This window comes from Ascaphus truei (assembly GCF_040206685.1).
Source record: "Ascaphus truei isolate aAscTru1 chromosome 12 unlocalized genomic scaffold, aAscTru1.hap1 SUPER_12_unloc_6, whole genome shotgun sequence".
NCBI classification, from domain to species: Eukaryota; Metazoa; Chordata; class Amphibia; order Anura; family Ascaphidae; genus Ascaphus; species Ascaphus truei.
This window is the reverse complement of record NW_027453842.1, coordinates 154,414-226,502: the sequence shown is the minus strand read 5'-3', so window position 1 is coordinate 226,502 and position 72,089 is coordinate 154,414. Positions and strand designations below refer to the sequence as shown.

The window sequence follows — 72,089 nt, the reverse complement described above, 5'->3', positions numbered from 1 at the left end:
GTGCGGCCTACATATTGGAGGCCGCATCCACATTGTACTAAATAAACGACAAATGTGCTGAGACAATTAATATTGCTCCTCACATTATGTCGTTCATCTTTGTGAAGGGAGGCAAACTCCAAAGTAGTATTAAGATGTTTGCCGTGATGAAATGGCCCCTGCCACATCTGTGATTACCAATAAGGTTCACAGAGGCGGCACCGGCAGCTGCAACCGTAGATTTGAGTTTGCTTGGAGCTGGAATGTTCTTGATATATTTAGCTTTTCTATATACAATGGGGATCTTCTCAGGAATAATGTTCCCCAAATGGAGGTCACATTTCAAAATGCTCCAGTGGGTATTTAGTATACCCTGTATGGATCTATGGGATTGGTTGAAGGTCGTAATGAACCTAGAAATCCCATCCACTTGAGGTGATCCATCTCTTAGAGTATTGTATTTAGTATTTATGTTTTTGATAGTGCACTTTTTTAGTAATACTGACCTGTCAGATACCATCACCTTGTTGAGTACTCTGATACCAAAACTGTTTGGAGGATTTCGAGTGAACCAGAGGGACAGCGCGGTCTGAGTGACTATATCCAGCGAACTTTGGACTCCCTGCTGCAGTTTGGACATGCCAGGTGGTGATTATATATCACAAATTGCTTTATATTGATTTTAACCTTGTGAGTGTGTTTAATGCCTCCATCCACCCTTCCCCAACAGTAAATGTTACAGTGTTACACTATGGGGCGTGCGCTCTGTTTTGTTTTTTCTATATATATATATCTATATCTATCTATATCTATATCTATATCTATAGTGTTCGACAATCCTATACATTTACAAGCCCAGGGCGGGTGGATTTAACCCCCTGGCGAGTAACTATTGGCCCAAGCAGCACACGTGTTTTGTTTTTTTAAATTGTCCCTGCTCGCGCTAAATTTCCCTGCTCGTGCTGTCAGAAAAAAAAAACTCCCCCTACCTGACTGCTGATTGGCGCGCGCTCCCAGGCTTTGTGTGCGCGCGGCCAGGCTCTATATGAGCCAGCCCCCAACGAGCAGCCATTCTTTTCCCATGGAGGATGTAGGACACAGTAAGTATTATCTGTGTCTTCACCCAGTTGATACTGCACTCAAGGATATGCACTGTTGACATGTTGTGCTTCAGATCGTTGTCATGTAGAATCAGTGACCATCCAGGAACTCACGGGTGATGTATTCCACAATCTCAGGCATAATTTTCTCTTGGAAGAAAGCTTTATTCATGATTCCTATAACAACAAAAGAAAAGTGCTCAAAAAACTGCACACAAGTACAGTACATTGTATAAGGCAAAAGCGTGTGACATACATTTTACTGTACCTTCAAAGATGACGATGCATCCTGGTCCACGCCTAGAGATGGCACCCCACACATGCATCTTCACTGGGTGTTTTGGACGCGGCTTATTAGATATGCGACCTTTTTTGTGGAATGCAAAGGTGGCAAATCTCTCCAGCGAAACAGTAGACTCATCAATGAAGATGCAATCCTGGAAAGTTTCTCCACTGTCGATCCATGCCTGGGCCTGGACCATTCTCTTGATCTTGTTAATGTCCCTTATCATAGGGTACACTGTGTAATGACAAGGAATCATTTTATAGGTACAGTACAGTTTCTTAAACAACACTTTAACCTCCTGTACTGTCCAGCACTAACCTCACACGTTCATATTTCCATCCAATTCTGCGTCTAATCTTCTTTAGCAAATGGGTTGGTGCAACGCACAGCAAAAAAAGGGGGTGATGGCAGGTCTGGCAAAAATATTTCTTTATTGGGTGGACATAAAAACAGAAGGCTGCAACCTTCTACGCGTTTCGTGCAGACAAATTGCACTTTATCAAGAAGTGTATCAACATGGTATACATCCGGTATATATAGGGGCACAGTCTGCCGATTTTGGCGCCAAAAACTTTTTTTGCTGTGCGTTGCACCAACCCATTTGCTCTGGATTTCTCCCTACTGGCAACTGCACGCAGATTGAGAAGGACTACTGGTGACACTATCGTGAGTACTTACCTGGGGCCAGCCCAATGAGGTTAGGGGGGGTGTCTTTGTGCATTTACCCCTGCCTTCAGGGCAACTGGAGCTCTCTAAAAGGTTTTATATCTCATGTCCCAGAAGTGTCCCCCTCATATACTTAGAACAATGGGATTCCATGCTTGAGCACCAATCACCTTTACTGTATATCTAATCTTCTTTATGCTGGTCTCGAATACAGTGAGATTGTGATTTTGCTGCAGAGTGTATTTGACCCTTAAGGCACTCATCTCATCATTCTCTTCACTTATTTTGTCGACCAGAAGAATTGTCTCCCTACAATGCCTCCCTACAATGTACAGAAAAACAACAATCCGGTAAGTTACAGTGCAGTAGGCCACAAGTACAGCACATCATTTACAGTAAAAATAGTATAAAATGAGATAGATCTACACAATATATAGTTCTATTAATATGCAGCAATATAAACAATAGATATACTGTATTATATACTGTAGTTATATAATGTTAGGACCAATATGTCAGGCCAGAATCTGCACTCATGTTAAGCTTCCATTTTGTATGGTCATAACTAGTTAAAATTCTGTAGTCAGCCTTTTTGCTGAAATATAATTCCTAAATGCACACAGTTTCTGCTAAATTGCATTTCCTTTCTTCCTGGTCAGGATATTAATACGATACTTTTGTGTTGTCAATTTCCTGATGTTTTAGTTAGAATATAATAGAATGGTTCTCTGCAAGAAGCAAAATAGTGTAATATAGTTCCTAAAGACTCAAGGTCTCTTTTGATAACAGACAATGAATAAGCTATGTATTCAGACAATTGCTTGTATTGGAAAAGACACGTCTCAAAAGTCACGCCACTAATATGTCCTGCCCCTAAATCACGCCTCTAATCAAAGCTACGCCCAAGACACGCCTATGATACGCCTATGATACACCTATGTTACGCCTCTAACCAATATCTTTTTTTTTTTCTGTATAAAAGTCATTACCCTATGAGTAATAAATTGAGACAAAGGATTTGAAACCTGGCATGCGTTACGTTTCATTTCGTTCATCTTCCAGGCCTGATAAAGTTCATCAAAGATCGAAGATAACAGTTGCAGGGCATGAAAACTTCTCCGGGGGAGTCTGCTGCAAACGGTGCAGATAGTGTATCCAGTCACAAGGCTTCAGTTTACCTGGCAGAGGAAAGGTTCCTCTCGGTTCTGAAGCCAGGGGAGGAAATAACGGATTTTCCTTCAGTTTTTGGGGTCTAGAAGTGGGAAATTCACAAAGGTGGTGAGTATATATGTAAATGTTTATATATAATGCTTCACCCCCTCTGGGAATTTAATAGACCTAAATTGTGACTGAATAATTGGGATAGGCCCTTTTAAACAGAATTTTTGTTAAGAGTCCAGTAAATTCTGTGCACGACTGGACTGTTATCTCTGATCTAGCTGAACGACCATTGTATATTGTGTAAGTATAAATATTGCAATTATTTGTCATAATTTAGCTGTTTTTCTATAAGCTACTAATGGTTTATGCTGATCTCAGAAATCAATCAGGAATAATAGCTCAGGATAATGCTGATCTGTTTTAATTGTGGTGGTTTTGGTCATTGGCAGAGAGTGTGCCACTATCAGTCAGAAGCAGGGAAGTGCTGCTTTGCCCGTGGGGGCTCAGAGTGAAAGTCTCTGTAAAAAAAAAAAAAAATAAAAAAATAAAAAAAAAAAACCACCACTACCCTATGTACTGTAAAAGGGTTTGTTTGTAACCCTGATTAATTTTTTCCTGAATGATTTCTTGTGTGAAAGATACTGTGTGAAAGTCATGCTGATTATCGTGTGTACACAAAAAAAATTTGAATATTAGTTGCTCATGATGAAATATTGAAGAGAGTACAGGGAAAATGGCGGTGCATCTGCTGCTGCTGCTGCTGCTGCTGCTGCTGCTGCTGAAGATTGGAAACCACAAACTGCAAACCACACACGGTTACCTAGACCACCACATAAGACTTACCTATATGGCTAGTGGCATAATCTATGGGAGTGTGTTTAACATTGGACTATCTGGAATCCTGAGTCTTATGAACTGTCCTATGCTATGAAGATGTTTATATTTTTATATCATGATCAAACATTGCCTACTCCTGGTTAGCATCACAAGTGGGAATTAACCCTCCCCTTCCCTTCCATGTTCATGATGAAATATAAATTTTAAAAGGTTTTAAAAAGGTGTACACCGAATATAGAGAGAAATACCTCACAACAAAAGGGGAGTATATTCAGCTCTGTCCCTGGTTATAGTTTGAAAGGTTTATTCGTCCTGGCCAGGCGGATACTTTTTAAACCGGACACATTTCTTTTCGTTTGTGGTATTTCTATCTTAATAAAAGGAGGGGCACAGCCTCTCTCTTACAGTTTAAAGAATGCGAAGCATTCACATTAAAATTAACTACCGTATATTCCGGCGTATAAGACAACTGGGCGTATAAGACGACCCCCCAACTTTTCCAGTTAAAATATAGTGTTTGGGATATACTCGCCGTATAAGACTACCCCTCTTCCAACGCACACACCAACCAAATAAAAATTAAAAAAACATCAGATTTCATTTATATATACTGTGCCGGTCTTGCTCCGTCTTGCTCCGCGCATCATTATGGGCTGGCGCACGGCCACGTTCGGCACCAGCCCATAATGATGCGCGGAGCAAGACAGGCAAAAGTTAGAATAGGATGTGCCGGCACAGTATATTGAAATCAAATCTGATGTTCCCTGCAAGCACAGGGAAACAGCAGCACGGATCTTCTCCCTGTCACTGCTCTGCTCTGCACTTTGCCGGCGTATAAGACGACCCCCGACTTTCGAGAAGATTTTCCAGGGTTAAAAAGTCGTCTTATACGCCGGAATATACGGTGTGTGCTCTGTGCTTAAGCAGTTTATTCATGAGAACAAGGTAATGTAGAACTGTCTTCTTTTCCGTAAAGCAGTAAGATAACACATTTCAATTTTATTTCTACAGGATTAAGATATATTTGGGGCTGTTTTTGTTTAAAATGCTGGTAAGAGCTCACAAGCACTGTTTGAATTAATATATTAAATTATATATGTATATAACGCCATTAATGTACATAGCGCTTCAAAAGGAGGGTGTCCGTGGTGTGAGCGGAGTGTGATGATATCTGCCTTTAGCAGCATGGAGGTCAGTTATTTTAGCGAGAATTGTCTCCGTTAAATAAGCAGTGTAGAAGCCATACAAGACAGGTAGGGTCAAGCTTGCTGTTTTTTTAGTCATGGTATAACTGTTGCATGTTTGAAGATATTTTGTTTAGCTTAAGAGAGGGCATAGTTAAAACGGGATAGCATAAGATGTATTGATGGAAGTTTGCAGGAATATGAGATTTCTTTCAGAAGGCGTTCTGGGGAATGAGTGAAAGAATGTTGCATGCTCTTGTAGGCATAGACTTGGTGTTTATAAGTAATTTGAAATATTCCCGTTATTTAATTTTTGAAAGACCATACAAAATGCAGTTTTAGGACATAAATCAAAAAGAATACGAATATCTGAATGTGAAATTCCCCGTGATGCCAATCTTCTACTTCCTTCCCAAAATACACAAAAGCCTGACAGCGCCACCGGGTAGACCAATCATCTCGGGTATAGGCTCTCTCACTTCAAGACTTTCTGAATACATAGACATTTCCCTACAACCCTATGTTGTGGAGATGAAGTCGTATCTTAGAGACACAACACAAACTATCAATCTGATAGAACAAACAACATGGAGCCCAGATTTTACACTATGCACATGTGATGTGACATCCTTATACACATCCATCAATCACGAGGATGGCATCTCAGCTATAGATCGGACACTCAGCAATGACCCAAACATGCACATAGAACAAAAATCATTTATCTTAGAAAGTATTAACTTTATTTAAAACATAACCTTTTTAACTTCGATGGGAAACATTTCCTACAAAAATGCGGCACGGCAATGGGTACAAAATTTGCACCCAGTTACGCCAATCTTTTTATGGACATCTGGGAACAAGACATTATTTGGTCCCCACACGAATTCAGCGCAGATCTGGTGCTATGGTGAAGATATATTGATGACATCTTCTTCATCTGGAAAGGAAGCGAGATAGATCTGAAACGTTTTCTGGAATATATCAATAATAACGAGATACATTTAAAATTCACAGCCTGCACAAACCAAGTCTCAGTACATTTCTTAGATCTCACCATCTATGTAGAGAATAACACACTCAAAACCAAGACATTCTTTAAAAAAGTAGATTGCAATAACTACCTACTACAAACAAGCTGCCACCACAGAAAGTGGCTATCCAATATACCCCCAGGCCAATTCCGCCGAATCAGGCGAAATTGCAGTGACAGTAACGTCTTTAGAGAACAAGCAGGTATCCTGAAAGATAGGTTTATCAATAAAGGATACAATAAAAACACATTAGAAGAATCCATTAATAAGACAGGCCTCTTACAAAGAACTGACATTCTTAAACCATCCCAAAAGCAACAAAGAGAAGATTTCAATGCTCCATTCTTAACTCAATATAGCCAGGATTCGGGTAAAATACAACAAATCCTAAACAAACACTGGCACCTCCTACTAGGGGATGACACTCTTAAGAATTACCTCCCAGAAAGACCAAGGGTCATTTTCAAACGAGCTGACAATATAAAAACCAAGCTAGCACCCAGTCTGTTCAGAACAGACAACACGAAAAAGGAGAGTAATTGGCTATCAACAGCAAAAGGTTTTTTCAAGTGCAGCACCTGCAAAGCTTGCAAACAGGGCTCCAGCGACAAAATGAACTTTTCATCACAAGTAACAGGTGAGCAATTTAAAACTGCACAGTTCATCAACTGCAAGAGCGATCACATAGTCTATCTATTAAACTGCCCCTGTGGATTACAGTATGTCGGCCGTACCAGCCGACCATTAAAAGTTCGCATATTAGAGCATATTGGGAACATTCGACGGCAGTTAATGACCCACAGCGTGTCCAAACATTTTTCAATACATCACCAAGGAGATCCCTCCGGCCTCACCTATAGAGCCATAGAACAGATCCCACCCCTCTGGCGAGGGGGTGATAGACTAACCAAACTAGCCAAAAAGGAGACTTTATGGATCTACAAATTAAAGACGCTAGCACCCCTAGGACTTAACATTGATATAGACATTGGGGCTTTTCTAGAATAAAGATCACATTCCATTCAAGATCCACTGTACTAATCATGTTTTCTCTTTTCTCCTTTTTCTCCCCCTTTCCCTCCTCCTCTTTCTCCTTCCTCTTCTCCTCCCTTTTCCCTCTTTTCTCATCTTTTTCCCCTTCTCCCTCTCTATCTTGATTCCATCAATCCCCTTCTCCTTTTCCCCTCCTCCAATGTACTAGTACCGGCGCAACTCTGAGGATCCAGCAATATTTGTGTTAAATCACCTCTCATTGTACCAGCAAGCATGCATCTAATATCTGCATCTGTGTGTAGAACTATGACCCTGGAATCGAATCCCCGATGCAGCACACACAAGAACACTCAGGTATTCAAAGTCTGTAAATGACTGAAATACAAAACCTTATACACCAAAGGCACCATTACAATTCATAATATTTCATATTATTTCTAAATGAACCACAAGGGGAAACATGAGGTCTATGAATTTTTTGAATTTTTTAATTCTCTATATATCTTCTAATATATTTTTTAATATATTTTTTATATTTTCTATATTCTACTTTTTTACATATTCTACTATTTCATATTTTATATTTTCCATCAAGCTATGAAGCAATTTTTAAATGAAGAGACATGTGATGCGACTAAATTACCACGCATGAACTCTGCTAGTTCTAATTCTCTCCATTCACAAACCTTTATTCCAAATTTCATATGAAATTCCCATTATGTTATACTTTTATCACATAGCCTATTTTTAGCCATCAAACCATCTTCTAACAATCTAATCACCAGCCACAGAGCGGTCATACCCAATTATAGAGCCATATGTACATCCATGGGGATTCAATCGCAAGGCTATAGTACAATATAATTCTGCTACAGCACTCATTTTAAGAAACCTGTATAAAGATATATGTGTATTATCCTGATTACTGAATTGCATACCCGCTTGTGAGATAATCAGGCTCCAAGTAATCTACTATGCAGAAGTGATACCATGTGGGCATAATTAACTGTTTGACTTATTTCCACGATTGTATAAATCTTGCATCCACAATTCATTCATCCTTTTCCTCCAAAATCGCCCATTACAGTCAATGTACAAAACATTTAGTACCCACAATTGAAGAAAAAGCTGTTTTAATATTTTAATTGTATGAAATACTAATTGATTGCAATTAACCAATCAACTAGTTCTTAAGCCTATAAAAATGGAAGATCCAGGGCATCCGGCAGGAACCTGACGAAGCATCACTGCGAAACGCATAGTTCCCTGCCGTAGCCCATTGCCTGAAGGACCCAGCCAGCCTGCTGACATCCGGTAAGCCCCCTCCTTCCGGTCTCGCCATCGGACGCGATCACGGGAGACACACTGGTCGGAGGAGCATGAACGGACGATCGGGCTGAAGCTGGGCTGTTGCCCAAACGGTATCGTAAGTGTTTTTCCTGTTTGCTGTTTTTTCTGCACTTAATAAATTCATTTTTACCCACTCACCATGTTCGGCCCTTTTTTCTCTAAATCGGGCACCCGGGAGAGAAGTCACTTACATACTACCTCCATTAGGAGGAGGAGGAAGTCATTGCTTTTGACAGCACTCTGTCAAAGTAAGACTGCCCCCCATATACTGCTAAATTAGCTTCACCTACACACTACCTTCATTAGGAGGAGGAGGAAGTTATTGCTTCTGGTAGCACTCTGTTAAAGTAAGACTGCCCCCCGTATACTGCCAAATCAGCATCCCTATCCCTGTCAGACAGCAGGCTGCATAAGAGCCTGCTAATCACCAGCCCCCACCACCCTGCAATTTTTCATTTTCCATTCTCCATCCCACCACCCCCAACCTTAGATCAGTCCAATCAATCACAGAACTCCATTTTAAAATATATGAAGTAGTTTTTATTAAAGGCTTTTCATCCAAGCTTTTTATTCAGGTTTTTATCCAAGTTTTTAATTCAAGCATTTTACTATATACTTTAGAAGACAACCTTATATCATTGCATAATGTACTGTCTGGCTAAATAAACACTAATCACGTGTTCCTTATCCTCTCTTTTCATTTTATGAGAAAAAAACCCGTGCGCTGACCAATCCACCGATTCCTCAGAATTTATTATAGCAATGTTATCTCCAAGGGCTGACAGGCCCCTGGTAAATAATAATAATACCTTTGCAGATGTCACAGCAAAGCAGGTAGCAAGCCGTCCCTATGTTGAGGGATATATCATATCTGCCAAATTTATAATTTTGTAACCATTTATTTGTTTTTGGGTATGTCCTGGAAATAGAGTTAAAGGACAGGGGATATATAATTGCATAAGTGAACAGGGTATACATATTATATACAAGGCATTTCATATTTTTAGCAGAATAGTTACAGTGGAGTGTTTGAGGTGAAAGCCAGGAGTGACTGTGGGTGTGGGACAATAGCCATGAGTGCAGGCTGTTGGGATGCTTGACTTGTGGGGCGAGTTTTAAGGTTAGTTAGTATTAAATGACTAAAAGGTTGACACCATTTGCATCAGAGAAAATGGCAGATGGCAGTTAGGTATGAATGAGAGTAAGTGTGTATTGGGAGAAGAGAGATTGATTTGTAGTTTGAGACAGTGTTTTTGTCCCCATTTTTGAAGATTGGGACAACTCTAGCAGTTTTCCAGGTCTTAGGGATATGGCCTGCAGACAGGATAGAGTTGATTATGGAAGCAATTGGTTTGGCAAAGGCTGAGGTACCAAGTTTTAGGAACTTGTATTGTAGCAAAGTCAAGTCCATATTGGTTGCTTAGTTTAAAATTTGAGGAGCGTTAATAGGGAATATCTCTGTTTAATATTGCGGATGCTAATAATAGTAGTAACCATATTAATACAATAATTTATTTCTATGTATAAATTCTCTCCCTATGAGACACTTATGGGATGAGTTATGACCATCAGTAGTTCAAAGTAACGAATTAAGGACCATGTTATTGGTAATAAAACAATTAATGAGTATTGCATGCAACTAATATATATTTTTGAGTCTTTCTAGGCACAGGTTAAAGCTGAAAGTGCACCTACGCAAGACGGGTTAATGGTCAAGCATTTTCTACGCAAGCACGCTCTTCATCCCAGATGAAAAGGCCATTTAAATGCTACTCATCACCAGCATTGCAGTAAAAATGTCTTATCATCATGGATATACATCACGCACGTCAAAATAGTGCCAGTCTAAGCACAAACAGCTAATAAAGACAAAGACATAGCACCTGCAAATAAGTGTTTTGATGGACACAATACTCTCTGACCACTAATCATCAAGGGAGAAAGGTTATAGGCAAAAATGTCCAGGCCTCAACACACAAACTTTGAACTTTTTATTTTTACAGGTTTTTATTATTTTTCAGTTACAATGTATGCTCCATTATGTTTGTGTAAGTGGCGTCCCATAAGGATGACAAAATAGTATAAGGTATTATTTGTTTAACTTTGTTTATTTTGTTTGGATTTATAGGTTAATAGAATCTTCCTGGAGAATGATATCCCGGTGGGAGAATGTTTTATCAGTCAAACACACGGTTATGTTAATTGCTCACAGGTAGAGTTAGAAACAGAAGAGATGCACCCAATACACAAGTGCTAAAAAGTAGTCTATGGGAAGAATAAGTTTCAGGGAATTTATTCCCAAATGTAGGAGTTGGGTTACTGTATGACAGGTTTACAGGGATATCCTAAATCATACAATCGCAGACATTTACTCACTTAACCAAGAATAGGTTTAGTTTAAATTAATGGCTCCGCAGAATAAAATAGCTCTAGACTATATTTTAGCCTCAAAAGGAGGGGCATGTATGCGCCCTAGTTAACGCCCAATGTTGTGTATTTATCCAGGATTTAGGGACCATGGGGACTTGGTGGTTGGATTGATTTGCTTTGAGCGAAGCTAGCGAATGTTTTTTGTATGTGTGTGTTTGTCCTACTCATTGCTCTCTATGTATTAAGTACAGCAAAACTCTGATCCAGAAGTGCGTTGCAACCCCCACCGACGCTATGCCTCTCTGCGGTGATGATGTCACCAGTCCCCCAGAAGAAGAGACCAAAGAAGAAATCAACTGGGCTGATATAATGGCCGGAAAAGAAAGGAATGAAGTTATGCACAACTTGGACATCTTGGTCCATCAGGACTATGAAACGGTTAACTGTTCTGTTCTTTAAATAGACTGTCTCTTAAGGATATGGGGGGACTGAGAAGACTGGATATGAGGAAGGTGGGAGGTCACAAAGGGACGTGAGTCAACCACAAGGAAAGGATCACAAGTCAGCCATTTTGACCATAGCAACCTTCTTGGTCCGTTTTGCCATTCTGAGTAAATGCAGTATGAAAGATGTGTGCAAGAAGAATGTTTGTGCAGTCGCTCTTAGCAGAAATTAGCCCCCACCAATTCTCACAAATAGCTGACCCTTAGATTATGTGACATATTGAGATGTAAGCCATTTTCTAATCTATAGAAATATTTAATGATATATAAATATATATATATATATATATATATATATATATATATATACTGCACCGACACACTTTATTCGAGCAAATACCCGGTATGTACCTGGCAAATACCTGGAATGCGCCGCTCCTCACCTCTGACAAGCCCCGTTGCATTTGCCTTCCCAGCCTGGGTTCATGCCTGGCTGATGGGCGGCTGATCTGTTAAATGATAATGATTAGGATTTAATAGGCTGCAATGCTTCGCGTGTCTACCAGATGGCATAAATTCATGAATTGTAATGCAGTATATATATATGTACTGTGCAGTATTGCAGCCAGCGGCAATAAAATGCTTCAATCCCTGCCGGAAAATAACTCAATGCACTCGGGCAGAAAACAGTCACAAACCTCAATACACCCGGGTATACCCGAATTCGTGGGACTAGCCGAGCTCGAATAAAGTGTGTCGCCAGTGTATATATATATATTGGTTGTGTGGCATGTGGGCCACTAAGATTGTACCCTGCAATCACACTGCCCCTTGTTATCTGGGTTTCATTCTTCCCACTTTCTATGTACAGTATCTGACACGTTACCCCAAGGGAAGCTGAGAAATCGAAAAGATCTGACCAGGACCATTAGTCCAACCTGCATTGCAGCTGGGGTTTTTATACCTAGTTTAGGTGTTCTGGATCTCTGTTCTAAATTAAGTGATGTTATGGTAAATATTGATGATGCTCTTAATCAGACAAGTGATGCTATTATCCGTCTGACTAATGAACAAGAGCAGATCCGAACAGTATTATTACAGAATAGAATGGCTCTTGATTTTCTGCTAGCCTCACAAGGAGGTGTTTGTAAACTTGTAGGACAGAAGTGCTGTGCCTATATTGAAGATGAGTCTGGCACTATTCATAAAGATATGGATAAGTTACAGGAAATTCAGGCAAGGATGCGTAAAGAATCCTCAGGCCTTAGCTTTAATTGGATGTCAGGACTCACTAGTTGGATCGGAGAATTGGGTATGAAAATTCTCTATGGTTTTATTGTAGTGATTAGTATAATCGCAGCAATTTTTGTTATTTTTCACTGTGCTAAGTGTGCAATGCTTTCATTTGTCTCAAGGAAACCTTCAGTTTCATCTCACGCCATGTATGTAACTAATAATTCATATGTGGCCATGAACAGAGTCTATGATACTATTGGTCCCCATAAGGCCATAGTCATAGAGAAGCGTACCTAGTAAGGGTATTTGTTCTTTTAGAGAAAAAAAAGGAGGGGATTGTTAGGACCAATATGTCAGGCCAGAATCTGCACTCATGTTAAGCTTCCATTTTGTATGGTCATAACTAGTTAAAATTCTGTAGTCAGCCTTTTTGCTGAAATATAATTCCTAAATGCACACAGTTTCTGCTAAATTGCATTTCCTTTCTTCCTGGTCAGGATATTAATACGATACTTTTGTGTTGTCAATTTCCTGATGTTTTAGTTAGAATATAATAGAATGGTTCTCTGCAAGAAGCAAAATAGTGTAATATAGTTCCTAAAGACTCAAGGTCTCTTTTGATAACAGACAATGAATAAGCTTTTTTTTTATCATTTCTTCTTGCCATGGTTCAATTTTAAACTCTCCCTTTATTACTATAGTTCATGCTTCTCCTTTAGAAATTTCTGATTAGTCAAAGAGTATACTGCAAAATATTATGTTCCAATTTCATTAGCTTCAGAATGCTAAGTGTATACTATATGTTTTTAAGCTGAATTGACTAAAATTATGATGCATTAATACTTTTTTCTTTTATTTTAGAATTGTTCTTTACACTAATACATGTCGTATATAAATAAAGTTGTTGTTGATAGTTTTTTTTTTTTTTATGTAAGGATTCACTCCCCCCCTTTGTCGCTATCCCATTGGGTAAAACGTCCATGTGACGGACCAATGGGCTGCTAGCGCAGGGTATTTCAATGTCAGTTATGATGCCATTCTTTATTCCCTGATGAAGAAACCTTACGGTTTCGAAACGCGTAGGATAGTGCTCTATTAGACTCTCTGCCCCCACATATACTGATCTGGCCACCGGAGCAGAACTCTGACGTGACGCGACGCGAGTTGGAGTGACGTCACACCCGGAAGTGCCAGTGAGGTGGGGAGAAGGAGAGAGACCAGCCGTCGCGAGGACCGCGGGACACGGCCATTCCCCAGTGATCCACTTGTGGCTGGACACTGTTCACCTTCACCGGGGACATTTAAAGGACTCCTTATCTACCCATTCTGAATCTGGGACTTATCCACGAACTCCAGTAACAGCAGATGAATGCTGATCCGGTCCACAGTGTGATGCAAGATCTCTGCTGAAGACATCTGATCCGGGTCGCAGTGCTGGTGGATGGGTAACATATCCCATAAATGTCTAATTGAATTTTTATTGATGTACGCACAATAATTACCCTATTTATTTGTTGTTTTAATATATCTTTAATGCACTATGAGCGTTGTGCGCTGTGTCTTTTGTGTTTTTGTCTAACGTTTTAGGGGGTGCCCTGAGCCATCCCCGGTACCACAGCTGCAGACGCTCCAATCTGAATATTAGGTCACGTAATATACCTTTAATATCACTGTAATATCACTTCACGTGTGTGGTATTGTTTAATAGTTGCGCACTTTCTGTTCACTTTTGTCACTTATCTGCTCTTTCTGTGTTGCACATTAATTTTCCACACTAGTTACCCACCCTCCTTTATCATGGTTTGGAGTTTGGTGAACTGTAGACAAAAACGTGATGAAAATTTTGATTCACTTTTCTCAGAGGAACCTGTTTTGGTCACTGAGAATGGGGACACAAAGGGGTCAATTGAAAAACATTTTAAAGTTCTAGAGCAATTACTCCTTACCGAAAGTAAGATTCATTTAGAAAAAAGGACTATACAGAAATATATAGATTGCAACAGAGTCCCTAGGGGCCTGCGTTTTCGCAAATCACCTACTTTCGGAAAGGAAGATCAACATTTCATGAAAGAATGGAACAGAATCCTTGACGATTGTTCAATGGCTCTCATGAAATTAATTGTTTATGAGAGGACGAAAACTCTGAAATTAATTGATAAAGAGGTGGCAAGTGAAGTAAAATTACTTGAACCTCTAGTCATTGAATATGATTGCTCAGAAATAGAGCATGACCTCCGCATGAAACTTGAACATGCGGAGGATGAAATTTTAAAGAAGAAGCATGAAAAGTTTTTTAGGGATAAGGCTGACTACGATAACAATAGACAGCGAAATTGGGCAAAAGACCCTGAGAGGGGGCGAAGCACAAAAGGCAACGCTCCGGGAGGCGGAAAGAGGGCATCCTCCCAATCAATAAATAGAACTAATGATCAGCCAAGATATTCCAAACAATATGGATATCAAAATGAAAGGGGTTGGGAAAACCAAATGTATGATGATAGAAGAGGCTCTCAACAATACATGAGTTATCCACCCCCACATAGGCAAGAAGGGCATTTTAGGAACCCAAATTATAAAGGAAGGAATTATATCCCAAATTTTAGATATGGTCAAAGGGAATATGAGCGACATGACCAGAATATGAATCATGGGATGAGTAAACCTAGTCCAAGGTATAAGTCACCTGCCCAATCATCTCCGTCTTGTTTTTTAGACTCGGTCAAACATCGACACTCAGATTTGAAAAGGAAGGAAGAATGTCTGGGACCCCCCCAAAAATCCTCACTGGAAAAAAAGAAAAGATCTTTACCAGAAGAGGAACAAGAGGGGGGACCAGATCTAAAGAAAAGAGATTGCGAGAGGGACTAAAATTAACACCCACGAGAGGGATTTTTAACCTATCTAGGGTCATCTTGACAAATGACCAAAGAAAGGTTTTAAATAGAGGTCTTACCTTTTCCCGCACTTGTGGTCCAAGTTCATTTCAATTATATACTGATTTACATAAGTTTACACGCAACCTTACTTTAAAGAGACACTTCATTAAAACTGACCTAGAAGGTAAGGAGGACGAGGGGGAGACAATGGAGGTCTCTCCCATAACTACACCTACTCCAAATGAAGATATGGATAATGAATTAAACTGTAGACATACTCAGTTTAGAGGCAAGTCTAGGTTTTATCCTGCGCATTCAAAAGGTCACCATTTGGAGACCTTTTTTAATATGGTTAATAAGGAATTTAATTCTTTGACTAGTGGTAGCAAGACTGGTGATATAAAACATAACCTCAGCAAAAATGAAACATTAGCATTAAAATTTCTGAAAGATAATAACAACCTAATCACTAGACAAGCAGATAAAGGGGGAGGTGTCGTGTTACAAGATCAAAAAGATTATGAAGGAGAGGCACTAAGACTCTTGAACGACACCTCGTCATATATGAGACTAAAGAAAGATCCCACGAAAGAGTTCTTAATTGGACTCAAAAGCCTGTTTGATGAAGCCCTCATGACTGTTGTTATTTCTAAGAATGAGTATGATTTTCTTTATTCAGACTGCCCAAAAATCCCCATTTTTTACCATCTCCCCAAAATACATAAAGCCTTACAAAACCCACCCGGTAGACCAATTATTTCAGGAATCCAAAGCCTGACCGCAAACCTTTCCCAGTATGTAGATTTTTTTCTTCAACCCTATGTGTTTAAACTCCCCTCCCACCTTAGGGACTCAACATCAGTGTTGAATTTACTAGAAGGACTGGAATGGAAGGATTCGTATAGGTGGGTTACCTGTGATGTACAGGCCCTCTATACGAATATACCTCATGTGGAAGGTGTGGCGGCTATAGATTTTTTCTTATCAGGAGATTTGGAATTACACCCCTTAAACAAAAAATTTATATTGGAATCCATTAAATACATACTAAAGCATAACTATTTTATGTTTTTGGATGAGTTTTTTCTACAGGTTTGCGGAACTGCGATGGGCACAAGATTTGCCCCCAGTTTCGCAAACCTGTATATGGGAGGATGGGAAAATGAATACATTTTTAACACCAATAATCCCTTTAAGAATAACATTATTATTTGGCGTCGTTTTATAGACGATATCCTTTGTATATGGGATGGGGATCATTGTTCTGTGGGTCATTTCCTACACTATATGAATAACAACAATAAGAACTTAACATTTACTTATGAGGATAGTGTAAGGGAAGTAAGTTTCCTGGACCTGAGCCTGATGGCTTCAGAGGAAGGGATACTTACAACAAAAACACATTTTAAGGATGTGGACTCAAACAATCTGCTACTGGCCACGAGCAACCACAAGAAAACGTGGATTAAAAACATCCCTAGTGGCCAGTTTTACAGATTAAGAAAAAACTGCAGTCTGGACAAGGACTTTGAAGAACAGGCCAAAAAATTGACATCCAGATTTCTGGAAAGGGGTTACCCTCTAGATAAATTAACCAATGATCTGGACAAAATAAGAAAACTTGATAGAAAAACAATGCTAATACCAAAACAAAAAGTAATAAAAACTACAAAGACAGATGAGGATAAATGTAATGTGGCATTTATAACCAGTTTTAATTCAATGGCAATGCAAATTGAACAGATTGTGAGAAAACACTGGGGCATTTTATCTAATGATCCGATACTAGGTGCCCATATTTCAAAGCACCCCAAATTTATATATAGGAAAGCCAAAAATTTAAAAAATATACTATCACCCAGCGATATTAAAATTAAAACAAAAGAAAATCAGACTGGTGAGACAAGGTGGCTAAACACACAACCCGTAGGGAATTTTAAGTGTGGGAAGTGCTCGGTGTGTAAACACATGCATTCTATCAGGAAATCATTTACTTGTAATTCCACTGGAGAAGAACACGAAATTACTGATTTTATTCTATGTAATACAGACCATATAGTATACGTAATAGAATGCCCGTGCTCCTTGCAATATGTGGGACGCACAAAGCGTCCATTAAAAGTAAGGATTCAAGAACATTTGCGAAATATAAAAATAGGGTATATGCAACATAGCTTATCCAAACATTATGCACTACACCACAATAGGGACCCCTCCTCTGTTCTATTCAAAGGGATTAAACATATAAAGAGGAATAGAAGGGGAGGAGATAGAGTTAAAGAACTTTCAAAACAAGAAACCTTCTGGATACACAAATTGAACACACTATATCCAGGGGGTCTAAATGAGGATATTGATATCTGGTCCCTGTATTGAGTACTTCATATAAATTGGTCTATTATTGTAAATATTTCCTTTGAACCTTTTTAGAGGTAAAAAATTTTAAGACTAGCTTTTTAGGTTTTTAATGTTTTAAAAGTATATAGGATGAATTTTGGAATTTTTATATATATATATATATATATATATATATATATATATATATATATATATATATATATATATATATATATATATATATATTTTTTGATATAGAAAATTAATATTTTGGGATGTATATAGGTTCATTTTTTATCATTTCTTCTTGCCATGGTTCAATTTTAAACTCTCCCTTTATTACTATAGTTCATGCTTCTCCTTTAGAAATTTCTGATTAGTCAAAGAGTATACTGCAAAATATTATGTTCCAATTTCATTAGCTTCAGAATGCTAAGTGTATACTATATGTTTTTAAGCTGAATTGACTAAAATTATGATGCATTAATACTTTTTTCTTTTATTTTAGAATTGTTCTTTACACTAATACATGTCGTATATAAATAAAGTTGTTGTTGATAGTTTTTTTTATTTTTTTATGTAAGGATTCCCTCCCCCCCTTTGTCGCTATCCCATTGGGTAAAACGTCCGTGTGACGGACCAATGGGCTGCTAGCGCAGGGTATTTCAATGTCAGTTATGATGCCATTCTTTATTCCCTGATGAAGAAACCTTACGGTTTCGAAACGCGTAGGATAGTGCTCTATTAGACTCTCTGCCCCCACATATACTGATCTGGCCACCGGAGCAGAACTCTGACGTGACGCGACGCGAGTTGGAGTGACGTCACACCCGGAAGTGCCAGTGAGGTGGGGAGAAGGAGAGAGACCAGCCGTCGCGAGGACCGCGGGACACGGCCGTTCCCCAGTGATCCACTTGTGGCTGGACACTGTTCACCTTCACCGGGGACATTTAAAGGACTCCTTATCTACCCATTCTGAATCTGGGACTTATCCACGAACTCCAGTAACAGCAGATGAATGCTGATCCGGTCCACAGTGTGATGCAAGATCTCTGCTGAAGACATCTGATCCGGGTCGCAGTGCTGGTGGATGGGTAACATATCCCATAAATGTCTAATTGAATTTTTATTGATGTACGCACAATAATTACCCTATTTATTTGTTGTTTTAATATATCTTTAATGCACTATGAGCGTTGTGCGCTGTGTCTTTTGTGTTTTTGTCTAACGTTTTAGGGGGTGCCCTGAGCCATCCCCGGTACCACAGCTGCAGACGCTCCAATCTGAATATTAGGTCACGTAATATACCTTTAATATCACTGTAATATCACTTCACGTGTGTGGTATTGTTTAATAGTTGCGCACTTTCTGTTCACTTTTGTCAATGAATAAGCTATGTATTCAGACAATTGCTTGTATTGGAAAAGACACGTCTCAAAAGTCACGCCACTAATATGTCCTGCCCCTAAATCACGCCTCTAATCAAAGCTACGCCCAAGACACGCCTATGATACGCCTATGTTACGCCTCTAACCAATATCTTTTTTTTTTTCTGTATAAAAGTCATTACCCTATGAGTACTACATTGAGACAAAGGATTTGAAACCTGGCATGCGTTACGTTTCATTTCGTTTGTCTTCCAGGCCTGATAAAGTTAATCAAAGATCGAAGATAACAGTTGCAGTGCGTGAAAGCTTCTCCGGGGGAGTCTTCTGCAAACGGTGCAGATAGTGTATTCAGTCACAAGGCTTCAGTTTACCTGTCAGAGGAAAGGTTCCTCTCGGTTCTGAAGCCAGGGGAGGAAATAACGGATTTTCCTTCATATAAATATACCGAAATAACTATAATATGAGAGATCTATACAATATATAGTTCAAATAATATGCAGCAATATAAACAATAGATATACAGTATTATATACTGTAGTTATATAAATATACCGAAATAACTAAAAAATTAGAGATCTACACAATATATAGTTCTATTAATATGTGGAGATGGAGGGTTGGTCAGCGCACAGGATTTTGCTCAAACATAGAGATAAGAAGATATGGAACACGGAATTAGTGTTTTGGTAGCCAAACAGTACAATAGAGAGTAAAAAAGTTTTCCTTTAAAATAAGAGATATTATTAAAAATATTTTAAAAAAAAAATTTTCTTAAATAAAATTCTTAAATAAAATTGTGTGGTTTATTGAGCTATTTGTGGGCAGATGCAAAATATGTGCTATATGTGGATGACTAGCAGGGCTTCTGTGTTTGTATAGCCTGCTGTTGGTCTAGGGTTAAAAGGGATAATGGGGCTGGTTAGCAGAGTCTAGTGTGCAGTCTTTCCTTCACGGAATGCTGCCAGAAGCAATGAATGGCTTTCTCACCCTCCTAGTGGAGGCAGTATGTGAGTTGCTTCTCTCCCGGGTGCCCAAATTGAAAGAAAAGGGCCGAACTCGGTGAGTGAGCAAATAAGATTTATTAGGTACAAAAAACAAAATAACACTCACGATACAGCTTTGAAAACAGCCCAGCATCAGCCCGATCGTCCGGTATTGTTCCTCTCACCAGTGTGGCTCCCGTGGTCGCGTCCGACGGCGGGACCGGAAGAGGAGGTCTTACCGGATGTCAGCAGGCTGGCTGGGTCCTTCAGTCAATGGGCTCTGGCAGGGAACTACGCGTTTCGCAGTGATGCTTCGTCAGGTTCCTGCCGGATGCCCTGTGTCTTCCCTCTTTATAGGCTGATATCTAATTGATGATTGGATTGGCATAAATTGGTGCTGGTACAATTACATAGCGTACAACAACCTTTATTCCTTGTTGGGTGTTGGACTATTGTCCAATGATGTGAAAAAGTGATTAAAAGTGTTAAAAAGCTAAATACATACATAAATACATACAATAGTGGTGCAGATAGTAATAATATTATATAAAGCAGTTAATCATGCACACATGATATCTATTCTCCATATTAGATCTCTGGGATTCTAGTTATCTCTCTTGTGGTGTAAACAATTAGTGATTAGGGCAATATGCACACGTCTTTAAACAAATCTCTTAAAATTGGAGGCAGGTGCAGCAGAATACATTGTGACCTTAACCTTTAAACAATTTGTTAAACGAATTGACTTGCATTCCCAAAATGGCTTTTGCATTTAGAATTTGCATTTCTGTGGTGTGTAACATTTAAGCTAAATGTGTTCATGGCTCTGCCAGTATGTGAAACAGCTCAAGTTCTGTTTTTGAAAGGATGAAAAATTAAAAGTTGTAAAAGTGAAAAAATTAGAAAATATAAAAAATATAAAAAATGGAAATTTTGTGGGGCAACCATATGGTATCACTTATGTGTTCAATAATAATCAGTGCTAGTAAACATTTGGTGTATTACCCAGGCTGAAATTATATTTTAAAAGGTATTTTAAGATTTATTTTAAAATATTTGAAGTTCTTGTATATGTCTTGACTCCCCCTTGTGGTTAGTTTAGAGAATAGCAATGGTATCTGAATGAAATAAAATATATTCTTTAAAATGATAGGTCAGTAGTTCAAAATAATGATCAGTAATTTAGAAATGTGTGGAACTCAAATTTTAGTGTGTATTTCCAGTGTTTATAGTGTGTGGTTCATTGGGGATTTGACCCCACGGTCATTATGGCCCTCACTCAATAGCAGTGTGATAAGTTAGCTATGCTACACAGAGGCAGATAGACTCCATATACTCGTTGGTATAATAGCAAACATGTGAACATAAAGAATATAGAAATATGTACGGTGAAGATGATAAATAACAAATATGAGTGAATCATCAAATTGCGGCGGTACTGGTACAAAAGTGGGAGAGGGATGGAGAGAAAGGAGAGAAGAAGAGAAACCTAATTAGTGTGTTCAAAAATATATATGCTTTATTCAAGAAAAGCCCCAATGTCGATGTCAATGTTAAGTCCTTGGGGTGCTAGCGTCTTTAATTTATAAATCCATAGTGTCTCCTTTCTTGCTAGTTTTGTAAGTCTATCTCCCCCTCTCCAAAGGGGGGGAATCTGTTCTATGGCTCTATAGGTCAAGCCAGAGGGATCTCCCTGATGTTGTAGTGAAAAATGTTTTGACACGCTATGGGTCATAACCTGTCGTCGGATGTTACCAATATGTTCTAATATACGAACCCTTAGTGGTCGGCTGGTGCGGCCGACATACTGGAGTCCACAGGGGCAGCTTAGTAGATAGACCACGTAGTCGCTCTTGCAATTGATAAAGTGCTTGGTTTTGAATTGTTCACCTGTTACATGTGATGAAAAGTCTATTTTGTCGTTTGACCCTTGTTTGCAAGCTTTACAGGCGCTGCACTTAAAAAAACCCTTGGCTTTTTATAGCCAATTCTCTTCCCTTTTGGTGATATCAGTTCTGAAAAGACTGGGTGCTAGTTTGTTCTTTATATTATCTGCTTTTTTAAAAATGACCTTAGGTCTTTCTGGGAGGTAGTTTTTAAGAATGTCATCTCCTTGTAAAAGGTGCCAGTGTTTGTTTAAAATTTGCTGTATTTTGCCTGAATCCTGGCTATACTGAGTTAGAAATGCGACGTTAAAATGATCTCTCGGTTGTTTTTGAGTTGTTTTAAGAATATCTTTTCGTTGTAGGAGACCTGTCTTTTTAATGGATTCATCTAATGAATTTTCGTTGAATCCTTTGTTAATAAACCGATTTTTTAAGATATCTACTTGTTCTTTAAAAGTGTTACCGTCGCTGCAATTCCGCCTGATACGGCGGAATTGGCCTGGGGGTATGTTAGATGGCCACTTCTTGTGGTGGCAGCTTGTTCTCAGTAGGTAGTTGTTGCAGTCTACCTTCTTGAAAAATGTTTTGGTTTTAAGAGAACTGTTCTCGACATAGATAGTGAGATCTAAAAAATCTACTGAGATGGAGTTTGTGCAGGCCGTAAATTTCAGATTGATTTTGTTGTCATTGATATATTCCAAGAACCGTTTTAGATCATCCTCACTTCCTCTCCAGATGAAGAAGATATCATCAATATATCTCCGCCATAGCGCCAGATCTGCGCTGAATTCATGTGTGGACCAAATTTTGTCCTGTTCCCAGGCGTCCATGAAAACATTGGCGTAGCTTGGTGCAAATTTCGTACCCATCGCGGTGCCACATTTTTGTAGGAAGTACTTTCCATCAAAGTTAAAAAGGTTATGTTTTAAAATAAAGTTAATACTCTCTAGAATAAAAGATTTTTGTTCTATATGAACATTTGGGTCATTGCTTAATATCCTATCAATGGCTGAAATACCATCCTCGTGGTTGATGGATGTGTACAGTGATGTTACATCACATGTGCATAGTATAAAATCTGGGCTCCATACTGTTTGTTCTATCAGATTGATAGTTTGTGTGGTGTCTCTAAGGTATGATTTCATACCCACGACATAGGGTTGTAGGGAAATGTCTATGTACTCTGACAGTCGTGAGGTGAGAGAGCCTATTCCCGAAATGATCGGTCTTACTGGTGGGTCTATAAGACTTTTGTGTATTTTGGGAAGGAAATAGAAAATCGGCATCACAGGGAATTTAACATTCAGGTATTCGTATTCCTTGGTGTTTATGACCCCTATCTCTTTACCCTTGTCTAGGTGTTTTGAATATTCTGTACAGAAATTCTTGTGGGGATTTACTTTTAGACTCTCATATGTTATAGCATCTGAGAGGATCCTGTCTGCTTCTTTTTTGTAGTTGATAGTATCCATGATGACTACGCCCCCCCCTTTATCTGCTTGTTTGATGGTTATTGACTTATCATCCTCCAGTTTTTTGAGCGCAGTCTTCTATTTTAGTGTTAGGTTATGTTTTATTTTACTTCTATTGCTCTGAGTTAGTTTTTCGAAGTCTCCTTGTATTTTCTGGTGGAATGTCTCTATATTATGGCTCTTAGCCCAGCTGGGATAAAATTTAGATTTTTCTTTGAGAGATGTGTGTTTGAAAGTGTCTTCTTCTATTGTTGTAGGTGTACTGTTGTTTGTGATTTCCCTACTTTGTGCATCTTTAGATAGGAAGATTCTTTTCAGGGTCAGTTGTCTTATAAATTTATGTGCGTCTATGTATAGATTGAAACCACTAGCTACAGCGGCTGGTGCAAAGTTAAGGCCCTTTTTGATGAGACTACACTCATCGGCATTCAGACTCTTATTGCTAAGATTGAAGATGTTGCTAGTTTCTATTGTGTTGCTGGCCTTTTTCTGCTGATTTCTTCCTCCCCGTTTTCCTCGTGTGGTCTTTTTCTGGCAGTTGTGTTCGGGGAGTCTTGTTCTCTCTGTCCTTCTAAGAGTAAATATCTGTTCTGTGTCGTTAGAGGGGGGGCTTTCCTCACTGGGGCCTTCTCTAAAAAAGGCCCAGAATGTCCTGAGTGTCTGGGTGATGACCTTTGATCTCTCCTTGGGCTACGTTCCCTTTCATATCTATTTTCTCTCTGTTCTAGCGGAGATCTTGCTCTGTGGTTTTCTATGGGAGATCTGGCCCTGTGATGGTGCTCGTGGTAATCGCTGTGTTTGGTGGTGTGAGATTTATATTTCCATTGGTCATCATATTGGTGTCCCTGTCTGTATTGTCTTTTCTCTTCATCCCTTCTGTGTGTGTCTGTTCTCTTATTATCTCTTTCGTGGTATGTATATCTACTCTCATTTGCTTCTCTGTGGTTCTCGTGTTCCCTTGGTGCCCATTCCCTTGAGGGTGCTTGTTTTTCGTCATGCCTGAATTTTACATTCTTATTATTCCCGTGTTTTGCGTTAGTTTTAGAGTAGTCTGTGTTGGTTTGGTGGCTTGAAGTGCTTGGACCACTTCTATATTGGTGTCCCTACTCTTATATTTGAATGTTCTCTTGCGTTCCCTTGGAGTGCTTGGTGGGATTGGTGTGACTTTCTGCCATCTTGGATTTGAGCCGACTAGATAGTCTTCCTCATCTCTTCTGTATTTTTTGTTTTTTGATTCTATTAGAAGTCTTTCTATCGTGTCAATTTCATCTGCTAATTTTTTGTCCCTACTTTGGAAAGTTGGATTTTCCATTATAGGTTCAAGTCTTTTCTGGATCAGAACCACCTCCCTGTCTATATCTGACAGGGTTTTGTTATGATGCTCAATGATGAGTTTCATGAGGGTGTAGGAGCAAGTATCCATAGTCTCTTCCCACATGACATTAAATTCTATATCTGATAAATCAAAAGAGGCTTTTTTGGAAAAACGCAATCCTCTTGGGATGCGTTTTGCATCTAGGTATTTCTGTAGATATACCTTGTCCCAAACTTTTTTTGTTTCTTTTTTTAGGAGTGTCTCTAGTTTATCAAACTCGTTGTTGATGGTTTCTATGTCCCCCATCTCGGCCGTCTCAACTTCCTTCATTTTATTCTCTATATTATTGCTTCTAAACAATCTTTTAGTGAATATACTTTCCATAATTTCATTGGTGTTTTCTGTTTCTAGTGTTTCTTCTTCCATCATGCAAAGGTCAGGGTGCTGCCACCAAAGCGGGTTTGGAACAATGTGACAAAAAGAAAAGAGGTTGGGGCGCTCCCTATTTGTATAGGCTTGTGATGTTGCCTATGTTGTAATGTGTAACCAAAGAAAGGGTAGTGTATACTTGCCCTTGTTGTTTTCTGCGGCTGGAGATAAAGCCCGGAATCTTCTTGTAGTTGCAGTGGAGATGGAGGGTTGGTCAGCGCACGGGATTTTGCTCAAACATAGAGATAAGAAGATATGGAACACGGAATTAGTGTTTTGGTAGCCAAACAGTACAATAGAGAGTAAAAAAGTTTTCCTTTAAAATAATTGATATTATTAAAAATATTTTAAAAAGAGATAATTTCTTAAATAAAATTCTTAAATAAAATCGTGTGGTTTATTGAGCTATTTGTGGGCAGATGCAAAATATGTGTGTTTGTATAGCCTGCTGTTGGTCTGGGGTTAAAAGGGATAATGGGGCTGGTTAGCAGAGTCTAGTGTGCAGTCTTTCCTTCACGGAATGCTGCCAGAAGCAATGAATGGCTTTCTCACCCTCCTAGTGGAGGCAGTATGTGAGTTGCTTCTCTCCCGGGTGCCCAAATTGAAAGAAAAGGGCCGAACTCGGTGAGTGAGCAAATAAGATTTATTAGGTACAAAAAACAAAATAACACTCACGATACAGCTTTGAAAACAGCCCAGCATCCGCCCGATCGTCCGGTATTGTTCCTCTCACCAGTGTGGCTCCCGTGGTCGCGTCCGACGGCTAATTGCTAATATGTAGCAATATAAACAATAGATATACTGTATTAAATACTGTAGTTATATAAATATACCGAAATAACTATAACATGAGATAGATCTACACAAAAAATAGTTCTATTAATATGCAGCAATATAAACAATAATAGATATATTGTATTATATAGTTATATAAATATACTTACGCGTTAGTTACCGTTTGTGTCCTCGTGCGTTGTTTGTTTTTTCCGTGTGCATGATAGCACATGGTGGTTGATTGCACAACGAGGCCAGAAGCAGCTAACCAGCGTTGGATATCTGCAATTCGTTGTCCGCTCATGTACAGTACATCTCCTTAATTCTCATGCTGAGATCCTTTGAAATCTTTTTAACAGGCATTGCTGCGAGTAGAAAGAAATACAAACACAAGAATGTATATTCGATGTTTGGTTGATGTGTATTCAATGTGCAGTGAATCCACAAAATGGATGGTGTATTTATACGTTAATGACTCACATTAGAGTACGCCCACTTTCAACACCTGTACCTCGTCGCTATGCATAAAAGGTTACACACTTTGCATAGCCCACCACTCGATGAACTTTATCTGAACTTGCCCTTGTCCAGATACTGCATTGTGCCATGTGCTTCCATGGATCAACCCCGATTCCATGGACGCAAGAAGCCACTTGCCTCTGCCGTGCCTATCACACAGAAAAAGCGAAAGGCGGCAGCCATTTCCAAGCCAAGGCCAAAGCGACAGGCTAAGGCCAATAAAGAAAAACTTCTGCTGACCCCAAAGGCTAAAGGTTTTAATACACCTTATTATGTCAAGAATAAAATCGGTGATGTACACTCAACGCAAAACAAATGGCAGCCAACCCATCGAACCCGCAGGCCACTTCCTCGTTTATGCTTCGACGACTCTGCCGACGCTCTCCCGGAAACTCACAGCCCATCTTCGCCACTGCTCTTCGACGACGCTGCCACTGGTGCACATGAAATCCACGGGTCACTTTCTCCATTACGCTTAGACGACTCTGCCGCTTCTCGCCCGGAAATCCACAGGTCACTTCCTCCATCCTTCTTCGACGACACTGCCGCTTCTCTCCATGGAACCCCCATCTCATCCTCTGCAGCACCCATCCACCCAGTTGTCCACAACACGCCATGCACAAGAACCAGCTCGTTAGACCGCATGCTGAATGGGATAAGTGTGGATATCCCCGGGAACTCTAATGTGCTGGTAAAGATAGATCTGCTTTTAGAGACCATGCTAAATATGGATCAACGGATGCAGAAGATGGATCAATGGATGGAGAAGATGGATCGACGGAAGAGAATATAGAGACTGGCATAGCAGGGATCCATAATTTGCTCGGTGTTCATGCCCCTGTATCCCCGATGCCGGAGCAGGAGGGTGGCATGGATGTGATAAATGGGACCTTCGACCACCTTCCAATACCAAGCGCACCCCCTCCACCAGAAGAATGTGTGTACATGTATGCCATTGAGGAGGAGGATAACATGACAACCCCGTCAAGACCACGCCAGGAGACAACACGGCAACCAAGACAGGAGGAAAGCTCCCTCCCAGACAACCTACCCTCGCCCGGAACCACAAGCACACCCACTCACAGAAGAACACCCGCTTCCAGAACCCAACCTACATACGCTTGCATCGACACGGTGCCTGACATCATCCTGCGCGAGCTGCAACCGGCACTCAGGGAGAAGTACAGGGTGATGAGTGCTGGTTTACCCCAGAAGAATGCCATGTTAATTTTTAAGCACCACATGTCCTACTTGGTGTACTGCGGGTGGGTCTACAAAGTGAACTACGAAGGAAATCGCAAAAAAAGGGCGCTTCCTGAAAATTTAAGAAGGACTATTGTGGAGGAATTGTGGCGCTATTTTTCAATTACAGATCCTTTCATGAAAATCATTCGAGACTCCATTAATGGCATTTTGCGCCATACAAGGCATCGGCCCTGGAAGGACAATCTGGTGGGGATCGAATTTGCATGACTGTTCAACTGTTGTTTATTTTTTGTATATGTTTTTGTAAATGTTTTGACTTTCTGTACTTTAATAAAGATGTTGCGTTTTTTAAATTTTATGAATAAATAATTTTTTTTAATAACACTATAATGTTCTGCTTTACATGTTTTGACTTTCTGTAATTTAATAAAGGAGATGTTGCGTGTTTTAACTTGTATTAATAAAGAAATGCTTTTACATACTGTACACAGGACCTGCACAATTCCAGTCCCGAGGGCCGCAAAAAGGCCAGGTTTTCAAGGTTATCCTTAAAACCAGGGCTGTTTGTGGCAGTTGTGCAGGCCTGACTGACTGTTCTGTACACCATCCTAATGTAAATTTTTTGACTTTCTGTACTTTAATAAAGGAGATGTTGTGTTTTTAAAATGTTATGATTAAATAATTTTTTTTAATAACACCATACTGTTATGCTGTACATGTTTTGACTTTCTGTACTTTAATAAAGGAGATGTTGCGTGTTTTAACTTATATTAATAAAGAAATGTTTTTCCTTACTGTACACAGGACCTGCACAATTCCAGTCCCCGAGGGCCGCAAATAGGCCTTAAAACCGGGGCTGTTTGCGGCCCTCGAGGACTGGAATTGTGTGCAGGCCTGACTGACTGTAAATATTTTGACTTTCTGTACATAAATCTTTTCACTAGCAGTAAACCATACACCTGTTGATGTTTTTTTTATTTTTTTATAACTTGTATTTTTATTGAGGTAAGGTATAGGAACAAAGTATAACATGACACCAATATAAGCAATTAGAATAAAATTCAACTAACATGTAGAAGTGATATATTGCACTAGGGGTGACGACAAGAAAACAAAAGACAAGACTGACTCAGACATCACCAAATTCTCGGTGGGTAAGTCGTTTGAGTATTTGAATATCATTCATAACAATTTACCGGGTGATGGGGGGGGGTGACACAGGAGAGAGAAGGATGGTAGGGGTGGGACTACTGAAAGGGGGAGGGGAGGGTGGGATGATAGGATTGCGGATGTAGTTTCTGAAGACTGTTTATTGGAGCCCATCTTCACATTATTGTTATTGAGGAACCCTTTTGTCTAGTTGAACGTGGCACCTGAGGCCTTTGTGTGGAAGTGGAATAAGGTCTTTACCCACCGAAGGTGAATGCACCTCGAACTATCAATGCCATATTGTGTCGCGCTCCACCCCAGGGATGTCTGTTTGGGCTAGCCACGGTATCCAGATTTTTAGATAGTTGATGCCAGTGTCATTAACCAGACTCGTTAACTTTTCCATCTGGCAGACAAATCAAATCCTGTTTCGAATCTTGGGAATGGATGGGGTTTCATTAAGTTTCCATACTGCTGCGATCTCGCACCGGGTCGCTAGGGTAATATGCCCAATTAGTTTATTGCTTGCTCTTGAGAGCCCTTCTAGTGGTCTGTTCAACAAGAACAGCCATGGGTCTAGAGGAATCGGGAGGCCCAAGATTCTCTGAGTCCAATCTCGAATTTCTCCCAGAGAGGGGCGATCCGTGGGCAAGACCACCACATATGTAACAGGTCAGCCGACTCTCCACACTGTCGAGGGCACAGCGGGGAGAGTCCCGGCACATAACTTGCTAATTTTAGCGGGGTGTGGTACCATCTCATTAGGACCTTATATGCATTCTCCTTAAGTGTGATGCAAATTGAGCTTTTGGCAGCTGCTAGATAGATTTTGTTCCAATCCTTGTCTTCTAGGGATTCTCCTAGGTCGGACTCCCACTGGGATCTGTATCTCGAGTGTCTCTGCTCGGGGACCTCAGAACCGACCACCTCCCCGTATAACTGCGATGTGAGTCCCGAAGTGTCTGGTTCTACCAGAGACAGCTTTTCAAAATTAGTCAGTGCTGGGTAAGGGGCTAATTTATTATAAAATGCTCGGACCTGGAGGTATTTGAAAAATTCAGAGTGGGGAATATTCTTTTCAGATCTAATATGTTCGAATGATTTAATTTTTTTACCAATTCCCTCCAGATCCCTGAGGTGCATATAACCGGCCTTTATCCAACTAGAGGTACTACCGTATTGCAGGCCCGGAGCAAAGTCGGAGTTCCCCCAAAGGGGGGACATCAGGGAATTTTTAGTGGTAAGGGAGGGACTGTGCTTTGACGTGTTCCATATTGTCAGCGAGTTGGTCACAGAGGAAAACGGAACTTCAGCACCTGTGCGTGCTGTTTTGGGGAGCCAAATCAAGGATTTCAGCTCTATTGGGGCGCAAATTGATCTTTCTAGATCCACCTATCTTTTCAATGCAGGGTTGGAATGCCATTGAACAATTTGGCTCAATTGCGCCGCTTTGTAGTAGGACCACAGGCAAGGTACCGCTAAGCCCCCTGCAGCAGGGGGTCTTTTCATAATTAGTTTTTTACTCTTGGTTTTATGCCTCTCCAGATAAACTTGGAGATATCAGACTGTAGCGAGAGTAGGTCTTTCAGTCTCAGTGGCACCGGTAACGTTTGGAATAGGTTTAGGATACAGGGGAGGAGATTCATTTTGATACTTTGTATCCTGCCTATCCAAGAGATTCTTTGGGAGGACCACTTTAAGATGTCAGCTTTTAGAGATCGAATTAGGGGGGGATAATTTGCCTTATAAATGTCTCTGACGTCTCTGGTAATATGGACTCCCAAGTATTTAATCTGGTTCTGTTTCCAATTAAAATCAAAATTAAGCTTTAGTAGCTTTTCAACCTCCCCGGGGAGGCTGATGTTAAGAGCTTCTGATTTAGATTGGTTGATTTTAAATCCAGATATTTTAGTAAATTTGTCTAGCAACTTGAAGAGGTTTGGCAGGGAGGTGAGGGGCCGTGATAATAATAATAGAATGTTATCAGCATATAGAGCTGCTTTGTGGGATTGTGAGCAAACATCCACCCCTACTATGTCTGGACAGCCACGTATCAGCGCTGCTAGGGGGTATAACGGGCACCCCTGTCTCGTGCCGCTTTTAATTTGGAATTGGGCAGATGGAAAGCCCTGGTGCATGACCCTAGCAGTAGGACCTGAATAAAGTGCCATAATTGCTTCACTCACCCTATCTCCGAATCCAAATGCCCCGAGCGTCTCCTTTAAATACGGCCAATCGATCCTGTCAAATGCTTTTTCTGCATCCAGACTTAATATCATATTTTGTGATTTTCCTTTGTTAGCCAATTCTATCAGATCAATGATTCGTCGGGTGTTATCCGCTGCTTGTCTACCTTTAATAAATCCGACTTGATCTGGATGTATCAGTCTGGCCAGGATCTGACTTAGTCTATTGGCCAAAAGTTTGGCGTATATTTTGATATCAGTATTGATCAGGGAAATTGGTCTATAGCTTTTGCATTCCAGCGAATCTTTGCCTGATTTATGAATTAGTGAAATAGACGCCCGAAGCATCTCTCCGGGGATTGGGGCTCCTGCTAAGATCGCGTTGAACATGTGGAGCAGTCTTGGGGCAAGAACTTTGCAAAACTTTTTATAGTAAAGCCCTGAAAAGCCATCTGGGCCAGGGGCCTTTGACGGTTTTAATTATTTTATCACCGTGGTTATTTCCTCAATAGTGAAATCGGCACCCAGACTATCTCTGTCCGCCTCAGTGAGCTTTGCTAGATTTGAGCTGTGTGGAAGAGTAGTGGCGCAACTGCGCATGACAGATTTCACAGCATCCCGGATGGATAGAAAAAACTTTATTTGCACGACAGCATCACACTGGGGCTACACCACGATCTCCCCCACTTGTACACACCTTACCTTCTCACATTTTAGACACCAAGCATATTTTAGCACTTTTAGCACCCTTTAAATGGCACCCCCACTACATCTGGGTTACACTCGATGTAGCTTTCCTCTATAACATCATCCATCACGAGCACGGTCTCACAGCAGTAGAATTCTTTTTGGCCAATCACTCTCCTCTTTCACCTGCACATATTGCCTTTTTACTGGATAGCATTAGGTTTTCACTCACGCACAATTTCTTTCTCTTTGATCAGCAGTTCTATCTCCAAACACGTGTGACAGCTATGGGGACTTCGTTTGCCCCCTCCTATGCCAACCTATTTATGGGTTGGTGGGAGATGTCCCATGTGTTTGGAGATACCAATCCTTACAGGCATCATATAGCGTTCTACAAACGCTATATCGATGACCTGCTTTTGATCTGGAGTGGCGGGGAAGACGACCTATTGGGGTTTTTCGACTACCTGGTAAAAAACACACTTAATATCAGATTTACTCATGTGTATAATGCACATCAAATTCAATTTTTGGATCTTAGTCTATACATTGATATTGATAATCAAATTCAATCTGATATTTATAGGAAAGAAAATGCCAGGAATTCTTTACTCCATGCCAGAAGCTGTCACTCCCGCCCTCTGGTTAGGGGCATCCCGAGGGGGCAGTTCCTTCGGTTACGTCGGAACTGCTACTCTCCTGAGGCCTTTTTCCACAGAGCGGGTGAAATGAGGGGGAGATTCGTGGCGAGAGGGTACACCGAGAAGGACCTTGATTTAGCCTTTGATTCACTCCTTGGTACAGACAGAGATACCCTAATCAAAGTTGATTTGGAACAGTCTGACCAGGGTACACCAATTGAGGACACAGAGGTGGCCTACTTTATCACCAACTACAGCGAGCAAGCCAATGCCATAAAATCAGTTATCAAAAAACACTGGGTCACATTATCTTTGGACCCTTTGTTGAAAAAATTGGTATGTAATGGCCCTCGCGTGGTTTTTCGTAAAGCGGCTACACTGGGTAATCTCTTGGCACCAAGTATGCTACCATCCAAAGTCTATAAAACAAATAGATTATCTCTGTTTCCAAAGCTGCAGGGTTCATTTAAATGTGGTCATTGTAAAATTTGCCCAAATATGAACAAAGTAACACACTTCTCCAACCAAGACGAATCACGCAGATTCAAGATCAGATCCTTTATTACTTGTCAGACGACATTTGTGGTTTATGTATTGAAATGTCAATGTAAGAAACAATATGTGGGTCTAACTACCAGAATGCTCAAGATTCGTATCCTGGAGCACCTTAGGTTGATTCGCAACAAAGATATGTTGCACCCCGTTTCTGCTCACTTCAACACCTGTCCATTGGGTTCAATTAGTTCCTTGCAATGCACAGCCATTGAGCATATTCCTTTACCTCCTCGTGGGGGAGACAGGAAGAAGATCTTGCACCAGCGAGAAGCTCATTGTATTTTTGCACTGAATACTTTGCAACCCAATGGGCTCAACGTAGAGTGGGATCTGCGTTGCTTTTTGTAAAATATCTTGCAAAACAATTTTGTAAATATTCTGCACATAAGATGTAAAAATATTTCATATTAATATATAATCTGCCCTGTCTTCACAGTACGCAAGCTTTACATGTAATTGATTATTTTTATTGTTCGTAGATATCCTCTGCAATTATTTTTCCCTTCTCTGCGTCCATCCTGCCCTTTCCCTCCCCCCCCCTCCCCTCCTCCCTCCTTCCCCCCCCCTCTGTCCTCCCCCCCATCCCCTTCCCCTCCATTCTCCTTCCCCTCTTCCCCTCCCATCCTATCCCTCCTCCCCCTCCACACCCCCCCCCCCTCTCTTGCCCACTTTCTTCATTAATGTTTTTTGTCACTAAGTTATCTCTGGTTACCAAGTCCTACATTAAGACATGGAGAAATGAATTAACAGTGAACTTGTATGATCTAGACAGTATGTCTTAATACAGTTTTGCACAGAGAACAGAGACAAAACATGTAATCTTCATGGTGTTGTATACAGTCTTTTTAATGTTTTTATTCACCCTTCATGTTATAAGTTCATCATATGGCTGTCATGTGGTATATAGATAAGGTAGCAACTTGGCTTTTTTTTGCACTATCCATGTGTATCAGACAATATACAATTACAGGTGATATAATACATGAAGGGGTTAACATTTTTAGCGATTTTCGCGGGCTTTCTGCCTTAAATCTGCAGGCTCACACCACATCTCCCCACTCCGAGACAAAGCCCTAGCAAGAGGGTGAAACGCGTAGAGGGGGAGATCGTGGTGTAGCCCCAGTGTGATGCTGTCGTGCAAATAAAGTTTTTTCTATCCATCCGGGATGCTGTGAAATCTGTCATGCGCAGTTGCGCCACTACTCTTCCACACAGCTGTATCTTAATTGCTGGCTGCACGCAGGAGCTGAAGCAGAGGAGAGCGGGACCAGACCAGGAGCTGAGATTGAGGTAAGGGTCATTACCTCGCTCAGACACTCCGGTTATTCTTGTGGCCCACACTGCTCCCTTTCCACAGCCCCACATGCCATTTATGACACCACAGGTGCAATTGCTTTACACCGAAGCGCTTGACAGTATCTTGTTTGAGATGTCCCCGGCCTACCCGGTAGCTGTGGTACAATACCCCCGCCATGCCGACTTGGCACTTGGATAGCTTTAGTGTCCGGCCAGCCTCCCTGATCCTATCTAGGACTGCTGCTACATTAACCAGATGAGTGTCCCAGTCATTAATACAAATGGCTAAGTCGTCCAGATAAGCCCTAACATAGCCCTTAATCCCTTCCAGCAACCGGTTGACAAGGCGCTAGAACGTGGCCGGCGTTTTCTTCATCACAAATGACATGACCAAAAATTCTTACAAGCCAAGGATGTTGCAAGCCGACCTTTCCTACGCCTGCTGGGTCAATGGAATCTGTACAGATTCGTGGTGGCCAGATACCTGGCCCCGATGAGCTCATCTAAGAGCTCATCCATGTGGGACAAAGGATAGGCATTTGCCACGGTCTGAGTATTAAGCTGACGTTATTTTACACAGAACCAAGTGGTCCCACCCTCCTTGGCACCACGAATACCGGTGAAGCCCAAGGACACTGAGCACGAGAAATTACCCCTAATGCCATCATCTCCTCAACCTCCCCCTTAATGCTCCACTTTACCTCTGCAGAGATCCATTACGCTTCTTGAGGAGTGGCCAATCATCCCCGGTGGTGACTGGGTGATCGGTTAGATGGGTAATGCCCTGATTATCTGTAAACATGACCTGGTACTGCTCTAGCATCTCTCGCACCAGCTTGGGAACCGCGAGTTGGGGACCCATCACCACCTGCTCCACTAAGCCTCCCTGCCGGGTTTCTCCCAGGAGATCGGGCAGAGCCTGGCTTGCCGGATCCCCCAGCAGCGGGCTACAAATAGCAAACACCTCCGGCCCGCTCTTGTGATACTCCTTTAGCATATTGATATGGTATGTTATGTGCCTACCTGCCTCTGGATCCTGGTTTACCACATAATTACACTCATGCACCCGCCGGTGAACCATGTACGGGCTTGCCCAGGCGGCAAGTAGCTTGTTTTGCCAAGTGGGCTTCAGAACAAGCACCTGCTGCCCTGGGATTAATTCTCTACTACGGAAACTCCTTTCATACCAGCGCTATTGCCTGATCTGAGCTGCCTCAAGTTTAGCCTGTGCCAACCCCATGTGTTCCTCTATCTGGTCCCTGAGCCCCACCACATAATGTAGCACCAAAGCATCAGTATCTCCCCCTCCCAGCCCTTATGAAACAGATTGAGTGGTCCACGGACATGGCACCCATAGAGGAGTTTGAAGGGGGAACGGATGGTAAACTCCTTTGGCACCTCTAGATATGCGAATAGCAGGTGATGTAAGTGAGCTTGTCAGTCTCACCCTTTCAGCTTCCACAAATGCTTGCAACATTGACATTAAGGTCCCATTGAACCGCTCACATAATCCATTCGTTTGGGGATGATAGGGGGTTGTACAGAGAGATTTGACCTCGCACATTGCCAAGAGACATTGGAGCAGTTCGGACATGCACTGTGCCCCCGGATCAGCCAGGATCTCACTTGGGAAACCTACCCTAGTGAATATCTCAATCAAAGACTCTGCCAATTGACGTGCTTCAATCAAGGACAGAGCAACTGGGATCATGTGCGGATCCACTATATTTACAGCTACACGCTGGAAGGACTCACTGATCACCGGTAGCGGTCTCAGGGGAGCTTTTGTGTGGTCACTCGACTTGCCCACTAGGTGGCAGGGATTACAGTTATGGCAGAACACCAATACCTCCTGTCATGACGCCGGTGAGTAGAAAGTCTGTAGTTGCCGGGCTCTAGTATGAGTGACTATCTGATGCCCCTACCAGCAGGATCACATGGGATATCTGCATCAACTGTGCCCTATACTCATGAGTAACAACTATCTGTCGCCTTAATGTCCCTGATCTGACCAGAGCACTCTTGGATTCCTGTTATGAGACACTGTGGTGCCAAAGGAACCGATGGGACACACCCTTGGAGTCAGACTCGGTCACCCGAAGTTTCATGCCCTCCAGTTTGGGGTCCGATCACACAATGTCCATGAACTCCTAGCTCAGTTCTGGTAGGTTGGCCCTGTCAAACTGTCAGAGGAAATGTTGGGACATGGTTCGGGACAAATGTCTGGCTTGTTCTGGCTTACCTGCTTGGTGTCCACCGGGACTTCAGCTCTCGTTGGCTCCAAAAGCTGGGGAGAGATAATTGGGGTGGTGTGTGGCAATGCCAAAGGCACTTCCACCTGGGCAACTGCCTGACTTTTGCTCGGGGTGACCGCAGCCACTGGTGCATTCTCCTCAGAGTAGGAGCAAATCAAGTGCCCCAAGTCATTGCCCAGCAGGATGTTGGTGTCCAAGCTGGGTTACACTGTGACATCCCAGACTCCTCTACTAGTGCCCTGATCAAGTAACACCCGGGCAACTTGCAATAACTTGGGGGCTCTGTCCAGCATTCTCACCGGCATCCCCGTGCCACGGAGAAGTTTCTCTGGGCTGACCATATCAGGTTGCACCAAATTACCGTAACACCGGTGTCCATCAGGCCGGCCACCCGAAGATGGCCTATGGTAACCGGGCACAAATATTGTTGGCGGACATCATTGGATTCCAGCCCGATGGCTGCGATTCCATGTCCCTCCAGATCCACTTCTGCATCGTTGACTGCTGCTGCTAGGTCTGCTGCTGCACATTCTGCATGGCCTCCACTTGCTATGCTTTTGGGGCCAATCTCACGTAGGGGATTGGTCTCGCTGCTTGTGAGCATTGCCCCATATTGGGGTTACTGGAGCAGGGTGGGTTGGGGCAGTCCACCCGCTGATGGCCTAGCCAATTGCACTGGTAGCACCGGCGCTCATTGGCAAACTCTACAGGCTTTAGCTGCAGCACCTCCGGCACTCCACTTGTTCCATCCCAGCTTAGTGGCCTTGGGAGGGTCAGCTACGTTAGGTGGTGTTGTCGCTGGCACTGGATCGGGGGTCAGGACCCACTTCTCCAACTGTGGCCGCATGGTCACAAATTCATCTGCCATCATGGCGGTCGTCTGGTGCATTCTCGGCTTATGCTCTATGACCCACTCCCGCACCTCCGGTACACATTTGGGCAAAAACTGTTCACGGATGATGATGTCCATCCTGTCTAGGAGCGAGGTGACTCTGCATCTGGCTACCCACCGAGGGCTGTGAAGGTCTAGCCAGGAGTTGAACTCCATGTAGGTGCCCCGCCTCCTTTGTCCAGAGCCCTGAACTGGGCACAATAGAACTCCGGTGAGAGGTGCACTGGACTATGCTCATTATGTGTGGAACTATCGGTCCTGCGGTCTTGAAATCACGAACTACTCAGAAATGAAAGTCCCGCAAGAGATTCAGAACTGGGCCAAGTGATGTCCATTACTATCCACCAGATAAAAAGCCTGTCACAGCAGACCAGAACCTTTACACACATCCCCCGGGATCACACAGTGATTAGCTCTTTTCTGGAAGAAGTTACCACTCAATACATTATAAACAGGCCAAATGAGTCTCACAGAGGCAGCCATTACACACAGTTTGGGGCAGCGAGCCGAGCTTCCCCTTTATTATGTGAGGCTGTGATAGGATGAGGCGGAGGAGAGGATAGTTGGTGATGGACTGATTATGGTTTGTGAGGTTGGGTTGAACAGTGGTAGTTCATCAAGGGTTAGTGGTAATTTTAGTGGGGATAATTAATGGAAGTGTCAGTTAATAATGGAGCAATCTATGTAGGGTTTTACAGGTACAGTTAATGGGAGAATCATTTTTTTTTTTTTTTCAAACAATTTTATTAGGCATTTAGATATGTATGCAGGTACAACAAGCGATAAAGCCTAACATTTTTAAATCGACATTTTTTGGGGGGGGAAACAGATTGACAACCTCAGTTGTCAGTAAAGAGGGGGGAGTGCCTTCAGAGAGGGAAGGCAGGGGGGGGAGGACTGGAAGGGTGAGGGGGGGGAGAGGGGGGGAGTGGTTGGAGTGGGTTGGGAGAACCATCTGGCTGTTGGGGATGTGGTCTCGCAGGTAGTTTTAGTTCACTTCTGGGGAGGGGGTAGACCTCTGTCACGTTTGAACTGGTTGTCTGACCTTATTGCAGGAAATCCACGGTTCCCAGATGTCCTCGTAGGCGGGAAGTTTTTGTCTCACGATAGCGGTAAGCCTTTCCATGATCATCACCTAGCCGACTCTTTTTTTGATCGTTCCCAGTGCCGGCGTGGTTGTTTTCCTCCAGGAGGCCGCAATACAGCATCTTGCCGCGGTAAGAATGAAGGATATTAATTTCCTGGTTGGCCGGACTATGTCAGTCATTGGTGCGGCCAACAGGTAGGTCAGTGGTTCGATAGGTAATTCCAGGTCAGTGAACACTTTTATCAAAATTTGGACCTTAGCCCAGTACTTCACAATTTATGGACAGGTCCACCAGATGTGGGCCATGTCCCCTCTATGACCACAGCCTCTCCAACATAGGTCTGATGCCAGAGGGTAGATCTGGTTTAATCGTGCTGGGGTAAGATACCAGCCAAACATAATTTTATAAATGTTTTCCTTTATTGTAGTGCATAGGGAGGTTTCTGAGGCTGCCTGCCAGATTTCTTCCCAAGTCTCTCTGTCTATATTTATATTCAGGTCTGCTGCCCATTTGAGCATATAATCATGCTCTTTGGGGGTCGAGGAGCGCTCTAGAGCACCATATATGTCAGAGATTAGACCTTTCTGGTGGGTCTTTGTCTCGCAAAGTTGTTCAAACGTCGTGAGAGTGGGGTATTCTGGGAGAGGGCATGTTGTTCTAATAAAGTTTCTGATTTGGAGGCATTTAAATGTGTCCAATTCTCTAATTTTATATTTGGTCCTCAATTCTTGGTAGCTCAGAAGCCTCCCTAGGCTCAGTAGGTCCGCAATCGCCTCTATACCCCATGTGTTGAATTGATCGAACAGTTTAGATCCACATCCCGGGGGGGAACTTCGGATTGTTAAAGATGGGGGTCAATTGGGAACTTTTGGTGGTAAGGCCATATTTGTATTTACATCTTATCCAGACGTCCCACGTGAAACGTGAGGCCTGTAGTTTAAGATTGTGTGTATGCCCCTCTCCTCTGTCCAGGCTCCAGAGGCAGGCTTGCAGAGAAGGCATTTTGACACATTGAGTCTCTATCTCTACCCAACTACAACGGGTCGGGTCTGAGTTCCACATTACTACCTGCTTGAGCTGTGCAGCTAAGTAATATCTGTGTAGGTCTGGTACTCCCAGTCCTCCCCTAGATCTTGCTGCCAGCAGGACCGATCTGGCGACTCTGGGTCTCTTGCCCTGCCAAATGAAGTGGAACAATCTGTTCTGAATATGTTTTAGATCAGCGCCCGGAACGTGGGTCGGGAGTGTTTGGAAAAGGTATAACATTCTTGGGAGTATATTCATCTTAGTAGATATCATTCTACCGAACCACGATATCTGGTAACCTTCCCACTGATCTAGATCCTTTTTGATCTTGTCCCATAACTTCGGGTAGTTATCCCGGTATAAATCCTGGTAGTGCCTTGACACATTAATTCCCAGATATTTAATGTATGAAGGGCACCATCTGTAGTTAAAGTTAGTTTTGAGGAGTTTGACTTCGGGATCTGGGAGACTAAGATTTAGAGCCTCTGATTTGTCGCTGTTTATTTTGTATCCTGATACTTTACCAAACTCCGTCAGTTCCTTCTGAAGGTTAGGGAGGGAAGTTAGGGGTTTAGTCAAAGTAAGAATGATGTCATCAGCGAATAGGGAAATTTTGTATTGCGCTTTATCGATAGGGATTCCCTGGATGTTCGGGTTTTGTCTTATTTTAGACGCCAGTGGTTCAATCGTGAGGGCGAAGAGGAGGGGGGATAGGGGGCATCCTTGTCGGGTACCATTTTTGATTTGGAATCGCTCAAGGCCTCCGCCCGAGAGTCGTACTGAGGCAGAAGGGTTCTGATAAAGTGCTTGAACACCCTTTAAGAATGAGTCTCCGAAACCAAATTTTATCAGTGTTTGGTCTAGAAATAGCCAGTAAATCCTGTCAAATGCCTTCTCTGCGTCTAGGCTTAATAGCATCGCCTTTGAGCCTGAAAGGTGGGCATGGTCTACTAAGTTAATTATTTTACGTGTATTGTCTGAGGCCTGTCGGCCCAGGACAAACCCGACCTAGTCCTTGTGTATTAGTCTCGGGAGGATAGGGTTAAGTCTGTTCGCCAAAATTTTACTATATAGTTTAAGGTTGTTGTTCAACAGTAAGATTGGTCTGTAACTGCCACATTGGGTGGGGTCCTTCCCTTCTTTAAGTATTATCGCCAGATTTGCGGACGACATTGTGGATGGGATAGGACTCCCTTCTAAGAATGAGTTGAACAAGCTTAATAGGTGTTTGGACAAGATGGGGGAAAATTTCTTGTAGTATGCATTTGTGAAACCATCAGGGCCCGGCGCCTTGGAGATCTTTGAGGCCCTAACGGCCACTTCTAATTCGTCCAGCGTAATTTTTGCATTTAGATAAGTATTTTCTTCCTCTGTTAGTGATGGAAGATTGCAATCGGATAAGTAATCAGCGGCTAATGCCGAGTTCGTTATACTAGAATTCGCAGAGTGGGTCCTTAAGTTATATCATTTGGTGTAGAATTTGGTGAATTCCTCTGCTATTTTTTTTCCGTTGTATTGGAGTTCACCAGAGTTATTCCTGATCGCCGTTATTTGTGACTTTTTCTGTATTCCTCGTAACTTACTAGCAAGAAGTCTATCGGCCTTGTTCCCTTTATCATAGTACCTCTGACCCGTCCATCTAAGAGCTTTTTCTACATTTTCCAATTGGGTTATTCTTAAATCGTTTCGAGCAGTTGTCAATTGTTTGTAAATTCTCCGGGAGGGGTTATTTTTATGCTGCTGCTCTAAATTGATTATTTTGTCTGTAAGCTCTTTAGTTAATTTGAGTTTAGTTTTTTTCCGGTGGGAGGCAATCGAGATAAGATTTCCTCGGATTGTCGCCTTATGGGCTTCCCACAGGCTTGCTGGTGAAGATACAGAGCCTTTGTTTATTCTAAAGTATTCCCTGAGGGATTTTTTGAGTTCCAGCACTGTCCCGGAGTGGTTCAGTAGGGAATCGTTTAGTTTCCAGCTAAATGAGATAATTTTCCCAAATGGAATGGATAGGGTCATGGTGATAGGGGCATGATCTGACCACGTAATTGGGCCGATGTCTGAGTCTGTGGTGGCCTCTAGGATGTTCTTGGTAGCAAGAAAGTAGTCAATACGGGAATAAGACTGGTGAGGAGCTGAGTAAAAGGTATAATCCCTTTGCCCCTGATGTTGTGTTCTCCAAATGTCCACCAGAGAAAAGTCCCCAACAATGTCCTTGAATTTTTTCCCCAGTCTTTGTGACTGAGTGGAGTGTTGTCGTCCTGGGTGGCTCGATTTGTCTTCTTTTGGGTTGAGAGCCATATTAAGATCACCTGCAATAAGTAGCGAGGATAGGTACTGTGGGTCAATTTCTTCCAGAACCTTCTTCAGAAATTCTGTCTGGTTCTCGTTCGGGGCATATAGGTTAAAAAGGGCAATTGTCGTGCCTGAAAGTGAGCCGTAGACCACAATAAATCTCCCCTCTGGATCTGTCTGAATTTTTGTTAAATTAAATGGGGTGCCCTGACGGATCAGAATGGCAACCCCTCTGCGTTTGCTGCTGAATGATGAGAAATAGCTCAATGGGAACGCGTGTTGAAATATTTTAGGCGGTTCTTGAGACGTGAAGTGCGTCTCCTGGAGGAAAACAACATCTCCCCCTGTATTCTTTATCTCCTGGAGGGCCAGGCGTCACTTTCTATTGTTGTGTAGGCCCTTCACATTTAGGGAGACAATTTTTAGTGCTTTTTGGTGAGACATAATGACCTCCCAGAGGGTACCGCGTGTGTTGTCCTTGGACTAGTGCTGGAGAGAAACAGCCAAAATGGGCAGAGGGAGAGGGTTGGGTAAGGGGCCGCTGGGACAGTAACAGCGGCTAGGAAAAGAACGGAAGGTCGACCCTAATGGGGTCTAAAAGGTGTTGACCCGGTCTTTAGTAAAGGACACTTTAGTGGGGTTTAAGACCCTTGGGGGCGGGTCCGAAAACGGTCTCCAGTGAAGGCGGGCTGGGTGGAGACCCTTTAGGCTCTATGGTTTCATCCGAAATTACTTACACCGGGGAGGCCTGGTAGATGAGATTTCTGGACAGCTAGGCCTTAGCCTTGTCTTCCGATGTGTGGGCGGAATTGGGAGAAGGAGGGGAAGGTGGGTAGGGGAGGGGTGGGTTGGGGGTGAGAGCGGAATGGGAGAATCATTTTAATAAGGACAGTCATGTGTTAGTATTTGCGGGAGGAGTTGTACATTTTGAGAGCACTGGGAAGGGGACAATCAGATTTTGGAAGCATTGTGGATGGGAACAATGAATTAGGAAATCACTGGGGAACAATGGATTACGAACACTTTGAAAGGGAACAATCTGATTAGGAAACAAAGGGGAAGGGGCCAATCTCCTCACTACAATAGATTAGGAATAATTGAGGGAGACTACATTGCTTAGTACTTGAAACCAAGCACTGGGAATGCCATGGAAGTAGAGGTGGGAAACAATACAGAGTGGGACCACTGGGGAAGGGAGCAACCCACAAACTATTACAACAAGAATTAGGTAAATCTTGAAACACTTGAGAAGTGGACAATCAAAACAAGGCACTGAGGGAGGGAACAATGTGTTCTGAGCATTGGGCGAGCAAGAATGAGAACAATATATGAAACAGGTCACGCCGGATAGTAAGGAGGGGAGCATAGTTCTCGTTACATATTGCTTACTAACAATAGTTGCCACAGCAGACCAGGACTCTTTCACTGGATCACGTGCCAGACAGGACACAGCGATCAAATAAAGAGGTGTTTATTTCAGCAGTAGCCATCAGACACAGCACAGAATCTCCTAACAGAGCTATACTCGCACCAACCAGGGAATACAGGGGGAATCCTAGCAGTCCTAGGTGCCCAGTGCCACAGAAATGGCTTACCCGGAGCAGCTTCCACTCTTGTAGAGGATCAGGAATTCCGGCAGTGCTGAAAACAAGTTGCAAGCAGGCAAGTTTAAATCTTCTGCTTCAGAAAAGCACACAGCCTTGTCTTGGGTGTCTCTGGCATGACATCACAGAATACCATTTAGTCCATCTCCATGCCAGTCCAGAAATGATCTGTGGAATTGATATCTGCCACCCCGTTTCTAGATTCCTGTCTCCATAGCAAATCATGGAGATAGGGTGGTGACCCATCAGAGTGCCTGATGTGTGTGGACACAATCACAGTTCCCCAGGCCTCAGTACACACCCCTGGGACCAGGCTTAACCTGTATTATTCTGGACCCCGTCCCTCCCACCTACCTGTCCTTTCCTGGGGCTCATCTGGTCACCAGACCCTAGAGCTGCCCCATTTTAATGTGCCATGCAACCCCTTCCATACCCTGTAACTGTAATTGTTTACTCTCGTGTTGTAAACTGTACCAAAGTATACACTGTGTGTGCATATATAAAGCATAGCCAAGGTCTCTGTACATTGGGCTGAGAATCCCACTGAGCAGCCCACATGTCCGGAGAACTGCTATTGCTTGGAGTGGAGGGGGAGGAAGGGGCAGGAACAAAGGGAGAGTGGCTGGGGAAGAGATCGGGCTGACGAGCAAACACCCTAAAAGTGCAGCATTGCGCTATATCCCGAGATATCGCCGATGCTCATGGGAGATATTCCTGATGGCCGGGAAGCCGCTGCCAGGCTCCCACTGACAGGCGCCGCTCCCACTGACAGGCGCTGCTCCCACTGACAGGCGCTGCTCCCACTGACAGGCGCTGCTCCCACTGACAGGCGCTGGTCCCACTGACAGGCGCTGCTCTCACAGGGACGTTCATATTTCTCCAAAAGCCCTTTAACTCTCACCCACCCCGCGCCCAGCCATGATTGGCCAATGCAGATGTGACCTCACGTCCTGTCTCCCATGCAGTATCCACACATGATGGTCGCGGCTCCATCTACAGCGATTTCCTATAGCAGCGGGGACTGTATGTAAGGGGAACCCAGCAGCGCTCAGGGTCAGTGTGATCCCAGCGTGCAGGGAACTAAGCGGTGCGCCCCAAGGCTGCGCCAGAGACACCTTCACACGGCGCTGGGAGCTTCATCCAGCGGGAGATGTGAAAACGGTTCCGCGCTGCGGGACAGAGTCTCAGAAAGCAAACAGGTTTGAAAGCTCTGCAGTCTCAAACCCCACAGGAGTGGGAGCAAACCCTGGGGAGCCTTGGAAGTGGCGCCTGGCACCTAGAATCCCCTGTATTCCCTGTTTTGGGGAGTGTAAGGGGTTTGTGAGTTTGTGCTGGGCTGGATACGGACAGAATAAATTCTCTTTATTGAAACGCTTTGTCCGTTCTGGTGCCTTGATCCCGGGGTTACGTTCTGGTCTCCGGGATAATCTTTGAGATAAAGTGTGACTGAAATAAAAAAAACAAAGGATCATTGAATTAATTGAACAGATTGATTTAGTAACATTGTTCACAAAAGTAAGGAAGACCCCAAGTGTTTCATGTTAATGTGAGTTACACACGTGTGTGTGTTTTGCTGCCTTTATTTTGGTGCTGCTGCGTTTTCCTTGTATAGATTGTGGGAAATGTGGCATCATTGGCAGTTTCAGCCCCCACATCAGTCACATATTTGTGCGATTTAAGAAGTGATGCTAGAGTCCTGTTGATTTTAAACTTAATTCACTAATTATATTAAAGGGAATCCGCAAAACGTATTTAACACAAATATCTGGAGGTGAAACCTTTGATTCAGATCATTGTGAAAAATCCAGGTCTCCAGAATCCAGATCATTTCCAAAACAATACTGCCACCGTGTGGTCTTTGTTTGAATGACAGATAGTAAAGCTTTGGCGCCTTTTTACCTTCTCTGTATAATTGTTCCGAGATCCCCAAACCAAGTGTTTTACACATGAAATGCGGGGTTGTATTTATGATCATAAAACCAAAAAACGTGTTCAATATGTATGAGATTTACAGTTGTGACAAAGAATCATAAAAGTCACAGAAAGTGCTAAAGAAAATCCGATTGCATTTTTTTCTCATCAAAAGCTGATACATGATGCCCAATATATGGGTCTATTTAATGGAATATAAAAAGAGTGACTATTTTATGAAACATTTGCATTGGGGATTCTGTTTTAAGAGCAGAAAAGACAGCAAAATAATAATGAATGAATGCTCAAACATTGTCATTGTTTTATGCAAGTCTATAAAAATGTAATTGTTTTCATAGCGGTTAAAATCAATACAGATAAGGCATTTATCAGATACATTTTCTTTTGCAGATTGTACTAATGTGTAATGTAAAAAAATGTGTATATGGATCGAGCAATTAAAATCACGTATTTAAATCTATGTCAAGTGCAGACACTTCTAATTCAGAGAAGTTATATCAAAAAGTGAAACCAATATTTGTAGTTTGCTTTATGAATGAGCAGTTAATAGCATGAAGGGAGTATAGCAAAGTTTATATAACTCACGAGTGTACATGTCAATTCATAGAAAAGAATCATAGATAAAGCGCTGTAACAAAATGCTGTCACATACTGGTGGTTTTGTAGTGAATTGTATTTCTCTAACCAGTTTCCAATATGAAATATTGAGTCCCGTCAGAGACAGCAACATGAAAACGGGTAAGAATAAGATGGCGGTGTAACCAGAGCTCTATACAGGAGAATGTGGGTGGCCCTTAAAAGAGCCTTTGGGTTAAATGAATGTGAATTCCGTATCAAGAGTTGGTAAGAAGTGTCACCGTTTAGCCTCCGAATCCATAGAGAGTGCGGCCCTGGCGCTTGAGAGCATACACCACGTCCATAGCGGTGACTGTCTTCCTCTTAGCGTGCTCGGTGTAGGTGACCGCGTCCCGGATCACATTCTCCAGGAAAACCTTGAGCACCCCACGGGTCTCTTCATAGATGAGACCGGAGATGCGCTTCACCCCTCCTCTGCGAGCCAGGCGGCGGATAGCTGGCTTGGTAATGCCTTGGATGTTGTCACGAAGAACCTTCCTGTGCCTCTTGGCACCTCCTTTCCCGAGCCCTTTTCCTCCTTTTGCCGCGACCAGTCATTCTGCAAAGTGTCAAAACAAGAAGCGAATGAGGTAATTGCGGTAAAGCTGCTGCTTATATGCAGTATGGCGGACCTGAGTGAAAACCACAGACACCCCATGAGGGGAGAAAGTGAATTGCACTGGAAGACGTTCCTTGATTTTGATTGGCTGAAAAAGTCTTTAGTCTGATTGGCTCAGTGAAAGCCGTTACTGTTTATAAAAAAAAGGCCACGTGGTAATGGGATTGGTTGGAAGTTTATCTCATTAAAACAGTGATCACATTTGCTTTGCCTAGTATTGCCCAACTCACACGAACACATTTGTGTGCCATCTATTTCATGTATTTAATTATGTTGTGTCTGCATCTATATATCTGTAGGAAAAAACCTGGCGCTTACCTTAAGCTTAATATATGAGGTGTGCTTACAATGTGGCAGTAAGTTAGACCACGGCTCTATGACAGATGCTTTGAGCCAGCATGGAGTTCCCCTCTGCTGCAACCCCAGGGAAGGGTTAATCCGGAACCCTTTTAAAGATATAGAGACATACAAGCAATGGGGGAGCGTGGGATTAGAAAAACATTTGACAATAAAAAACAATAAAATACAATAAAATTAATGTGGTTACAACAATATTGCTGGGGGTTGGTGAAAATATTAAATACACTTACACGGCCATGTGCAAGCGGACACGGTAATGTGGTTTCTTTAAGCAATTCCAGTCACTCCCAACAACAGGTAATGGTGGTTTAGAGGGTTTTGAAATAAATATATAAATATATCTGTACTCACACGGCCATGTGTGAGTCCTTGCAGGAAATTGGTAACTTTGGGGTTAAATTAACCCATCTGCATCTCCCCCCAGTGTAGACTCTTCTTTGTTTGCAACCAACGTGGGATTCTAACTCCAGTCTTGGGCATCAGATGGGGACTCTCCCCAGTGGTGGTAGTAGGGGGGGGAGTAGGTAGAGAAAGTGAGGCACGTTGTCAGTGGGGTTTAAAACACATTTATTAGTTTTAAAAGCAATTGGTACAACAAGACTCACATACATACATAGTGGTTGGACCCCTGGCCTCCTCGTGCAGTCCAGGATACAGTTTAAGCAGCCGTTATTGCCAATCACGCGTCCGTGATGCAGGAGGAAAAAAAACAAAACTTTTTCTCCTTATCTGCAATGGCTGCCTGGTTGATCCGGCTCATATGAGCCTGAGGAAGTCGATGATTCGACGAAACGCGTAGCTCTAAAGTTCCTGCTGAATTTGGCCCAACGTGGCTCCCGTAGCCGGATCAACCAGGCAGCCATTGCAGATAAGGAGAAAAAGTTTTGTTTTTTTTCCTCCTGCATCACGGACGCGTGATTGGCAATAACGGCTGCTTAAACTGTATCCTGGACTGCACGAGGAGGCCAGGGGTCCAACCACTATGTATGTATGTGAGTCTTGTTGTACCAATTGCTTTTAAAACTAATAAATGTGTTTTAAACCCCACTGACAACGTGCCTCACTTTCTCTACCTACTCCCCCCCCTACTACCACCACTGGGGAGAGTCCCCATCTGATGCCCAAGACTGGAGTTAGAATCCCACGTTGGTTGCAAACAAAGAAGAGTCTACACTGGGGGGAGATGCAGATGGGTTAATTTAACCCCAAAGTTACCAATTTCCTGCAAGGACTCACACATGGCCGTGTGAGTACAGATATATTTATATATTTATTTCAAAACCCTCTAAACCACCATTACCTGTTGTTGGGAGTGACTGGAATTGCTTAAAGAAACCACATTACCGTGTCCGCTTGCACATGGCCGTGTAAGTGTATTTAATATTTTCACCAACCCCCAGCAATATTGTTGTAACCACATTAATTTTATTGTATTTTATTGTTTTTTATTGTCAAATGTTTTTCTAATCCCACGCTCCCCCATTGCTTGTATGTCTCTATATATCTGTAAATGTAATTAATTTGTAATATTTAGATGTGTATGATCAACTACATTCATCAGTATTTTTTTGAATAAATATCCCTGTTTTATTAATTTGCTTTTATGTCTAATTTACCCTGCATGAGGTGACACGGGGAAGAAATGCAGACCGGGGAAACAAGTTCAGCAAACACAAATCCTCCAGTAGAAATGTCTGAAGTTGACAGTTACTCCACAGGGTGGCAGTGCTGCTTTGAAAGTGTGTGTGTGTGTGTGTGTGTGTGTGTGTGTGTGTGTGTGTGTGTGTGTGTGTGTGTGTGTGTGTGTGTGTGTGTGTGTGTGTGTGTGTGTGTTATAAAAAAAAGACATGTGAGAATAAATTATTTTTTAACATTGTGCAACTTTGATAAATATATTCACGCACGCACACACGCGCACACACACACACACATGCATACACACACACATGCATACACACACACACGCATACACACACACATGCATACACACACACACACACACACACACACACACACACACACACACACACACACACGCGCATACAGACACACACATGCATACACACACACAGACACACACACACACACACACATATACACACGCACACGCATACACACATGCATACACACACAATGCACACACACACAGACACACACACACACAGGAGACAGGGATCGGGCAGAAGGGGGACAGGGATCGGGCAGAAGGGGGACAGGGATAAGGGCAGAAGGGGGACAGGGATCGTGCAGAAGGGGGACGGATCGGGCAGAAGGGGGACACGGATCGGGCAGAAGGGGGACATGGATCGGGCAGAAGGGGGACACGGATCGGGCAGAAGGGGGACACGGATCAGGCAGAAGGGGGACAGGGATCGGGGCAGAAGGGGGACAGGGATCGGGGCAGAAGGGGGACAGGGATCGGGCAGAAGGGGGACAGGTATCGGGCAGAAGGGGACAGGGATCGGGCAGAAGGGGGACACGGATCGGGCAGAAGGGGGACACGGATCGGGCAGAAGGGGGACAGGGATCAGGGCAGAAGGGGGGCTGGGATCGGGCAGAAGGGGGACAATGATCGGGCAGAAGAGGGACAGACCGTCAGGGGTCGGGCCGGGGGCGGGCGCGTCACTGGCCGGGGGCGGGCCAGTGACGTCTCGGAGCTGGTTCGCCCTCATTGGGCGAACCGCTCACGTGACCGGCCTGTCTCGCTGGCAAGTGGGGGAATTTTAAATTCCCCTAAGACCTGCGCTTCCACAAGCGCGCGGAAGCATAGGTGAGCCCCTACTAAAGCCGCTCTAATTGCGGCTGTGGGGGCTCAGTGCTGAGCGGGAGCGCACGTCAGCACGCTCCCGCCAGCAAGCGCCAAACATGGCCAAGGCCTAAGGCTGTGCCTATAGTTATAGTGCCGCCGATGGTGACGGCGACACGACGGGTGACGTCACCCGTCGCCACCGGCGAAAGTTATGTTTCGCCGGGGCGGCGGCGGCGCGGGATTCCGGGCATTTAATTGGTTCAAGGACCATCACGTGAAACGACGGCCCTTGAAAAATCAAATTTGCCGGCTTCAAGTTTTCGCGACGGCGACGTTGTGTGCACTATAAGCGCACGCGGCGGCGGCAATGCTTTTGTGTTTGTGCGATGTTGTGTCGCTGTTGCAGGCACTATAAGCACGGCCTAAGGGCTGTTAAAAAGTGTGTGCAGCCGTGCACAAATGTATAACATTTGTGCAAACACACAAATACACACACACACACACACACACATGCATGCATATATGCATATACATACATACACACACACACACATACACACATATACATACATTCAGCGCCGGTAGCAGCGTAAAAAGATTATTTTTCCCGTCTTCGCCGCTGTCTGTCGGCTCCCCGCTCCCTGGCGTGCGCGCGCGGCCCTTGTATAGAAGAGCTGACTCACCGCACCCCCACCACTATAGAACGGCCCTAAGGCTGAGGACCCGCTGCGGACGGCCGCGCGCGCGGACCACCAGCCCCTACCTGCTGCCCATCTGTCCCCGCTGCCTCCTTCCGGCGAGGCTCACTACGCGCTGTGACGCGTCAGCCGCCAGGGGAAGCAAGAGAATTGCGATCCCGAGCGGTGACGCGTCACGTGGTGCGCTGGTGAGTCTATCAGCGCCGGGTCAGGAGTGTTAGAGGCAGCTTCCCCACCTCCAAAAGGTTGGGGGAAGTGTGTGTGTGCGCGTGTGTATATGTGTATATATGTGTATATATGTGTATATATATATATATATATGGTGTGTGTGTGTGGGGACGGACCGACTGGGGAGGGGTAAGGGGGAGGGGGAGGAGGGTCAGCACGGAGAGCCCTCCGCTCAAACCACACACCCCCCCCCCAGCTCAAGCTCCCTACAGCCCGCAGGTTCAATTGCCTCTCAGCGTGCCGCCTGCATGCAGTGCTTAGCCTAAACTATAACAAGCTGTGCAAATCCAGCTAAAGGCAAACAGCCACCAGGCACTTTTCTTGGCTATAAAGGTGCAATTCCTGATAAGAACATATGTTGGAAAGGGAAATAAGGTGAGGAAGCATGTTAGCAAGGTAACACTCCCAGACTATTTAAACATAGTCACATAATGCCACAAAATCAGGTCCTCAGCGGGGAAAAAAATAAGTTGCATGCATTTATCCCTAACCACTTTGCTGTATGGTGTGTGTGTTGTGTTGTGAACCCTTGTAGAGGTGTAATGGGTAAACAAAATGTATATAATTACTCATTGATAAAATATAGAATACATTTTTAATAGGGATAGATTTAAAAAAAATTGCTTGTACTTTATAAAACATTAATGTAAATTAATCTGTGCGATCATATCTGTGTTAAATAAATGTTATGCTGTGCTCACCACGGACAAGGAGGGTCCCCGAAACTGAGGTGAGATGGGTAACAAACTGCACCCACAGCTACGGGACACGCCTGGAAAGTGGAAAATAGGCGTCTGGAACCGTCTGGGAGTATCAGATAAAGTAAGATACTCGCCAGACGAGAAGGGAGGTTCCAGAAGATAGGTGGTACCGAGAGCCTGGGGTCCAGAGCCGGGAGGTAGGTCGGAATCCGCAAACTGAGGTGGAGGGGTCGGGGAGTCCAGGAGGTCAGGATACAAACCACGGGTAGAAGACCAGAGCGGATCCACAGCCAGGCCGGTTCGGTACGCAAGGGATCACTAAGGAGACAAAGAGACAGGAACTGAGGCAGGCACGACCATGGTTAACACAGGTCATATAAAGCTATGCTCAGTCAAAGAATGAATGGCTGAGCAAGGTATAAGTAGGAGGAAGGACCAATAGGGAGAGGGGGAGTAACAAGGGAGCGGTCCCAGGAAAGATAGGGATTGGTAGGGAGAAACTCACCACAGCTGTGCTAGATGTGCAGCTTGTGAGCGGTGCACGCACATCAGGCATGTGCGCCGCGCGGGAGAGGCGTGCGCGGCCTCAGCTGGGGGAGGGAACTCCCCCTGAGGGAGGACGTAAAAGTCCTCTGCCGTGCGCGCGTATGCGCGAGATCAGAAGCCGCCGCGGGAAGCGGAGGAGAAGGGAGATCCCACCAGCAGCGGCGAGAAGGCAGAGCTGGAGCGGGGGTGAGTAAAGTCACGGGGGGAGCCCCTTTAGAGAGAGGTGTTCCCCCGGACCTTACAATAAATAAACAAGAAACAACAACATAAACTATAAGCAATGGTGTATCTCTTAATATGGGGAACCAGGGGGGCCGGGGAACAAGGGGGAAGTCCAGAGGGGACCTGGACTATATGTGTTATTTGTATTACCGTATTTCCTCTTGTGTAAGCTGCCAGTGATTGTAAGACACACCATAGATTTGACACTTACAATCAAGGAACATTACTTCTCACTTACCAGGTTTCAGGAGAGGTCCCAGGTCAGCGGACGATGAAGCGGGTGGCCTTGACAGGACAGGTCCCACATCTGCAGAGGATTGAAGTAAAGACTGTCAGCAGTAGGTGAAGACCATCACGGCATGATAAAATGTTTGTGTTGATGTGTAGTTACCACATCCCTATCCCCACTTTATACAGTTTTCCACTTCCAGACATCAGTGATTAGCTCTTTTCTGGAAGGGTTACACAAAGAAAAAATCCTATACATTGGGCACAATAAGCCTGGCAGAGGTGGCCATTGCACACGGTATTTTGGTAGTCAGCCGTGCTTTGCTTCCACTCCCACTGGGGAGCTGCGAGCTTCAGATCTGTATCACCCTGCTCCACTAAGCCTTCTCCCATTGCTACTGCAAGGGCGTTGGGCAGAGCCTGGCTCTCTCAATCTCCCTTTGGAGGGTTATATACTACAAATGCCGCCGATTCACTCCCAGCCTCTCACTGGAAATGCTCACCTAGTCCCGGTGGCATTCTCCTGGGAGCTCTCACACTGTCCCCTGGCCATGCCTTTCGGCAGGTTTGCCGGGACCGGTCAAACGCTGATGCCTCCTGGGATGCCTTCAACCCACAGAACATTTGCACTAGACAGGCTCTGGTGTGAGCAACCCCTTAATGCCCCATAAGCAGGATCTCCTTAGCTCCCTATAAACTCTGTTTCCTACCCACCCAGTGACACAATAGCTGGCCCCTCTCTGCCCATAGCTGGCCCAGTACAAAAAACACATATGGTTTGGGGGACTGAACAGACAGACTCAGCCAACTGAGGTCTCATGCCCTCCATATCGGGGGACCACTCACTGAGCTCTGGCCGTTCACCCTCCGTCACACTGTCAGAGGATTTGAAAAAGGTGGGGGGGGGGGGTTGGTATTCAAGTAATTAGGGACACAGGTTTTGCTTGGTTGGGCTTTGTCTGGTCTTACCTGCCTTTTCTCTTCACAGATCATGACACTCTTTGGCACCAAAAGCTGGGGAACAAGAAACACTGTGTCTGGCAGCAGCACCAAAGGCACCTAAGCCAGGGTAACTACCCAACATTTGCACCCTGTGAAAGCAGTCAAATAGCATCCTCTGGCAGCTCCACCCGCATCCCCGTTCCTGGGATTGGATGCTCTGGACTAACCATATCAGGTTGCTCAAGATGTGCTGTAGTGTTGGGGTCCCCCAGTCCAAACGCCTGCCGATTACCTGGGACCCCTGGACGCAAAACTGTTCTTCTATGGACTGCATAGTCCTCCAGCCTGATGGCTGCACACAGCCGTAGGGATCGCTGACTTGGTCCTCCGCTGGAACCGCACGACTGCTTGTGGTTCCTTTGCTGGGGCTAGCCTCTCATAGTCGGTAAGCCCTGTTGTTTGGGGACTTTGCCCCAGATTGGGGATACTTGATTGGGATGTGTTGGGGTACTCATCTGCAGATGGTTTAACTGGTCTCCCCGGGAGCACTGGCCCTAATGGGCATCCTCTTCCGTCTTTGCTACAGCATCTTCGGCACCCGGCTGACCCACATGGCTTGGTGACTTGCAGAGAGTCAACAATTTGGGGTGCTCTCCTAACCGGCATAGTAGCAGGGGTCAGTACACACTTTTCTTGCTGTGTACTCGGGGGCACACCGTCGTCCGTCATCTTGGCGGCCAGAAGTCAAAGCACCTGTGTGGCACATTCCTAAGCCAGCAAGGTTGCTCTCATGGAGACAGATTCACCGGCAATGTCTCGGTCAATCTCTCGTTCAGCCCCTCTGGCTCATGGCTGACTCAACCTCGGCTAGTGTCTCATGTAGAGTCAGCTTCTGGAAGTACTTGGCTTGCCAGCACTAGGGTTGCCAAGTGTCTTGTCCAAAAATACTGGACACAATGGTGAAAAATGTGGTGTGTGGGGAGGTATGTTATTTATAAATTATCAGACCCCAGGGAGGTACTGGGGCCTCATTTCGAGGTCTGGGATAGGGCAGGAGAAGGTCTGACAAGGTCTCTCAGTATTTAGGATAACTGGAGGTGATGGTCTGCCATTGCGTCTTGACCCAACATGGCAAACAGAGCCTCACAATTATACGCCATAGTAGGAATGACAACTGGGGAAAGCCCTGGAGGGTTGAGGTCCGCCTCTGAGATAGTCTTCAGGGTCTCGGCCTCCGGGTGCTTAGCCCCACAAATAGTGGCCACAACCACTACCACATCAGCGTCCCGCCTGCTACACTGAGCTTCCCTGCCTTTGCTTCTCCAAGGACATCAGGCAGGATCCGGCTCTCCAGAACTCCCAGCGATGGGCTACAGAAAGGGAATGCCGCCGTCCCACTGAACAGCCTTGTGCTGAAAGGGCTTACCTAGCCCCGGTGGTGGTCTAAGGGGAGCCTTCGCACTGTCACATGGCTTGCCTACTTGCTGGCAGACATCCCAGGCACGGCTGAATGCCGATATCTCCAGTGATGACTTTAGGACAAATAGAACATATATTTTTGATAAAGTGCCTTTCTGGCTGCAGTTTTAAATGTACAGGCAGGATGAGGCTTTTTCTACTTGCCTTTGCAATGCAACCAGTAACCACATGTTTTACACCGATGAGCTGGGGGCACTTCCTTCTGCAAACTTCAGAGACTCCCTGTTAGGGCAATGCCTATGGATCTAGGTAAGTGTTGCAGATGAAAGCCCCAGAGCCACAAAGTGTGAATTAACCGGGATGCTCGCTGACCAGGAGATCCTGTTAGTCATCTGGGCTAGTTCACACCTTGGGTCCAACTCCTAGCCTGGGAGAAGCCAGGTAAAAAGGGGAGCACTCATATGGTAAGCAGCCCAGGTGTCAGAGTTGCACAGGCGCTTTATCAACTGGAAATCCCTGTAGTACCCATCTGCAAACTGGGGGCAAGATGGACATTGGTGGGATGGAGGTTCCCGCGAAGGGGTGCTCCCTAAGCTATCCCCGTTGTCTTTTGTCTCTCTTTTACAATGTGAACAAATTTCCACTTTGCTTCTACAAGCGGATAAGAGCAGCAGCAACGATTCCCTAACGCAACAAGTTAATTACATCAGAACCAAGGACATAACTCTTCTTCAGGATTCCGTTAGTGCTGGGGGTTATCTAACGAACCCCAATGGACCAGAAAGAACTTTGCAATATTCACAGACTTATTGGGCTGGCAATTTACGCCCCTTGCAAAAGGACAGCATTTTAAAAGACAATATTCTGGTGCTTTGTTTTACTTCTGGACATTCTATCCCATTCTCTTCCTCAGTAAGTGTTTTGTCAAGTATATTCTAAGGTTGTCGTGTGTCTGTCTATTAAGGAAATAAATGTCAGTTTATTTTGCTCAACTTGTGTGCTCAATCTATTTCCCTAAAATATAAAATTGTTGATACGTTCCGTCCATCGTGACAGTGGCCACACGGCCTCAGTTGGAAAAGCGTTTCCTTTCCCTTACTCCAGTGCTGGCGGTCAAAAGACCTAAGGTAGCTGACCCTCCCCAGGCCAGCAAACCAGGGGGGAAGAAGTCAAAAACCCAGGGTGTTGAAGTAGAGCCGATGGAGGTTGCCCACGAGGGCCAGTGCTCCTTGTGTAACTGGCTGGGCCACCTGCGTGTTAACTGCCCAAACTACCCCTATCCAGTGTAACAGGGTATGTCCCATAATACCTCTCTTTCCCACATAGTGTATCTATTATGGAAGTCCCTATTATGTTCAGAGCACTAACAGGTTAATCTATGAGCCAGTGACCCCCCAGTGAAGGAAGTAAGGTGGTGACTCATGGCCTGTGTAAGCCTATCCAAGATGGGTACAGTCCATGAGCCCGCCCCTTGCAGAGACTTCCAAGTGGGAGTATCTGTAACCCGTAGCTCACTACAAACGAGGCGTGACCGTGGGGCTGAGGTAGGGATTTGTATAGAACGCCAACCACAACCACGAGGGCACATCTAGAGTATAGGACAGTCGTACAGGCCGGATCAGGGTAACAGAAGACAGGGCAAGTGAGGTACTTGTGAATCTTGGAGTATAGAGCAGCAGATTGTTGGGGTACGTAGCCAGGGTCAGGGTGGTAGAGCGTAGAGTAGTCGTGGAGCCAAGCAAGGGTCAGTACAGGAGAGAGTAGCGTCGCCGTGGTTCCAAATCCAGGGTCAGTGCAGGAGAGCATCACAGAGTAGTCGTTGCCAAAGCCAAGGTCAGTGCAGGAGAGCATCACAGAGTAGTATCCATGCAGGGTCAGGCAGCAGGGTTCAGGCAGACAGGAACTAGGTGATGAGTGCAGCGTCACACAAACAGAGGTTATGCTCGGCAATGACTGGGAGCTCTGAGAGCATATTTATAGGACCTCCCACCAATGGGAGGCAACCAGGAAGCAGACGTGCGGACAGGATAGGCTGCTGGATCATGCAGGTGTGTCCTATTACACAGCCAATAGCTACCGCGTCAGAATTTGTGCATGCCCCCCGCAAAACCCGTAGGTGACCTGGTCACGCGCTGTCATTGTGCGCCACGACACCCGCACCGCCATGAGGGCGGAAACCAGAGGCGAGACCCATGGAGATAGAGGAGGGGCGCAACTGCGCCGCATAACAGTGATATCAGGACAGGGCCGGGTACCAGAGGCAGGACCCGCTGAGGTAGAGGCGGAGTGAGGGGCGTAACCGTGCTGCATAGGGGTGATGCCAGGACGGGGGCGGGTCAGAGGGGCGGAGACCGCAGACCACAGGGAAGACCGTGTACCATGCATGCGCGCTGCGCATCAAGACAGGAGGAGCAAGAATGCGCTCCATGCCCAGAGACCGAAGGGGACTGCACAGAACCCGCGCACCGTGCGTAAGTTCCACCCCAGTTTGCCACTCTTGAGTGTTATGGTAGTCCAATGGGCAAGTGAGGGTTAAAGGGGCAGGAGGAGCAGAACAGTGAATCCTCACAGTATCACATTTAGTCAGTCTTGTGCTGGGAGGAGAAGAAAGCACAAGGGCTGTCATTGTTCCCCATCGGGGGAAAGCATGCCCACCCCAGGCTCAGGCCTGGGGACCATTAAGGCTCATGGTGAAAAAAAATGGTGAGCAGGAAAGGGCTAGAAATAAGGTCCGGGGTCCGGCTTTCACTGGGCTAGAGCCAATTGTTTCCCGCAGACCTGGTGGCGCCTTCCAAGCGGGATATTTGGGGCTGACCAGGGGGACCTATTGCAGGGTTGGTCTTGAGCACTTAAGCTGATCCCCTTCCCCCATTTGTGCAGCAGGGCGAGCGCTCATCCTGTGTTTGGCGGCAACGTCACAATACATATTGTGATTGGTCAAGGGCCCCAGCTCCATGTTAAGGATATCCAGCAGGGGCTATGTAAGGAGTGAGGCCGGTGTAGGGAACCAGACAACCTATGGAGGCGATCGGAGACGCGCTGGCAGGCTTTTAAAAAGTGCTTTGTGTTAAAGAGCACACACAAGCACTGATCTCAGCTGAGAAGCGCCAGAGAAGCCCGGTCAGCGGAGCAAGTGGGAGTTTTACGGAGACACAGCTGAGAGAAGCCAGGCTTTACCTTATTATGTGAGGCTGGCTACCCCAACCGTCACATGTATGTTGTGTGTTTTCTGGCTTGCCAGAATAAACTTTTGTTTATTCAACTAGTGTGTCATTCGGGAGAAGGAGTGGCTCAGTGAGTAAACACTGAGTAAAACACACTGGCATTGAGAGTGAGTTTGAAGCCTGGTTCAACTCCTAGTGTCAACTACTTGTGACCTTGGGCAAGTCATTTTATCTCCCTGTGTCTCTGGCTCCAACAAAATAGATTGTAAGCTCCACGGGGCAGGGACTGTGTCTGCAAAATGTCCCTGTAAAGTGCTACTTAAAACTAGCAGCGCTATACAAGAACGTACTATTATTTTTATTATTATTATTATTTTCTGGTGATAGTGATCCTGATGTAAAGATGTTAAAAGTTCTGGTCTCTGGTGACAATGGTCACAAAACATGTCAGTTCCTATACATAGTGCTAATAGTGACATTACATAGTTATGTAACACACAGGGTGATTAATAACCTAATCTTCCATTAATATCACATACACATTTTTTTGTAACCCACAAATAAACATATTTTTAACACTTCCCAATTGTATTATAAAGCTTAAACAAAATAGTTGTTTGATTATTACATTATTAAAATATATGTACTGTCATTCACATGATGTGTATGTTACTATGATTGTTTTTAGAAAACATAATTTACATACATATCATTATAAACTATTCATTTGCAGAACAGATGGAATACAAAACTTTTCGAATCTCCCATTTAATAACCAATATTCATAACTGACAATGGAATAATACAGAGCTTAGTACCGGGGAAATGGAACAACATGAAATAGCAATGTACACTGCACAGGAATTATTGTGCTACTTGTACATATATAGTGAATCCCCAGACCATGTTTATATATTTATATGCACATTATTTTAAACTGATACTGTAGAATAATATGTTCTTAGTGTCACTGTATGAGGATGGAGGTTGCACATTTAGTCTGAGCAAAGTAAAAGTGACAGAAATAGACAGATATGAATGAAATCTGGCAAATCCCGGGCTACAGAGCCGAACTTTCACCCATTATTCCTAATTGTGTTTGTACTTTCCCAGCAGAAAAATGATACAGCAGTGAAGAGAATATAATTCCTTATAAATTGCATGCAAGAAGGGGGGATGTGAGTAATAATTAGGGGATAAAATGCCCTTTTCTTGCAGCCTCAGAAACACAAAGTCAGAGCAGTGTTTGTGATCCGGGAGGATGAGAGTCAGGGGCGGGGCTTAGTGATTATACCCAATGAGAAAGAAGCTCACTCCGATAACTAACCAATCACAGAGCAGCAGGCTCTCTATATAAGTCCCGGCAGGTCCCCGCCCCCAGTATAACTTTCTGTCAGTGTGTTGGGGGATTTTACCTGCAGCTGCAATGGCCGAGACCGCTCCTGCTCCTCCTCCTCCAGCTGAAAGCGCCGCCAAGAAGAAGCAGCCGAAGAAAGCGGCCGGAGCCTCGAAAAGCCGCCCAGCAAAGTCCGGTCCCAGCGTGTCCGATCTGATAGTGAGAGCTGTGTCCGCCTCTAAGGAGCGCAGCGGGGTCTCCCTGTCCGCTCTGAAGAAGGCTCTGGCTGCAGGAGGCTACGATGTGGAGAAGAATAACAGCCGCCTGAAGCTGGCTCTCAAGGGCTTGGTGAGCAAGGAAACCCTGATCCAGCTGAAAGGGAGCGGAGCCTCCGGATCGTTCAAGCTGAATAAGAAGCAGCTGGAGAGCAAGGAGAAGGCGGCCAAGAAAAAGGATGTGGGGAAACCCAAGAAGCCAGTGGCAAAGAAACCCGCCAAGTCCCCCAAGAAACCCAAAAAGGCTCCGGCGGGAGTGAAGAAAAGCCCCAAAAAGGTCAAGAAACCGGCGGCCGCCAAGAAGCCAGCAAAAAGCCCGAAGAAGTCTAAAGCTGCCAAGCCCAGGAAGGCTGTGAAGAGCCCGGCGGCTAAAAAGGCTGCGAAGCCAAAAACTGCTAAGAGTCCAGCTAAGGCCAAGGCAGCCAAACCCAAAGCAGCAAAGCCCAAGAGGGCGGCAGCTCCTAAGAAGTGAGACCGACAACTTCAGCCTCTTACAAACACAAAGGCTCTTTTAAGAGCCACCACAACCCCACATAGAGAGCTGTGCACATAATGTGTAACTGGGAATGTTTCTCCAACTTGTCCCATGCAGGGGTTTGTGTTACACTGCCAGAGCATAAGTGTATATGCATTGATACTGCGAGCACTGTAAGGTGCATGTGTAAGTTTGTAGTCCCTAACCTATTGCACGAATAAATGTTTCTCAGACAAACTGACATATTAGGTGACATTATGGTTTTGTTTGTGTCTACATAATATTCACATACACGGTTTATAGAGAATAAAAATTAAAATAGTGTAGTTGACATCAGAAAAACGTATTTATCACCATGTTATAAAATAAATGTGTTTACATCACATTGAAAGCATGAAGCACACGCTATTCCCTAACACTTCAGTATAATCACCAGTGGCACATGGGAGGGGGACATTTACAGGTTTGTCTTTACGTGCAGCCATATACAGCATGAAATGGTGACTATGCATGCAAGTCTATATATCACATGACAAAGAATACACAAATATTGAAGGTGCGTTTATCTATATTGTCACACATCAAGTACATATGTTGATACAAGGATAACACACTTCTTTAACTCTCTATATAGAGATCAGTATCCGTGTGTTAATATTGATCAGGCAATTTCATTGAAAATGTGGTGGCTCTTAAAAGAGCCTTTGTTTTTCGGGTGTAAACGAAGTCAGGGTGCAGCCGGCCTAAGCTCTCTCCCCTCTGATCCTGCGGGCCAGCTGGATGTCCTTAGGCATGATGGTGACCCTCTTGGCGTGGATAGCGCACAGGTTGGTGTCCTCGAAGAGCCCCACCAGATAAGCCTCGCTGGCCTCCTGCAGAGCCATGACAGCCGAGCTCTGGAAGCGCAGGTCAGTCTTGAAGTCCTGGGCGATCTCCCGGACCAGGCGCTGGAAGGGCAGCTTGCGGATGAGCAGCTCGGTGGACTTCTGGTAGCGGCGGATCTCCCTGAGAGCCACAGTACCGGGCCGGTAGCGGTGAGGCTTCTTCACTCCGCCGGTGGCCGGAGCGCTCTTTCTGGCAGCCTTGGTCGCTAGCTGCTTACGGGGAGCCTTCCCTCCGGTGGATTTCCGGGCGGTCTGCTTGGTCCGGGCCATCCTGTGCTGCTGTGTCAGTGCGCGTCTCCGGTCAGGAACTAATAAAGAAAAAAAACGCTGCAGCTGCGTATTTATGGATGCAGGTCGCTGTGATTGGCTGCTTTGGTCCCGCCCTTCGCTCTGATTGGTTCTGTGAAAGCCGTTGCGATGTTCAAAAATCCCGCCTCAGACCGATATCGTCATAATAAAGTTATTATTTATTTAGTGCTTGTAAGTGGGACAATTAAAAAGATTTAATGTGATAACATTAGTGTTTGCACAGATACAGCACAGAGCTCTCTGACATGGAACATGTACTTATACCAAGTATTCAAATGATCTTTAATCGGTGAAATGTAATATGAGGGGTTTTCTTTCTCAGATCATTGCTTCAATGGGACTTTCTTGGTTCCTCTTCTTCTAATGTTCACATTGTGTTATTATTATAAACCCGAACACAGAGACACAAAGAAGCGGAACCGCGCGGCTCGTTTCCTTAATGCCTGCAGTTCCCAGAGCACCACACGGTGGCAGTGCTGCGCTATAAATGGGGCTTCCCTAAATGTCTTCTCGCTGTCACTGCTCTGTGTGATCTGATCAGCTCCTAACCGGGCTCTTTGGCTTCCCTCTAATGCTCCAGTCACAGTAGTTTGCTTTTAAATAAAATACCAAGTCTGTATATGTGTATACACAATGTGTTATAGTTTAAGCACAAATTAAATATTCCATAATGTATTATGTATTTTCTAAATAAAGATGAACATCTGATGTTAGAGTAATATAACTAGACTGAACAGGGGCCTGTATTTAAAGATATCTATTAAACGTATCCTCATTCCTTATTTATTGAACTATATCACTGCATATGAAATATTAAAATTACCAATGTAAATACACACTATCTAATACATTTAAACAGAAGCTGAACTATATCAAGACTTGTTTTTTATTTTTCAGATACAATATTAGCATTTAAGATGACTATTTAATTATGCATTAATTGTTGCTGTGTTTTTGAATCTTTTTTCCAATGCTTGTCAAACTATTTCACCATTTAGGCAGATCTGGATAAGGATATATTTCCATTGTTTCAATATGTTTTTTTATTATTAATTAATGTATCTTCTCATACTGTTCATTCTTTTTTAAACTATAGATTTCTTATGTATCCTGAATAAGTCAGTTAGTTATTTGTAACTACAAATTGAAGAGATATTTTCCCCAAAGCTGCACTCAATATCCCATTCTTAATAAGCCTTCACTTTTAATACTTGTTACACTATTACTATGAACAAACATTACACATGAACCTACCAATCTTTACTTTAAGTGGTGAAGAGAAAAACAGTTGTTTTTTTCCAATAGTTCACCTCCTCTAATTAATATATTATCTATAACGTATCCAATGCTGTTTTGTTCTTTTATTATTTATAGATAAAATGCATTACATATGTATTGGAATTAATACATTCAATACTCTAATTTTTTGGAGACCATAATTTTTTTCCCCACAGAAATAAGTAAAATAAAATTAATACGTTGTTTGTGACAACCTCAGTGAATGAAATCTAACATATAATAATAATAATAATAATAATAATAATAATAATAATAATAATAATAACAACAATAACCAGTGCTTGACAAATCACCCACAAATCTACTCGCCGAACCAAAAAATCTACTCGCCACCTAGTCCCGCCCCAACCCCGCCTCTAGTCCTGCCCCTAGTCCCGCCCCCAACCCCGCCTCTAATCCCGCCCCCAGCCCCGCATTTAAAAAAAAACATAAATGAAATAAATTGAATAAATTCCTAGTAAGAACATTCGTTTTTGACATAAGTTTATTTATTGTATTACATTATACTACAATTAGTCCTTGGTGTGTGTGTGTGTCTGTATGTGTGTATGTGTGTGTATGTGTGTGTGTGTGTGCGTGCGTGCGTGCGTATAAAAATGTAAAATCAAGAAAAAAAGCCAGATGTGAATGACTAGTTCCCTGCACTCCTTAACCAGTGCCTGGACGTCCCCGCTTCACAATATTTAAAGCAGCAATCCCGCCTGGAATCTTACCTGATCCGCAGTCCATCAATGTCCAGGTACCTCATTCCCGCAATGTTATACATTGAAGTGGATGTGTTCCCTACCTGTCTTCTGGGTTAGGGGGGGGGGGAGTTCCGATGTCTCCTGTGTGAAGCTTGAGTCAGATCTGGAAGAAAGCAGTATAGGTTATTTCGGTGTAGTATAGGGCAGTTAAGATATACAGGGTAAATAAGATATCCAGATCCAGATTGTGAGACGGAGAGAGAGGGTGAGAGAGACGGAGAGAGAGGGTGAGAGAGACGGAGAGAAAGGGTGAGATGGAGAGAGAGGGTGAGAGAGACGGAGAGAGAGGGCGAGAGAGACGGAGGGAGGGCGAGAGAGACGGAGGGAGGGCGAGAGAGACGGAGGGAGGGCGAGAGAGACGGAGGGAGGGCGAGAGAGACAGAGGGAGGGCGAGAGAGAGGGTGAGAGACAGAGAGAGGGTGACTGTGGGGGGATGGGGTGACTGGGTGGGATGATTGGGGGTGTGGGGTGACTGGGTGGGGTGATTGGGGGTGTGGGGTGACTGGGTGGGGTGATTGGGGGTGTGGGGTGACTGGGTGGGGTGATTGGGGGTGTGGGGTGACTGGGTGGGGTGATTGGGGGTGTGGGGTGATTGGGGGTGTGGGGTGACTGGGTGGGGTGATTGGGGGTGTGGGGTGACTGGGTGGGGTGACTGGGTGGGGTGATTGGGGGTGTGGGGTGACTGGGTGGGGTGATTGGGGGTGTGGGGTGACTGGGTGGGGTGATGGGGGTGTGGGGTGATTGGGGGTGTGGGGTGACTGGGTGGGGTGATTGGGGGTGTGGGGTGACTGGGTGGGGTGATTGGGGGTGTGGGGTGACTGGGTGGGGTGATTGGGGGTGTGGGGTGATTGGGGGTGTGGGGTGACTGGGTGTGGTGATTGGGGGTGTGGGGTGACTGGGTGGGGTGACTGGGTGGGGTGATTGGGGGTGTGGGGTGACTGGGTGGGGTGATTGGGGGTGTGGGGTGACTGGGTGGGGTGATGGGGGTGTGGGGTGATTGGGGGTGTGGGGTGACTGGGTGGGGTGATTGGGGGTGTGGGGTGACTGGGTGGGGTGACTGGGTGGGGTGATTGGGGGTGTGGGGTGACTGGGTGGGGTGATTGGGGGTGTGGGGTGACTGGGTGGGGTGACTGGGTGGGGTGATTGGGGGTGTGGGGTGACTGGGTGGGGTGATGGGGGTGTGGGGTGATTGGGGGTGTGGGGTGACTGGGTGTGGTGATTGGGGGTGTGGGGTGACTGGGTGGGGTGACTGGGTGGGGTGATTGGGGGTGTGGGGTGACTGGGTGGGGTGATTGGGGGTGTGGGGTGACTGGGTGGGGTGACTGGGTGGGGTGATTGGGGGTGTGGGGTGACTGGGTGGGGTGATTGGGGGTGTGGGGTGACTGGGTGGGGTGATGGGGGTGTGGGGTGACTGGGTGGGTGGGGTGACTGGGTGGGGTGATTGGGGGTGTGGGGTGACTGGGTGGGGTGATTGGGGGTGTGGGGTGACTGGGGGGGTGGGGTGATGGGGTGTCTGACTGGGTGGGGATTACTGACTATGACTGACTATGACTGACTGGATGGGGGGGTGACTGACTGGGTGGGAGGGGGGGTGACTGACTGGGTGGGAGGGGGGGTGACTGACTGGGTGGGAGGGGGGGTGACTGACTGGGTGGGGGGGGGGGGGTGACTGACTGGGTGGGAGGGGGGGTGACTGACACGGTGGGAGGGGGGGTGACTGACACGGTGGGAGGGGGGGTGACTGACTGGGTGGGGGGGGGTGACTGACTGGGTGGGGGGGTACCTCTGGTGTCCTACACATTCTCTCTCTCTCATACACACACACACACACACACACACACACACACTCTCTCTCTCTCTCTCTATATATATCTCTCTCATATACCCCTCTCTCTTTCTCCCATATACCCCTCTCTCTCCCATACCTCTCTCTCTCTCCCATACACACACACACAATGTGACAGAGAAACACCCCGCTACTACCTCCCGCCCTGCGTGGGCAGCAGGAGCACCGGAGGGAGGGGGGAGAGACACCCGAGCCGCGCGGGCACCGGAGGGAGGGGGGAGTGACACACAAGCCGCGCGGGCACCGGAGGGAGGGGGGGGGAGAGCCGCACGAGCCGCGCAGGCACCGGAGGGAGGGGGGAGAGACACCCGAGCTGCGTGGGCAGCGGAGGGAGGTGGGAGTGACACACAAGCCACGCGGGCACCGGAGGGAGGGGGGGGGGGAGAGCCGCACGAGCCGCGCAGGCACCGGAGGGAGGGGGGAGAGACACCCGAGCTGCGTGGGCAGCGGAGGGAGGGGGGAGTGACACACAAGCCACGCGGGCACCGGAGGGAGGGGGGGGGAGAGCCGCACAAGCCGCGCTAGCACCGGAGGGAGGGGGGAGTGACACACAAGCCGCGCGGGCACCGGAGGGAGGGGGGGGGGGAGAGCCGCACAAGCCGCGCTAGCACCGGAGGGAGGGGGGAGTGACACACAAGCCGCGTGGGCAAGCGGGAGCACCGGAGGGAGGGGGGTGAAGCACCCGACCCACGCGGGCAGCGGGAGCACCGGAGGGAGGGGGGAGAAACACCAGAACAGTACAGTATATATAAATATTTATTACAGTGCATTAAATTCCCCCCCACCTCAAGCATCTGTCCACATCCTCTCCATGACCGGATCAGTGCAGGTCTTGTAAGCAGGAGGTGACACAATTATACAGGAGGATATATAGGAAGAGGAGGAGGAGCAGCAGCAGACACACGCGCGCGCACCCCCAACCCCCCCCCCCCCCCCATTACTTACCCGTGCAGAGAAGGAAGGGCGGTTTGAAGTCCTGGCAACTCCAAGCCGCGTCACAGCCAGAGGGATTTTTTTTTTTTTTGCGAGCAGGGGATTTTGTTTTTGCAGAGCAGGAGAAAAGCTACTGGCCACGAGCCAATATCCGATCGCAGCTGGCGAGTTGGCGACCGGGTTTGTCGAGCACTGACAATAACATTATTATTATTATTATTATTATTATTATTATTATTATTATTATTATTATTATTATTATTATGTGCCTAAACCAACATGGTGATTACTTTTACCTAAACAGGTGCTCAAGCGACCAAGTTAATAACACTAGTGTGATCATTTTCTATGCAAATAACTACTTAGTGCTCAAATGTGTCACAATATCCACTAACCAATCCTACTAAGTAACTATCTCCTATACAATTGCTATCATTAGCTACTCTTACAAACTAGTGTAACAGTGATATATGTTGCAACCAATCTACAATAATAATCTCAGGGGGAAGGTATCTCTCTAAATTGAAAACATTCAGTGTTTGATTCAATGTATCAATCTGCAAACCTTTCTACTCTCCTCTGTAGAGGAAATATTGTATATCGTATATTGTCTGTAACCTGGCATATCACCATTATCTTGTGTTATACCATGTTTCCACTGCAGCTATGGATTCTGGGAAATAAACACACATATAAGCATACAGTGTCACCTTTAACTTAATATCCATATTAACATGATCTCCTATAAGCATAGTTCTGCCTTATTATACTGAATTTTTTTGCACAGCTTGCTACATATCGTATAACTTCTATCATGTTTAAAATATAGTTTATATTTCTAAAACATATGTTAGTATGTCTTTGAATATCTGTAATCTAAACAGCTGTTAGATTGTTTTGTGAAATGTAAATGAAGGGAGAGAATGAAAAGCCTGAAAAGCTCCAGCCTCATTGTATTGTATGGGGGCTATGCACTAAGCTCAATGGGTTTGTGTTCTAATGTTAAAAAAAATAGCATGTCCGTTAAAAAGTGAGGCCGGGGACGCGTTTCACTAAGGCCTTGAGCCCATTTTTTAACGTATGTGCTCAAAACACCCACAGCGTACGTGTTGCTTTTTTCCCCCCTGCTAGCATTCTTAAACTTCCCATACGCTAGCTGATAGAAAAAAAAGTTGCATGTAAGATTTGCATGGTGATTTGCCATCTCCATGCAATGCTGTTACACAAGCGATCGTACAGTAATTAAAATCATTTTAATAATAGTGTACATGAGCAGGGGGTCTCCGGAGCTGAACCGCATTGGTTTCAGGTCCGAGGACCCCCTACTTCAGGAGATACAGGCCCCGTTATGGGGTGCCGGTATCCCCTGCAGCATTTAAATGTCCCGGTCACGTGACGTGGAAGCTTGAAACTGCAGGGGATACCGGCACCCCATAAAGGTGCCTGTATCTCAGGAAGCAGGGGGTCACCGGACATAAAACCAACGCGGGACAGCTCCGGAGACCACCTGCACATCTACACTATGAAACACATGTATATTAAAAAAAGATTTAACAAACATCAATACACGACTCTCCGCCCAAACCCATACAGTACAGTAATGTGCAAAATAACTATTATCCAGATATGGATAAAAGATTATTTGCCCATTATTAAACACTGCATTAGCATACCTAAATAAAGTAAATAAAAACAGTAGCCAGCTAAGCCAATGAATACAAGCAATAAACAACATGAACAATGAATTAATTAAACCATTAACCAATGAAACCAATTAATTCCTAAACCAACTCAAAATGAATAGTAGCATTAACCAATCAAACCAATGAATTACTACAACATTAATGAATGTAAACATTAAAAGACTAAGAAATAAATTCAAACAATATCTGAAATAACCATAAAATGCATTAGCTAATATAACACAACATTAACTACAAACAAACACCAATCGCAAACATTTTATTAGCATTAAGCAGGAAAAAAATAAACAATCACATCCACATAAGAAATTGAAATTAAAACAACCAACAGCAATACCAAGCCACAAATGCCCCCCAAATATTGTCATAATAATGTAATCATCTGTACCTTAAAGTGGTACAGATTAATATATTATCAGTCAATGTGCCTCCCCCAAAAATAAAAAAAAACACATCCAATGAAGAAACCTGTAATAATAGACATTTACAAACATTCAATATAGTACTTACCATTAGAAGCGGTGGCCCTCCGACTCCCGGGGTAACAGGAAGCTCACGTACCTCGAAGGCCTCAAACAGCATCCGATGCCATCGCCATGAAGATCCGGATCAGGTACCCAAATCTTCTTTTTTCTTTCTTTAATCACCTTCTTCTATCTTCTTCTGTCACCATGTCTTGATCTTCTTTATCTTCTATCTTCATCTGTCAGTCCAAAAAACCCCATGGTGAATCCCAACCGTTGTTGTCTCGTCGTCTTCTTCGGCTCAAATGAGGCGTCACGGCCTTAAATACGGCTTGTGAAGTCACATTTAGCCTCAAAATGGTTAACAGTCACCTGATTGGCTGTTAAAACCATGTTCTGACTATAATTTTTTATTTTTGTTACATGACGTCACTTTAAGGGAATGATGCCAGCCAATCAGAATGGCTGTGCTTCATTTGCCTTTAAGATGACGTCACAAAGCCGGCGTTACATGGTATTTCAGCCAATCAGAGTGTGGACGCCGTGTGATACCATGTGACACCAGCCATCTTGGATTTAGTGAAATCATCTTAAAGGCAAATGAAGCACAGCCATTCTGATTGGCTGGCATCATTCCCTTTAAGTGATGTCATGTAAAAAAAAAAAAAATAAAGTCGGAACATTTGTTTAACAGCCAATCAGGTGGCTGTTAACCCTTTTGAGGCTAAATGTGACGTCACAGCCCCATTTAAGGCCGTGACGCCTCGTTTGAGCCCAAGAGGACGACAAGACAACATCGGTTGGGATTTACCATGGTTTCTTTTTGGATTGACAGATGAAGATAGAAGAAAAAGAATATCAAGAAATGGTGACAGATGAAGATAGAAGAAGGTGATTAAAGAAAGAAAAATGAAGATTTGGGTACCTGAGCCGGATCTTCATGGCGATGGCATCGGATGCTGTTTGAGGCCTTCAAGGTACGTGAGCTTCCTGTTACCCCGGGAGTTGGAGGGGCACCGCTTCTAATGGTAAGTAATATATTCAATGTTTGTAAATGTCTATTTTAACAGGTTTCTTCATTGGATGTGTTTTTTTATTTTTTGGGGGAGGCACATTGACTGATGATATATTAATCTGTACCCCTTTAAGGTACAGATTAATACATTATTATGACAATATTTGGGGGGCATTTGTGGCTTGTTATTGCTGTTGGTTTTTTTTATGTCAGTTTCTTATGTGGATGTCATTATTTTTTTTTTTTCCTGATTAATGCTAATAAAATGTTTGCGATTGGTTTTCATTTGTAGTTAATGTTGTATTATGTTAGCTAATGCATTTAATTGTTATTTCAGATAGTGTTTGAATGTATTTCTTTGTCTTTTAATGTTTACATTCATTAATGTTGTAGTAATTAATTGGCTTGATTGGTTAGTGTTACTATTCATTTTGAGTTGGTTTAGGAATTAATTGTTTTGATTGGTTAATGGTTTAATTAATTCATTGTTGATGTTGTTATTGCTTGTATTCATTGGATTAGCTGGCTACTGTTTTTATTTAGTGAAGTATGTTTTTTTGGAGTTAGGTTTTATTATTGTGTATCTGGTGCATTAATGTATTGTAATTAGGGTGCCCGTTGAGTGCTATAGAGGCTTATCATGCCCATATTATTATTATATGGGTATGATGTACCACTATACTACTCAATGGGTACAGGGTGGGTATAGTCAGTTCAGGGTGGGTGCTTAGGCCTCCCGGGTGTGTATCGGGGCAGGCTGGGTTAACCCCTTAATGACTATAGCGGTTAGTAAACGCTAAGGTGATTAAGGGGTTAGGGGCCATTAGAATGTCTTTATTATGTATATTCTGTATGCTTTCTTTCAACGGAGGACAGAGAGACCTGTTGTTGTGGTAAGTATAACTGTATTTATTTACTTTATTTATGTATGCTAATGCAGTATTTAATAATGGGCAAATAATCTATTATCCATATCTGAATAATAGTTATTTTGCACATTATTGTACTGTATGTGTTAGGGGGGTGTATTTAGTTAGAAATAATGTTTACTATTTTTGTAAGCACAACATTGGTACCGCAGGCCCGCGGATACCCCGGGACTCTCGCGGGGTAAGCCGGGGAAACCCGCGCGACCCCGATCTCTCTGGGGGACCCCCGTGGGGTCTCTCGGGGACACCCGCCGGCCTGTTGTATGGGTTTTGCACATGCAGAAATGTAGAGCAAGAAATTTTTCAAAGTCCAGCTTTTTTTGCGTCTACCTTGAGCTGACGTGTTCTGTTGAACGCAACTTTCGCGTACGCTAAGGTTACGTAGCTTAGTGCATCCCGCTTAAGGGCAGAATTTAACGCAAACAAAGTTGGACTTTGAAATATTTCCTGAAAAAAGTCAGTTTTAGAGCGCAAAGTGCCTGTTTGCGTGGCTTAGTGCATCGTGTTCAGCGTAACATCAGGTTCTAAGAGCACTTTGCGCTCTAAAAACGACTTAACGGAGCTTAGTGCATGACCCCCTATGTCTTTATTTGTATAGCACCATTAATGTACATAGCAATTCCCATTAGTAATACACGTGGTAATCATATAAATAACACATAATATATAAATAACTGGTCAAGGGAATAAGTGCTTCAGACAAACGTTACATTTAGGAAGAGGAGTCCCTGCTCCGAGGAGCTTACAATCTAATTTTTGAGTGTCTCTGGCACAGTCTCAGGGGGCACAGCTTAATCTATCACCACGTTAGGATCAGAATAAGATCTGAAACTGATTGGGTTCCCATTTCATAGATTTCTTGCTTCCCTAGCAAATCATGGCAAACAGGGCTGCGGCCAATCACAGCATGAATGATGCACAGGAGCCATTCAGGACACATGGTCTTGTCTGAACTGGCCAATCAGGGCTTGAAATTAGTGATTGCAAATTAAAGGGCAGCGGAAAGAAATATGAATTGGCCAATGGGAGCAGCATCCACCAACGGGGCCCAACAATGGCTTCCTTGGCTGACAGGATGTCCCATGCTGGGCTCGGCGTCCGGATATTTGGATGGATGACAAAATGTTCTGCTTTTTGGGTTGATTGCCCCCTGGTCTGATCTTCTCCCACAGTCACTCCCCTTTGTATTCCTGCACCGCTCTTCACCTCCAGTCACAGAATTTGCCAGTTCTCTCGACATGCGAGCTGCACAAAGGGTTTCTCAGCCCTGCATGTACAGAGACCTTAGCTATGCTTGTGATGGAATGAGGCCCAGGGACCGGTTAATAAAGGTTACGCCCTGTCACTTGGGTTCATCTGGCTCCAAGGCCCCTGAGATACAGTTTTTTTTTGCATGCCTGGTTGCACCTTGCATCCCATGTAAATGGAATGCTTTATTTCTAATGTGTTCTGTCAAGAGACCGGGACTCTTTTGTGGGATCAAGCACCAGAGAGGACACAGAGATAAACAAATAAACGGGTATTAATTTCGGCCGACGCCACCAACATGACTTTAACGGAGCAGATTCTACTTTTGCCGCAGGTCATGAGTTTCCAAGCACCGCTGGATGCAATAGTGAATATAGAAATATAGAAAATAACCTGGCACAAAGTGTACAATATATTTGTGAATATTACTATAAAAAGCAATGTCCATAAAAATAAAGGATATAAGTGATGAGAGTGGAGTCCTTCCTTTCAGATGTTTGAGTGGTAAATGGACTCAGTTCCCAAGATTTGTGAAGAAAAACGGGAGGAGTTTTTTTCTTTTTTGCTGCAGACTGTTATCCTGTGGTGTATGATAAAAACCATGGACAAAACATTGCACAGTATTGTTTCATCAAATGAATTCCCCCATATACAGCTTCAACCCGTACCTACTTACTAGATGCAAAGCAGACAGCATGCAGTGGAGAGAATC

General features: G+C 44.2%; 3 protein-coding genes across 3 annotated transcripts; 1 reads left to right on the top strand and 2 right to left on the bottom strand.

The window, feature by feature from the left end:
- Positions 1–46,243: 46,243 nt before the first annotated feature.
- Positions 46,244–46,597, bottom strand: LOC142473780 (histone H4-like). The gene is given in 2 exon segments (XM_075580780.1): positions 46,244–46,581; positions 46,583–46,597. Coding segments are annotated over 2 exon segments (312 nt in total). The 3' UTR covers positions 46,244–46,284.
- Positions 46,598–59,283: 12,686 nt separating this feature from the next.
- Positions 59,284–60,240, top strand: LOC142473784 (histone H1-like). The gene has a single exon (XM_075580784.1). The coding sequence runs from the start codon at positions 59,342–59,344 to the stop codon at positions 59,996–59,998; it is 657 nt and encodes a 218-aa protein (XP_075436899.1). The 5' UTR covers positions 59,284–59,341; the 3' UTR covers positions 59,999–60,240.
- A 51-nt stretch (positions 60,241–60,291) lies between these two features.
- On the bottom strand, positions 60,292–61,201 carry LOC142473785 (histone H3). Its single transcript, XM_075580785.1, has one exon. The coding sequence runs from the start codon at positions 61,153–61,155 to the stop codon at positions 60,745–60,747; it is 411 nt and encodes a 136-aa protein (XP_075436900.1). The 5' UTR covers positions 61,156–61,201; the 3' UTR covers positions 60,292–60,744.
- Positions 61,202–72,089: the final 10,888 nt, after the last annotated feature.

Excerpts from the sequence above, each read along its gene's own strand:
- LOC142473784 (XM_075580784.1), top strand. The coding sequence starts at position 59,342 with ATGGCCGAGACCGCTCCTGCTCCTCCTCCTCCAGCTGAAAGCGCCGCC.
- LOC142473785 (XM_075580785.1), bottom strand. The coding sequence starts at position 61,155 with ATGGCCCGGACCAAGCAGACCGCCCGGAAATCCACCGGAGGGAAGGCT.